Genomic DNA, 70796 nt, shown 5'->3' with positions numbered 1-70796 from the left:
GCGGGGTAAAGGCTCTGCGGCGTTGGAGCTAGGAAAGGGGACGCGGGGTAAAGGCTCTGCGGCGTTGGAGCTAGGAAAGGGGACGCGGGGTAAAGGCTCTGCGGCGTTGGAGCTGGAAAGGGGAGGCGGGGTAAAGGCTCTGCGGCGTTGGAGCTGGAAAGGGGAGGCGGGGTAAAGGCTCTGCGGCGTTGGAGCTGGAAAGGGGACGCGGGGTAAAGGCTCTGCGGCGTTGGAGCTAGGAAAGGGGACGCGGGGTAAAGGCTCTGCGGCGTTGGAGCTAGGAAAGGGGACGCGGGGTAAAGGCTCTGCGGCGTTGGAGCTAGGAAAGGGGACGCGGGGTAAAGGCTCTGCGGCATCGGAGCTGGAAAGGGGACGCGGGGTAAAGGCTCTGCGGCATCGGAGCTGGAAAGGGGACACGGGGTAAAGGCTCTGCGGCATGGGAGCCGGGAAGGGGGGCGCAGGGTAAAGGCTCTGCGGCGTTGGAGCTGGAAAGGGGACGCGGGATAAAGGCTCTGAGGCATTGGAGCTGGAAAGGGGATGCGGGGTAAAGGCTCTGCGGCGTCGGAGCTAGGAAAGGGGAGGCGGGGTAAAGGCTCTGCGGCGTTGGAGCTAGGAAAGGGGACGCGGGGTAAAGGCTCTGCGGCGTTGGAGCTAGGAAAGGGGACGCGGGGTAAAGGCTCTGCGGTGTTGGAGCTAGGAAAGGGGACGCGAGGTAAAGGCTCTGCGGCGTTGGAGCTGGAAAGGGGACGCGGGGTAAAGGCTCTGCGGCGTTGGAGCTGGAAAGGGGACGCGGGGTAAAGGCTCTGCGGCGTTGGAGCTAGGAAAGGGGACGCGAGGTAAAGGCTCTGCGGCGTTGGAGCTGGAAAGGGGAGGCGGGGTAAAGGCTCCGCGGCGTTGGAGCTAGGAAAGGGGACGCGGGGTAAAGGCTCTGCGGCGTCGGAGCTAGGAAAGGGGGACGCGGGGTAAAGGCTCTGCGGCGTTGGAGCTGGAAAGGGGACGCGGGGTAAAGGCTCTGCGGCGTTGGAGCTGGAAAGGGGAGGCGGGGTAAAGGCTCTGCGGCGTTGGAGCTAGGAAAGGGGGATGCGGGGTAAAGGCTCTGCGGCATTGGAGCTAGGAAAGGGGGACGCGAGGTAAAGGCTCTGCGGCTTTGGAGCTAGGAAAGGGGGGCGCGGGGTAAAGGCTCTGCGGCGTGGGAGCCGGGAAGGGGGGTGCGAGGTAAAGGCTCTGCGGCATTGGAGCTAGGAAAGGGGACGTGGGGTAAAGGCTCTGCGGCGTGGGAGCCGGGAAGGGGGGCGTGAGGTAAAGGCTCTGCAGCGTTGGAGCTAGGAAAGGGGACGCGGGGTAAAGGCTCTGCGGCGTGGGAGCCGGGAAGGGGGGCGCGGGGTAAAGGCTCTGCGGCGTTGGAGCTGGAAAGGGGAGGCGGGGTAAAGGCTCTGCGGCGTTGGAGCTGGAAAGGGGAGGCGGGGTAAAGGCTCTGCGGCGTCGGAGCTAGGAAAGGGGGGCGCGGGGTAAACGCTCTGCGGCGTTGGAGCTGGGAAGGGGGACGTGGGGAACAGACTCTATCGGCATATAGAGATAAGCCCGACTGGTGTGAAGGGTTTCGGAATATGCTTGCTTGGAAACTAACCCCAGTAAACATCGCATTGTCTGCGCTTCGGCCCTCTGGTGTTTTGGTGCTTGCTGTCTGCGTGACAAGAACCAGGGAAGTGGGAGGCTGAGGGGAAAGCCTCTAACAGACTCTAGACCACAAGCAGCAATTGCATGGGAACCACGCTGTGAGTTCCGCATTTTCTATCCCCGGCGGTGGGGGCAGGGCTCAGCCCCACGGCACAGGCACCGACTCTGTGGGTGCTCCACGGGCTGCAGGGGTCACTCGACGGCTGCTGGGAAGCGCTCAGCTTACTGCAGGATCCAGCCCTAAGTGAGAGGACAAGGAATTTTCCTTCATTTTCACTCCCCATTATCCCCTCATTACCGTGATTTTCTCCTGGCCATCTCAGTGTAATTGGCTCTGCGGCTCAGGACGGGGAGGAGGCAGAGGCTCGGGCATTTCCCAGGATAGGCCGGACCCTGGGGGGTTTGTCTTGGAATGATGCAGCCTCTTGGGGAGCAGGGGGCAGAACGAGTTTGCTGGGTCTCATGGCCATTCCACACAGAAAGACCCACAACCACAAACAGCATGAGTGTCCCTCTCGCAGGACTGAAGGGGCCCCAGAACCTGAGCCCCCTTTCCCCCACGGCAGGGTCACTCTGAGGTCTTGGCTACACACAGAAGTTGCCCTGCTGTAGCAGTGTGAGAGTGGATTTGGTTTAGCCCCGTGTGCACACACGTCCATCTCTTTAGGCTCCACGTGGTAGGTTTCCCCTTGCTGAGTCCAGAGCTGAAATCCTCCATCTCGACTAGCTCTGCAGGGCTTGTGACACAGGGTGGACCAGTGCTGGCCCCATGCCTTGGAGGACAGTGGTGCATGAGTGCACACCCCCAACACACACACATACACACACACAGGACCACACACCCAGCCACATGCCCCCGACTCACATTTACCCTCTACCATATGCGCATCTACATACACACACCTCCTCACAGGTGCACACACACACACACGCACTAGTTTGTTTGTTCCACATTAGTCCAATGCTGCTGATCCCCCATCCCCCGCCCTGCCCCTTGCTGGCTGATGGCTCCATGCGCCGCGCCAGATGCATTTGGAAGTCCAGACGGGAGGGTCATTGGGCTCTGATGGTAACGGCGCTCCCTATTCTAACTCCTTGGATGTGGTGCTCTGGGCTTTTATCGCCTGCTCAGAAATCTCACCGTGAGTGAGCCTGTGGGCAGGGCTGCTGGGAGCTCCTTGGGGCTGTGGGCATCATTCCCAGGGTGGTGGAGGAATAAAAGCTACTCAGGCTGCAAATGTGGGGAACATGTGGGGTCAGCCCTGCTCAGTTTAGGGTGGGATGGTCCTGGCCCTTTGAACATTGGTATCTCTGTCCCGTCCCCCCCCTCCCCATGCTGGCATGTGGGGTGCTGGCACTATACTGTCCTACGACGGCTGCTTCGCATCTCCAGTCACACCCTGCGCTGGGGTTTGGGCAGGATCCACAAACCCAGCAGGGTTGGATAACCTCGGTCAGTACATGGATAACCTCGGTTCGGGGTGCTGTCTCCTGGCGATCAGTGCTGCCCCGGCTGACCCAACATAGTGCTCAGAGGTTCTGTACTGAGGGGGGCGGGCTCAACAGGGCGCTCTCCCTTGGCAGGGAGTGGTGCCCTGAATGCCCCAGTGCTAGGGGGTGCTGTGCTCCAGGGATCCGGGTTGGGGGCTCAGAAGGGGGCACTTCATGGCCCTCCCAGGCTGCCCTCCTCGGAGAGCTAAAGCTGCTGCTGCCATCCCCTGTTCTCACCCCCTGCCGGAGGACAAGGACAAGGGCTGGAGCTGAGCCTGGCTCTGACCTGCCCCCAGCTCTGCCCAGAGACCCCAGTCTCCCACCCCCTCTGATCTAGGGGTCAGTAACCCTTCTCCAGCCAGTCAGTTCAACCCAGCTACCAGATCACACGGCTGCGTGCTGGGAGAGGGGCGTGTGTGTCTCTGTGGTTTTGTGTGTGTGTGTGTGCCCTATTCTCTCCCCATACCCCTCTCCTCCTGCCCCCCCCCACACACACACACACTCCTGTTGCTCTGCAGAGGCCTAGGCAACAAAACACACTTTAATAAGAACCTTTATCTGCCAGCCCAGGGCTCTGTCCTTTGTTTTCCCAGGAGTTGCTGGCAGCCAGGATGTGATTAGCCCCTCACAGCAGGAACAAAGCCATCCCGGGGAGCGACGGGGGGCACCCATTATCTCGCCCCCTCATTCACCGGCTGATGCAGCAGGGCCCCGTCAGCCTGCTCAGCCCATAATAACCACAGTAATTGTGTCTCTGCCCAGGCTGTGTCATTGCTCTCGAAACTGCCAAAGGACAGGCTGATTGGAGCTCTCACAGGGCTGCGACACGGCTAGTTAGCGGGTGTCGCCTCTGCTGGACCGGGACACAACTGCCCAACTGTGCGTCAGAGCCCCACACTGCTGAGAGCGGAGGAAGATTCCGCTATGGTTCAAGCTGCAGGCCCTGGGCTGTGCGAGCTGGGAGAGTTCTACCTTGCCAGTGTTACTATCTATATAGCGAGAGCGCCTAGCGGCCCGGTCGTATACCATGTGTAGTAGGGGTATTACGGTAATGCCTTCGTGTCCCAGTCATGGGCCAGGACCAGGACCCCACTGTGCTCGGCTCTGTCTCTTATTTATTAGGCATATTAAGGTAGCACCCAGGAGCCCCAGCCGTGGCCAGGGCCCCGTGGTGCTGGGTGCTGCACAGACAGAACAAAATGATGTCCCAGGCAGCGCAGGTGTCGTGAAATCCCAAAGGGGGAGGGGGGAGAGCTCTGTCACATGTTTATATCCCCCACCCCGGGACCTTTTGCAACCATTTCCCTGCACTGAGCTTCAGCCCAGTGACAATAGCAGCCCACAGAGAGAACAACAGCGATGAATCCCCAGAAGCTGATGGGGCACAGGGATAACCTGCTCCCCCAGGGAGCGTATTCAGTCATTTCCCAGCAGCACTGACCAGTGACCCAGACAGCCTGGGCTAGTGGGCAGGGAACTGGGACTGACACCCAGGGTGGTTCCGGCTCTGCCACTCTCTGCTGGATGCCCTTTGGCAAGCCACGTCCCCACTTCATGCCTCAGTTTCCCCTCCCACACCTTGTCTATTCAGACAGAAATCTCCCCAGGGCAGAGGCTGGCAGTGCCCTGCAGGCGGTGATACTGGGAGGGGCAGAGCCCCATAGCTTGGGGGCACTGGCAGGGTTGGTGGTGCCCTGCAGGGGTGTGAGGGCTCTGGAGGGGCTGGCGGTGCCCTTCAGGGAGCTGTGGGGAGGGGCAGAGTCCCATGGCGCGGGGGCTCTGGAGGGGCTGGCACCAGTGGTTATAACTGCTTAGTTGTTCACACAATGGCCTGCCCCTTCTGCCTGACTCTCCAGTCTCCAGCCATGGGACAAGGCCTGGCCAGAGCTTCTGGACCCTGGGGCTCTCTGGAGTAGCCTTTGCCCCCAGCTCAGTGCTCATATCCGGGAGCAGCACAGTGCATGGCTCCAGCCAGGGGCAACCATCCAGGGCCATCCTCCATCTCTCAGCTAATCTCTGAGCTGTCCTCCCATGGGGCACCGGCCTGCAGGCGTCCCCTGCTCCACTGCCAAGCAGCAAGGTGAATGTCTGCCATGCTGAGAGCCAGGCGCTGGCACCTCAGTCCTCCCTGGATTTAACCCTTCCATTGCCACCGCCCTCCACAGAGATGGTGCCTTATCACTGCTCCACAGTGCACAACGGCCTTATCCAACACTTCCCTCTCCAGGCCTCTGTTCCCCGGCCTGCCCTTTGCCTAGTTGGACTGTGAGCTCTCCAGGGCAGGGACTGTCCTTCAGAATGTATCTGTACAGCGCCTGGCACAACGGGGCCCTGATCTCAGTTAGGGTCTGTGCAGCACCCAGCACAACGGGGCCCTAGGGTTGCCAACTTTATAATATTTTTAAAACGGACACCCCTTCCTGACCTCTTCCCCCTGAGGATCCACCCCTTCCCTCCAGGCCTCATCCCCGCCCTGCTTCTTCCCCAGAGGCCCCACTCCTGACCTGCCCCTTCCCCCGTTCGCTTCTCTTTCCCCCTCCCCTGTCGCTCACTGCTTTCCCCTCTCCCCCCGTCCCTGCGTGGGTTGGGAGAGACTCGCCTGCAGAGCTGAGGCTGGGAGCTGCAGCTGCCCAATGCAGGTAGGAGGTAGGAGGTAGCCCCAGCGCCTCCCGTCTTCCCCGCCCACAGTGACCGGACTTTGGGTGTCCGGTCAGTAGATCTGACCAGACACTGTCCGGTCCACTTTTTGACCAGACTTTCCAATTGAAAACCGGACACCTGGCCACCCTAGCCCTGATCTTGGTCAGGGTCTGTGCAGCGCCTGGCACAATGGGACCCTGATCTTGGTTGAGATAACCATAAGACAAATGATAATAACGGCGATGGGACCGGAGAGCCCCAGTTCAGCTCCTGTGCTGCAGACAGACAGCAGACTGGCATCTGGGCATCCCCCATTGGCACCAGACTCGGGGAAAGCCCGAGGTAAGAGGGAAGCCACTGCTTGGGAAGATGCAGAAGGAGCCGTGGCAAAGAGGAAGGGGGAAGCCCCCTCTCCCAAATGGAACTATCTGATGGTCTGTGAAAATGTAACTGACACGGACGGGGTGGCAGAGGAGATGCTGCTCGCCCCTTCTCAACGGGTGGGAGGGACCCTGAATCCTGACCCACTCCCTGCAGCACAGCGCCCCCGGAGCCAGGCTGGGACAATGGGGACAGCACTGACTGCAAGGGGAGAGTGCCCCCTACTGAGTCCCTGCCCTGCTTCCTGAGCACAGTGCCCCCTAGCGCCACACTGGGTCAACTTTCTCACATTCCCATGCCCTTACTAGATGCAGTGCCTAGCACAATGAGCAGTGGATCTCGGCCAGGGCCTGCAGAAGTGTTTGCCCGGCACTAACTGTATGGAGACAAGAGTGCCCCATAGTGACATGCAGCTGAATCCTGTGTTTTGTAAAGCTGAGGGATGACATCTGTTCCAATCCACAAGCTTTTAACACTTGGATTCCCCTTTATGAAGCTCCCACACTTTGGCCGCTGCCCTGTGTCAGCCAAGCTGGATGTCGCTGCATCAGCGACATGCAGCAGTGAAAGGGAAAGGACTGAATTACTGTGTGAGGAGGGTGTGATATGAAAACCCTCCTCCAAAAGGCGAAGCCCTAGCCAAGACACCAGCTAGTGTCTGAGACAAGCTGGCAGCTGTGAGTGTTATTTATTTCTTAGCTGTACTGCAGTAGGCCTACATGCTTGGAGAGCTAGGGGTGAGAAGCATTATAGAAGAGGTAGGTATTATTACTGTGCTAGGTGCTGGACAAACACCGAGCAAAAAGACAACACCCTTACAATCTTCAGACTCCTGTCTTTACAGCCAGCCTGCTCTGCAAGGGGGCATGGGTGGGGGTGAGGAGCCTTCTGTATAGACGGCAATCCCTGTCACAACCTTCATGTGACTTGGAGGGAGGAGCCCAGGGTGCAGGAGGGAAGAGTTTGGAGGAGCCACCTGAAAGTTAGTCTGTGTGTACATGGCTGGAATGTTGCTGCAAATAGATCTCTTAATCCAAAGCCAGTTTAGTTTTACAAGCTTCTTGGGAAACAATCCCCAGACTCAATGAGCCTGCTGTGCTGACTTTGATGGTGTCGCTCCGATTGCTCTCCATGTGGAAGGAAAGTCAGGTCCTGTGTCCCTCTGAAGCCCTTTGCTGGGAACCCCCTGTCCATCCAGAAGCAGGGATGTCCCTGGCACCAGCTGCAAAGGAAATCACTCCATGTGATTGCCCTTGGAGCATAGCACAGGCAGATGGGGAGGAAGGTGGGTCTAATTAGTGCAATGTTCTCTCTTTGGTGTGGTGCAACTGACAGCTGTGGCCCCGCCTGCTGCTGCTCAGGCTGCTCCAGCCAGCTATCCCCATTCCCTTGAATGCCCTTGTACCTGGCACTCTCCTGAAAAGAGGCGTCAGACAGGCTGGAAGCCAGCGACAATCTGTCTTGTGTGGGTGATGTGTTGTTTCTGCAAGGACGGACTGGGTTAGTACTTGGACTGGGAAAACCCAGGCTGCTGCAGGGACTGAGGCAGGGACTCAATAGAGGGTGGGGTGACGGAAACTTCCTAAACGTGGGGGGGCCACGATTGCTCAAACTGTGGCCCTGCCCCCCCTGTGCTGCCCCTTCCCCCCAAGGCCCCGCTCCCATGCCACCCCTTCCCCACATGGCCTCCTGCCCCCCCTCCCCCCATTCTGGTGCCCTTGGTAGAGGGCACTCGTCCCTCCGAGTCAATGCTGACCCCAATGTCCCAACATGGCTCTTGGGGGTGCTGTGCTGCAGGGAGTGGGGTGAGGAGCTCAGTAGGGGGCGCTCTCGTCTCACAGTCAGCGCAGACTGCAATGACCCTTTGTGGTGCTAGGAGGCGCTGTGTTGCAGGGGAGGGTGTTGGGGGCTCCATCGGAGACAGCACTGATTAGAAATCTTTCTCAAAGATCCACTGCGGCTCAGGCAGACTGAGAAGATACATGTAGGGATCCCGGGACAAGGAGAATTTTGCAGGTCAGACTGGCTCAACATTCTCCCTTTTGGCCTTAATATCTATGGACCCTAAATTGAAATAAGCCAGTCGTCCACCAGAACGGTGCTCACACCAGTTTGAAACCAATTTAAATCAAACCTGGGGAACTTCTGCGTGTAGCCAAGTCAAAATTGGTACCCGATTCCCATGGAAATTCCCACTCTCTGGCTGCTTTGCCAATGCCAGCACAAGGGAACAATCCCCTTTGTGTCTGAGAATGCTGAGCTGCCTACTACACCTGGCCTCTGTGGTGACTGGGACGGAGGAGGAAGACAAGCTGTTTTCTCTCCCATTTCAGCTTGTTCACTGTATGGCTCTGCTGGCATGTTGCATCTGGGACAGTTTCACTGCACAGAAGGTGTGCTGCTTTAACTACTAAAATGGTACAACACCCCCTAGTGTGGACACAGTTATATGCGTATAAATGTGCTCATAATTATGGTTTATTAGGAATATTATGGTAACACCTAGGAGCCCCAGTCATGGATCAAGATCCCATTATGCTAGGTGCTGTACATTATTAGGTGTATTACGGTAGCACCAACAATCCCAAGCATGTACCGGGACCCCATTGTGCTAGGCACTGTACATTATCTGTTAGGTGTATTACGGTAGTGCCCAGGAGCACCAGTCAGGGGACAGACCCCCATTGTGGTAGATGCTGTACGTTATCTATTAGGTATATTATGGTAGTGCCCAAGCACGCCAGTCAGGAGCCAGACCTCCATTGTGCCAGGTGCTGAACAAACAGAACCAAAAGACGGTCCTTTCCCCTAAGAGCTTCCAGTCGAAGACAAGAGACAACAGATGGAGACAGACAGACCAACGGGGGGGGGGGGGTACAAGGAAACAATGAGACACTGTTGGTCAGCAGGATGGGCCACGACCTCAGCGCACCAGCCACCTAACTGGTGTCTAGTTTTTCCTCGGCACTGTGGCAAAGGAGAGTCTGAGGGAGGGGTGGAAGGAGGCTAAGCTATGAGTTTTAGAGCTGTTTCCAGGAGCGCCTGCCAGGGGTGAGGGCAGCAGGGGAGAAAGCACAACAACCTAGCCGGCAGGTGAAGGAGGCTGAGATCATGGGATGATTGGAGGTGGGCGCTGACCCTCGACAGTGAATGAGAGATGACAGGTAGGGTGGGTCGCGGATAGCATGTGAAGGGCCTTGAAGACAAGCTTTTTAACCTCGATGGGCTAGAGAAGGGGCAGCGTGCTCAAACACAAAGGCTGGGGTTGGGGCTGGCGAGGAGACAAGATTCCTGCCCGCCCAGTGTACTGCTTCTCATAGAATCATAGAATATCAGAGTTGGAAGGGACCTCTGGAGGTCATCTAGTCCAACCCCCTGCCCGGAGCAGGACCAATCCCCAACTAAATCATCCCAGCCAGGGCTTTGTCAAGCTTGACCTTAAAAACTTCTAAGGAAGGGGATTCCACCACCTCCCTAGGTAACGCATTCCAGTGTTTCACCACCCTCCTAGTGAAACAGTTTTTCCTAATATCCAACCTAAATCTCCCCCACTGCAACTTGAGACCATTACTCCTTGTCCTGTCATCTGCTATCACTGAGAATAGTCTAGATCCATCCTCTTTGGAACCACCTTTCAGGTAGTTAAAAGCAGCTATCAAATCCCCCCTCATTCTTCTCTTCCGTAGACTAAACAATCCCAGTTCCCTCAGCCTCTCCTCATAAGTCATGTGTTCCAGACCCCTAATCATTTTTGTTGCCCTTCGCTGGACTCTCTCCAATTTCTCCACATCCTTCTTGTAGTGTGGGGCCCAAAACTGGACACAGTACTCCAGATGAGGCCTCACCAATGTCGAATAGAGGGGAACGATCACGTCCCTCGATCTGCTGGCAATGCCCCTACTTATACACCCCAAAATGCCATTGGCCTTCTTGGCAAGAAGGGCACACTGTTGACTCATATCCAGCTTCTCGTCCACTGTAACCCCTAGGTCCTTTTCCGCAGAACTGCTGGCGAGGCTTTCGGTCCCTAGTCTGTAGCGGTGCATTGGATTCTTCCGTCCTAAGTGCAGGACTCTGCACTTGTCCTTGTTGAACCTCATCAGATTTCTATTGGCCCAATCCTCCAATTTGTCTAGGGCCCTCTGTATCCTATCCCTACCCTCCAGTGTATCTACCACTCCTCCCAGTTTAGTGTCATCCACAAACTTGCTGAGGGTGCAATCCACGCCATCCTCCAGATCATTAATGAAGATATTGAACACGCCGGCCCCAGGACTGACCTTTGGGGCACTCCGCTAGATACCGGCTGCCAACTAGACATGGAGCCATTGATCACTACCCGTTGAGCCCGACAATCTCGCCAACTTTCTACCCACCTTGTAGTGCATCCATCCAGCCCATACTTCTTTAACTTGCTGACAAGAATACTGTGGGAGACCATGTTCTGATGATTTACAGTGTCTATGCATGTTCCCAACTTGGCCCAGGATGAAATACTGCTGAGCTGGAAATTAAAATTGGATTTGCTTTGGTTGTGATTTGTGTGATTAATTTTATGGGTGGAAATAAGAGGAGAGTGCTCTCTGTCTGTCACCATCCATCTGTCCATCTATCCCCATGTGCATCCATCTCTCTCTCACACACACACACCCTACGCACCCTTCTATCTAGGTGTCTCTCTGGCTCTCTTGTATTAGCACCTGTCACTGTGGTATCTGAGCTAAAATGGCTAAGAGGCATAAGAAAGGCTTTTTATAAGCAGAAGCCAGGACAAAAGCCCTACAGAGCACACAGTGCCCATTAATTAATGAGGCAGGAGACAGAATCAATAAGGGCTCTTTAAGAGTGGAGCTTCTTGACACATGCTGCAAATTGGCTACCGATAAAAGGCAGGTGAAATCTGCAGGCCCAATCCAAGCACCTCAAATCTGTGAATCTGCTAATGACTGTCACAGACTTCGCACCCTTCTTTGTGACAAAGCAATGGGGCCCGAGAGAAAAATGAAGTGCAGAAATGGAAAGCAGGGAGAACCTGCCAGTTACTGATGCGAGGGTGATTTCTGTCCCTAATAAAATAAAGGAACACGTTGTTTTCATCTAAACAAATGGCCCCATGGGTAGGACACAGCCAGTGATGCAAGTAGAAATAATTTCTTGCTGGTACTGCACTCATGGGAGGGACACAAGGGGGGGGGTGACCTCCCCAAGTGACCCTCCATGTGACTCCTCTCTGCCCCACCCCAGCCCAGGGCCCCCACGCTCTCCCCATTCCCTCCGACACCCCTTTTGTATATACAAACATCAACATGCTTAACTACTCACTTTCCCCCCACATATGTAGTATTCAGTTTGTTTATATGGAATATGGGAGTTGTGTGCAGAGCCATTTCAGCATATGTATGACTTATTAAAAGACAAATTTTAAGTAGAACTGTATCCTAAACCGCTTTATGGTATTGTACCCAAACATTGCATTTCAATGTGGGATTCAACTTCCTTTATAGGAACAGAACCGACTCCTGAAACTTTTACCACAAAAGTGGTCCATACTCATGCAAATAGTCCCATTGTCTTCAATGGGATTGATCAAATGATTAAGGGTTTACACGATTAGGTTTCAAGTTTGTAAATTGTTCTGGATGAAACTGACAATGCCTGAGCTGTCATATCAGAAGGAGCATCATTCGAATAAAGGTGGGCAGATGTGTGATGTCTTAGCTCCGTTGCTAAGATGAAGGACATATTTTCAGCAAAGTTCTTGGCAGATTCCTGAGGCAGCTGGTTTAAGGCCGTCAGTGTCTGGCATTATAATCTTCACTTGTAGTTCTCTCACCCACAAAGCTGGAAAAGGAGGCATTTGTTTTCTTTGTTTTGCTGCTCCAGCTCCAGTTAACAAAACGCATGTTAGACTAGTTTGGATGCAAAGAAGAATTCTGTGTGTACTGGGGACAACACCTGATACCTGTAAGGCTTCAGAAATGGGCTGACATCAGAATCCAAGCATCCTCTGGTCAGTGCAAACAGAGGCATTCTTCTAACGATTTGGACTTGATGTGATGCAGTATGAATGTCATCGATAATTCAGACCAAGGGGGAGAAACAGAATCAAAAACACTGTTTAAACACCTTCCATCCTCTCCCCCTCCCCCACACCCCCCTGAGGACTCATGACCAATATAACAGCACAATACATATGCTAACAAACTTAAACAAAGTATTGTGCCGTTAAAACCATATAAAGAAGGAATGCCGTCCCTAGCCATGTTCTGCTCCTTTAAGGGGGGTGGGGATGGGGCAGCTCCAAATCTTTCCAGTACCCCATGCCTGCTCAAAAATTTCTTGCCAGTATTGTATACTGGAGGGTATCACAGTACTGGCACTCCTGGACACAGCGAAGGTGGATAAAGGACTAATGATGCCAGGCCAAGCAGAGCCCATTTTGGGATGAGGTTATAAAGTGGCTGGTGATGGGAACACAACCGGAGTGAGCTGTTTTGGTTTCAGCAGAGCAGCTGATTAGGTACTGCTCTCAAGGCACTAGGGGGTGCTGAATTGCAGGGAGCAGGGTAGGCGACTCCCCAGGGGGTGCTTTTCCCTAGGAGCCAGTGTTGACCCCCATGTCCTAGGGGGCACTGTGCTGCAGGGAGAGGCGCTCGGTAGGAGGCGCTGACCCCAATACCCCAGTGTTGTGCTAGGGGGCACTGTGCTGCAGGGAGCAGGGTGGGGGCTCAGCAGGGGGCCCCTTTACTACATTTAAATGTACTGAGTTACTGATATCTGATGGTGTCAGTGAAGGCCCAGCTGGTTATTACAGCTCAGGGAGCCCCCGAACTGGGGAGAATTTATGAGCCATTTTCCTGGAAATGTCACCCCCACATTTCTGCTGTTTGCTTCCCTCTAAATGGGACTTTTGGGTGAAATCCGACAAAGTGGCCGTTTGTCCCTCAGACCCGCAGATATCTGCCCTCTGCAGTGCCAAGGCACTGGGGGGGGGGGTGTCAGAACCTCCCCGATGCCCAGCAACACACATGGCAAGGGGGGGAAGGGGGCATGTTTTCTGCCAAATGAGTCCACGTGCCCAGACAAAGGGGGCAGCTTTGCCTTTGGTTACAAATATTTTCACTCCCAGCCCCCAGCAAGCAGGCAAGGAGCATGGTCCCAGGGGACCAACTAAGACAGGACTTACCCAAGGTCGCTCACAACACAGGCAGCAGCGGAACTGGGACTAGAACCAAGGAGTCCTGACTCCCAGCCCCCCTCCCCCGCTCTAATCACTAGTCCCGGCTCCACTCCGTCGCCTACTTTCCCCCTAAGCTCCTACTTCTCCGGTCAGTCCGTGAAGGGAGCCGCTGGCAAACCGCTCCATGGAGACTGGGCAGGGGGTGCGAGCCCGTCCCCGTGGATTCCAGGCGAGGGGTCTGGTCCGTCCCCCCCCAGGGGTCCCTCTGGAGCCCCCTGCCGGGACGAGCCCCCCCAGCGCTGGCTCCCACTACCCCGCAGCCAATCAGAGCTTGGCGCTGCCCCCCCCCCCCACTCTCCCCATTAAGTGGCGCGGGGCTCAGGGAGCCGCTCTCAGCCTGGCTGCAGACCCGCGCTCGCAGCGTCCGGGGTGGGAGAGCGCAGCCCGGCGCGGAGCCCGCCCGCCCGCTCGGCGCTAGCCGCCCCCGTCCCGGGCAGCGCAGGTGAGAGCTGGGGGTGACGGGGAACAGGGCACTGGGAGCAGCTTGTGGGGCGGCTAGAGCCCGCTTCCTTCCCAGAGCCAGGGATCGAACCAGAGTCCTGGCTCCCAGCCCCCTCCCGCGCCGATACTGCTTCCCCCTAGAGTTGGGAACCCGGGAGTCCAGGTTCCCAGCCCCCGCACTTCCATAGGGGACCCACCAGTAGCTGGGGCTAACTCAGGCCCAGCGCACGGCCCAAGGATGCCCGGCTGGACTAGGAGTGGGTGCTCAGGAGCTGAGCGCAGCTCAGTGTGTGGACAGAAGCAGGGCGGGGAGCCCAACTCAGCAGGGGGGTGTCTCGGGGTGATGGTTGCAGGACAAAGCCAAGGCACTGGGAGCAGCTGGCCTGTTTCTGGGGGTGTGTGTGGGGAGGTGAAGTTGCTGGCTCTGGCTTCTGTGCCCCATCTCTGCTGGATCAACCCCCACCCCTTGCCTCAGTTTCCCTTCTGTTTACATGTTTTCCCCCACAGGGAAGAAGCTGGCCAGGACTGGCACGTTGGAAACAGGGACCAGTCCTGGTTCCAGTGCTCACCTGCCCTGGGCTTGGAGTCATGGCAGGGTCGCCGAGGATGCATGCAGAGCCCTCCCCGTTGGGCGGCTGGCTGGACAATGGCTCTTGGACACCAGTGCCCACTGCTGCCCCCCACCCAGACATGAGCGCACTGGGGGGCCAGGGCAGGAGGGGGCTGTGGATCTTTAACAGCAGTGGGGAGGACACATCACCGCCGTTCCTGACGGATGCTTGGCTGGTGCCGCTCTTCTATGCCCTCATCATGCTGCTGGGGCTGGTGGGCAACTCACTTGTCATCTACGTGGTGTCCAAGCACCGGCAGATGCGCACAGCCACCAACTTCTACATCGGTGAGCGTCCCCCCACCATCCCTCCCCTGGCTGGGTGCCCCAGAAACTGCCCTCCCCCCGGGCACCGTCCCTTCCTGGTTGGATGTGCCAGCCCTCCCTAGCCCCTGGGCACCATCCCTCCCCCGGCTGGGTGCCCCAGCATCTGTTCCCCTGCCTCCGGGCACCATTCCTCCCCCAGCTGGGTGCCCCAGCACCTGCCCCCCCCTCAGGCACCGTCCCTCCCTGGTTGGATGTGCCAGCCCTCCCTAGCCCCTGGGCACTATCCCTCCCCTGGCTGGGTGCCCCAGCACCTGCCCCCCCATCCCGGACACCAGGCACCATTCCTCCCCTGGCTGGCTCCTCCAACACCATCCCCCCCCATCCTGGACCTCAGGCACCATTCCTCCCCCGATTGGGTGCGCCAGCCCTCCCTGGCCCCTGGGCACCTTCTCTCCCTTGGGTGGGTGCCCCAGCACTTGCCCCCCTCGCTTCTGGGCACCATCCCTCCCCCAGATGGGTGCCCCAGCACCTGCTCCCCCCCTCTCTTCCAGACACTATCCCTCCCCTCCCCTGGCTGGGTGCCCCAATGGCAGCCCCCCCATCCTCTGGCACCTTCCCTCCCCTAGCTGCATGCCCCAGCTCCAGCCCACCCTCACCTCCGGACACCATCTCTTCCTCAGCTGAGTGCCCCAGTGCCAGCCCTCTCTTGTCCCCAGGCACCTTCCCTACCCCTGATGGGTGCTCCAGCATCAGCGCCCCCCTCCATTCCCGAGCACCTCCACCCCAGTGGGTTCCCCTGCCTCAGCTCCAGCCCCACACCAGCCCCCCTGCTCCTGGGTGTCTCGCCACACTCCTGGTGGGTGCCCCAGCACCACCCCCACCAACCCCAGTGCCTGGGTGCCTTCCCCCCTGCTCCTCCCCCCAGTGCCAGCCCCTGCACACCACTCCTGGCCTGAAACACCCCTCTCCACCAATGATCATCATCACGGCTCAACAACCTGCACTGCCCATTAGCGAGAGGGTGGCACTTGGCTCCTCCAGCCAATGCCCCTCAATCCTGAGACACAGCCCGCTGCTACCCCAGCCCAGGGCTCCCTCAGCACCCCTGACTCTGTAAATTCCCTGTAGCACTGCGTTCCCCCCATTATAACAGAGCGCCCACTCTGCTGTGGTTGGGGTCAAGCCTTGCTTTCTGTTTAAAGAGGGACTATTCTAAGTCCTCTGAAATCCACACGCTGACTCCGATTGTCTTGAAAATTGCTATGCCTCATGGGGGCTTGGGGTAGAGTTAGTGACCCAAATTTGGGATTATGTGAGCAAGGGGTTCCCGAGACACAGCTCCCCTAAAAACCCAGCTCTTTACAACACCAAACTGGATGGACAAGGAAACCAGCCGTGATTAAACAGAGCAAAGGTGACAGACAATTAAGATAACGTAGGCAGGTTTCCTGAGCAAGAGCACTGAGTGTGATCAGAGGAAAGCAAGTCATTGGGTCATCTGTTCCAGGGGTTCCAGATGCACAGTCCCCCAATGTGAGTGGCTCAGATTCTTATAGCATATCTGGGGCAGAGTGTGGGAATATGGGGGTTTGGAGGAATGGGGGGAGCCATGCTGGGGATTGGGAGGGTGCAGGTAGGGAAGTTGGGGGAATAGAGAGAGAGGTGTTTGCAGCTAGGGGATAAATGGTGGGGTAGAGGCTCTGGCCAGCGGAAGACAGTGGGGATAAAGGGGAGTAGGCGGGAGGCTGGCATCTTCAAATGGGAGTAGAGAATGTGGGGCTGACAGGCGCCCTGCCCATAATTCCCAATCACTGCCCACTCCCACCCAACCCTTCATTGCCAGGGGCTGCTCTGAGTGCATCAGGGATGGGGGACTCAGCCCAGGCTCGGGGTTCATACAGCCCCCATCACCCAGTGCCCATCAATTACTGGTGGTTTATCTCTGTGTGGACAGGCAGGTCTGTTATCTCCATAGCAGAGGGAGGAAACTGTGGCACAGCGAGGCCAAGCGATTTGCCCATGTCTGTGGCTGAGCCAGACATTGAACCTTGGACTCCTGGATCCCAGGCTGGCACCTGAGCCACGGAGCCGCCCCCCGCTTGTCTGGCCAGTCCCCGCAATGGCCCCGCCCCCTGATCCCAGTTCCACATCTGTTCCAGCAAACCTGGCGACCACAGACATCATCTTCCTGGTGTGCTGTGTCCCCTTCACTGCCACGCTCTACCCCCTGCCCAGCTGGATCTTCGGCGACTTCATGTGCAAACTCGTCAACTACTTGCAACAGGTGGGGCTGGCTGTGGGTGGGGGAGGGGCTGGTTATGCTGGGGGTGCAAACATGCGTGGGTGAGTGTGTGCATGGGTGTGCTGGGGAGGGACGTGCAACAGCTGCTGATACCTGGGATGCTGTACAGTCTCAGGGCCCTGCCCTGCAGGAAGGGCGGTGACTGGCAAAGGGCTCAGGGCCCCCCAGTTGCCTTTGCCTTGGATCACCAGGCCGCCCTTGCTCTCTGCAGGTGACAGCGCAGGCCACCTGCATCACCCTGACAGCGATGAGCATGGACCGCTGCTATGCCACCCTCTACCCGCTGCAGTCGCTGCGCTACCGCACCCCACGCGTGGCCATGGGCGTCAGCGTGGCCATCTGGATCAGTGAGTGGGATGTGTCAGGGCCAGGGGAGAGCAAAGAGCTGGGGAAAGGGCCTCCCAGGGGTGGTGGAAAGAAGGGAAGGAAGGAGGAGAGCTGTGTGCCTGAACATGCATCCAGGACACCAACCCTGCAAAGATCTTGTAAAAGGTTTCCCCAGTGATTCCTGGCCTGACCCTGGCCAGTCCTGAGCCCAGCAGCACAGCCCCAGACCCAGCACAAGGTCTCCTCTGGTATTAGGGTGACCAGATGGTAAATACAAAATATCGGGACCGCCGCAGGGTGAGCGCCTTTTCAATTGTTACACTCACCCGGCACGTTCGGCGGCAGGAAATAAATCCTGCCGACGAAGAAAGAAGTACCAGCCGCCGAAATGCCGCCGAAGCCCCGGACATGTCAGCGACTGAAGTATTCGCTGCCGAAGTGCTACCAAAGACCCAGACGTGCCGGGTGAGTGTAACAATTGAAAAGGCGTTCCCCCTGCCTGTCACCACCTCCTCAGGGGAAAAAAACAAAAAGACGCGCCCGAAACAAAATATCGGGACAAATGGCATCAATATCGGGACAAACTGCTCAATATCGGGACAGTCCCGATTTTATCGGGACGTCTGGTCACCCTATCTGGGATCTCTGAACACAGGCAGAGGGAATTAATATTTGTGCCTTGGCATCTGATGGTCAATAGAAACTTCCACCTTCTGTTCTGGTTCTAACCCACCAGCACCCACAAATCTGCTAATTCACCTCAATCCAAACCACAGCCCCCTGCTATCTCAGCCCAGGCTCCCTACACACACAGCTCTGCTGGCACCTCTCAATCCCACCCTGTATCGTCTGCTATTCCAGGCCTTGCCTCCCCAGCTCAGCTCTGCTTTTCCCCCTCAGTCCCGACCCACAGCCCCCTGCTATTCTACGCTCCTGGGTCTTTGCTGAACAGAGACGGATGCTAACCCTCTACGCTGATCAGCCTCAGCCATTCACGAATGTGCCAAATCAGTTCTCCTTATGCTCAGAGCCATGGCTGGACCCCAGGCCGCCTCAGAGCACTGGCCCTGTCATACCTTTCACCCTGTTGCCTTCCTGTCCCCAGGTTCCTTCCTTCTCTCGCTGCCCATAGCCATGTACCACCGCACTGAGGTGGGCTACTGGTATGGGCTACGCACCTACTGTATCGAGGCCTTCGCCAGCAAAAGCCAGGAGCGCAGCATCATCCTCTACACCTTCCTGGCCATCTACCTGCTGCCCCTGCTCACCATCTGCCTCTGCTACTCCGTCATGCTCAAGCGTGTGGGGCGCCCCATTGTGGAGCCCATCGACCACAACTACCAGGTGAGCCAGGGGCAGTAAACTGGGGTGTCTCTGTACTGGGGACCCCCTATGCCCAATATATCTGGAAGCCCCATCACCCAGCCCCAGGACTTTTCTCAATAGGACACGGAGTCCTCACCCCCAACTCTCCTGCTCTAACCACTAGACCCCACTCCCCTCTCAGAGCCAGGGATCGAACCAGGGAGTCCTGGCTCCTAGCCCCCCTGCTCTAAACCAGGCCTCTATGTTCCTGCTCCCCTTTCTCAGCAGGTACAGCACCTGTCCGAGCGCTCTGTCGCCACAAAGGCCAAGGTGTCCAAGATGGTGGTGGTGATCGTGGTACTCTTCACTGTGTGCTGGGGCCCCATCCAGCTCTACCTCCTCTTCCAGGGCTTCTATGACAGGTTCCAGGCCAACTACGAGACCTACAAGATCAAGACATGGGCCAACTGTATGTCCTACGCCAACTCTTCCATCAACCCCATCGTCTACGCCTTCATGGGCGACAGCTTTAGGAAGTCCTTCAAGAAGGCTTTCCCCTTCCTCTTCCGGCGCCGGGTCGGCACCATTCTCTCTGGCTCCCACAATGCCGAGATGAAGTTCATCACTGAGGAGACCTAGTCCCAGCCCTTCCGGGGGTCCCTGAGGCCTCCCAGTCGTGCCAGCCTGTGCGGCCTGCTCCTCCTGACTGGACGCTGAGGTGGTAAATCCAATATGGTTGCCGGGCCACATTGACATTGCTTAGGACAAGAAGCACCATTCAATGGAAGCTGTGGTGACTGGTTCTTCAGAATCCCTGGCTTGGAAGGGTTTCTTCCTAAAGTGCCTTCTTATTTGGGGTTCCTCTGTCCTCAGGCTGAGGCATCCTCACAGTCCAAATACTGAGGCAACCAGAAACGAGTGGACACTTTGGGAAGTCTGGGTCCTAAGCCAGACGCCTCCCTTCCCTCCCTCCTCCCACCATATCATTGTCCTTAGCACATCATTGTAGCCATGAGCATCTCCTGCTGGCGCCTCAGGGACCTGCCCAGAGCATCTGGAAATAAAGCTCTTTGGCTTTGTAAGGAGACATTGGCCTGATGTTTGGGGTGGGGGGCATCTGTCAAGGTGTCTCCTATGCCAGACTGGAGGATTGAGAGTGAAGCCTTGCCTCTGAATAAGGGGGACAACAGCTTAATAACTCATCCATATGGACCTGGGCTGAGACAAGCCCCCGCAGGCCCCTCTGCCCCAGCCACTGCACGGCCCTTGGCGAGCAGCACCCTGTAGTCCCTCGAGCGCAGGGCTTGGCTGGATCTGGCCAGCTCTATGCTGCTCCCATCAGTCCCCCTGTTACGCCTTCCCCCCAGCTCCATGCAGCCAATGAGGTTTAAAAACAAAGCAACTAGCCAATGACAAGAATCCTTCAGTGTAGGCTTGTTGGCCAATCCAAAGCAGCTCAGCCTGCCAGGTGGGGGTTCTGTGTGGGGAGGGTTGGGACTGAAACAGACAATATCCACCCCCTCCCCAGTGGCCATCAGGGAGCCCTGGGGGCTGTGGGGTGGGGGTGGGACAGATTTAGGGCACCTAAGTAGTGTGTTCTTGAGCCTGCTGCAGAACCTATTCATGTGGGAGCTCCCTGTGCAGCAGGTGCGATGGCCACCATCTTGGCAACATCCCAACTAAAAGCAAGAGCTGCTGTAGATAGCTTGAGCTACAAAACCAGGGCTAGGGCTGGCACAGCCACATGTCCTGTGCAGATCAGGCACGGAGCTAGCAGTCATCTTGTTGCCAGAGTCACTGCAGACTGCTCCAGACTACGCTTTCCCATCTGTATTCCACATCCTCCAGCATGCAAGCCGTGGCATGTGGAAAAACCACAACAGCTCCCCAAATAACCCCCTTCGGCTAACAATTTCAGTGTCTGAGAAAATCTGCTGGGGTTGTGATGGGTTCATGGGCAGAATGGGTTGAGTAACCTGTTTGCAGTGAATAGCTGGGCCAGTTCTGTCTGCAGCCCCCCAGCAGTCAGAGGATGCCTGCAGCCAGCAGAAAAACACCTGGAGTGTCATCATTTGCGTTTGAACAGCGCCTTGCGTCCCAAAGTGCTAGAGCCCCAGGAATGCACCTGGGAGTGGGGAGGGGGCAGCGGAGTCACAAAGAGGAGTCAGAAGGGGGAACAAAGCTCCTCAGAGCTGGCTGGAAAATTTTAGCTGAAACCATTTCTATCAGAAAATGCCATTTTGGTTAAACCGAAAATTTTGGCAAAATCGTGTGGACTTTGATGAAATTTTCCTTAGAGAATTGGGAGGGGGGATTTGAAAATGTCAAAACACAGTCAAAAGTTTCGAAAATGTCTCTTGACCAGGGCAGGCCCCCCTGACCACGATGCACTGGGTAGTCACCCACAGTGGCCTGCTCCCCACCTCACCCTGCACACAGACACGCTCCTGAGAAACGCAGCAATGCAGTCCACTGAAACCCCCCCAGCGTCCATACCACGCACCCTGTGGGAACAAATGTTTGGTCAATCATTTGATCCCTTGTATTTATTAGCCACATATGTCATGTGCTGCTGGATTTCTTCCCCAGTTGGCTGAGCAAAGCTGTTTAAATGATTCCCGCTGTTGCCCTAAAGTTTGTGACTAATAAGTATCAGTGAAACTCTCCAAATCCTCTCCTGCTCCTGACCAAATTCTAGGGCCTCCCAGGCAGTGTACTCTGATGTGACGGGAGGCGAAGGACAGCGACAGCTCGGATGAGGCAGTGCTGACACCCACTGGAGTGGAATCACTGCAGTGGGTAGCAAGTTGCCAAATTTTGATTTTTCATGCACATTTTTGTCCCCAAATTGATTTTTTGCTAACACCCTCCCCCCCCCACTCCAAAAAAATGTGTTAATGAGAAATTGTGTCCAAACTGTTTGGGTTTTTCGATGATCTGTATTTTAAAATATAAACATTTGGAAACATACATAATTTTTTAAAAATCGAGGCAACATTTTGTGCTGTTTTTCCAGTCAGCTGTGGTAACAGTGCTATATATTGGTATCATTGCTCTCACATCCCACCCCCGCCCCCCGTCCCCAGTGCTTTTCAGTGCTAATGAATTAACCCTTGCACTCCCTGCGTGGAGGTGAGGAAATTGTGTTTTTTCTTTCCATTAGTTTAGGCACTGGACTGGAACGCAGCAGATGTGGGTTCAATCCCCAGCTTTGCCACAGACTCCCTGTGTGACCTTGGGCAAGTCCTGTCATTGCACCCATTCCTCAGTTTCCCATCTGTAAAATGTGGATGTTAACCCTTCCTTTGTCAGACTGTGAGCTCTTTGGGGCAGTGATTGTCTCTCACTTTGTGCAGAAATTGGCACAACAGGGTTCTGATCTCAGCTGGGGTCTCAGTGTCGCCATTTTACTGATGGGAAAACTGAGGCATAGAGAATGGAACCAATTTCCTTGTCACAATACAAGCCCACTGCAAAGCCAGAGATGGAATCCAGGAGTCCTGACTCCCAGAACCATTCCCCCGTGGTCTAACCACTAGACACCACTTCCCTCCCAGAGCTGGGAATAGAACCCAGGAGTCCTGACTGCTAGGCTGCTGCTCTAACCACTAGACCCCACTCCCCTCCCAGAGCTGAGGATAGAACCCAGGAGTCCTTTCTCCCAGCCCGCCCCCCAACTTTAAGCACTAGATCCCCCTCACCTCCCAGATCCAGGAATGAAACACAGATCATTTGACAGCTGGGTTCTAGCCGCTGGATTCTACCGCTCTTTCTTATTGCTGTTAGGTCCACGTCCACTCCACACTGCTAGCATGTAAAACCCAGGGATTATGTGACAAGACCATCTCCAGAGAGTTTTATTTTCTCCTGTAAGAAGTAATCTCTATCAGGCTCTGCAGAGGAGAAGGATCTGAGTGGGATTTAAATACCCACTAAAACTGCACACTGGCCTTCGTCCATGACACAGGAACACAGCGGATTAGGCTGCATACACGCACCACCCTGTACCCTGGTGATTTATCACTATCTGCAGAAGGGAGCTCTTACTTTCCAGGGCTTCACAACTAGTGTAGTGCTGTACACCAGGGACATGTTGAACAGCATGACAAGGGCAGAGAGAGAATCCAGCAATTGCTTCGGAGCCCCAGCCGCCTGCCACTTGAGCTAAAGGAGAATCTCTGGATACAGCCTATGACACAAAGCTGATCACACATAGACTCTGGGCTCTAGTTCTGGTCTTGAGCAGCTACATCACCTTAGGCAGGTCCCATGCCATCTGTGTGCCTCAGTTTCCCCTCCCATCCTTTGCCTCATTAACACTACATGCTCATTGGGGCTGGGATTGTCTCTTACTACAGACAGCACCTAGCACAATGGGGCCCTGATCTCAGCTGGGTTTATGATGCACATGAATGATGATGATAATATTGAATAGTTCAAGTACGAGCAGAAGCAGAGGCTGCACTGGGGCAAGGGGGCAAAATGGAGCGCAGCCAGGGACACTTCCTCCCCCGGCACCCCAGAACTGTGCAGGGAAACACCCCCGCACAGACGGCAGTAGGACCCAGGTGGTGTCTGCCCGCCGCACGGCCTAGCCAACCCTCCCCCACAATCATGGCACTGTGCTCCCATTGGTCACTCTGCGGGGGCATTCTGCCCTTCACCCTGCCTCTGGCCGCTCTAGTTACATTGCCAGCTCCTCAAGGCAGGGGCAAACTGCTACTCTCTGTTGGTGCAGCACCTAGCACAAGGGGGCCCCAGCCTGGGCTGGCCCGCGGTTAGTAACAGTACTTTGGTTTTCAATAGAAGACTAAATAGCCGTGCCCTTGGGTGCTTCCATTGTAAGAACTGAGGAAGGAAACCAAGCCAGAGGGTTTTTCGGCATTAGAGTTGCCTCACCCAAGCAAGCTGAAAAGCCGATGGGCATTTGAAAAGCTTTGCTCTAGCAGACTTCATCGATCTCTCTCTCTCTCCCCGACCCTTTCCCTTGCCTTTCTCTTTCAACTTCCTTGGCAAATGCTAAGAAGATTCAGCTTCTTGCCTGTGTTACGTGGAAACTCTTCAGGAAACGTGGAAATGACGAACCTCAGAATGAAGTGGCATCTAACTGAGCCCTGCCTACAACAACCCGAATACAGAAGCCGCAGCCTGTGGTGCTGTAGCTGGGGAGGTCCCGGGATATTAGACGAGGAGGGTGAAGGAATAGGTTTTATTGGACCAACTGCTGTGGGTGACAGAGACACGGATTCGAGCTACGCAGAGTTCTTCTTCGGGTCTGGGGAACTTAGGCCATGTCTACACTACCACGTCTGTCGGTAAAACGTATGTCCCTCAGAGGTGTGAAACCCCCCCCCCAGCAAAGCTTCTCCTGCCGACATAGCTACTGCCACTCGTTGGAGGTGGTTTAATTATGTCGATGGGAGAGGTCTCTCCTGTTGGTATAGAGCGGCTACACGAGAGATCTTACAGTGGCACAGCCCCATCGGTACAGCTGTGCCCACAGGCAGTGCGTGAGTCTTCCATTTGGGGAGGCTTACACGCGACTGCCAGAAGTTCCCTAGAAGTGGGGGGGGGCACTGGCACCTGGACTTTGCCTCCCCCAAGGCCCGCCCAAGCTCCACCTCTTCCCCCAACGACCCACCCTTGCTCCACCTCTTCCGGCCTCCGCTCTGTCCTTGAGCCCCTCCCGTCTGCCCTTCTCCACCCCCTCCCCTGAGCCTACCCACCGGCCCCTCTCTGTGTCTCCCCCCGAGGCTCGCCCACTGGCCAGCTGGCCTCTTGCTCACTCGCTCACTCCCCTTCGCTGCGGAGATGAGCGAGTGGCAGGTGGGGGGCACCCAGGGAGAAGAGATGGAGTGAGGACAGAGCCTCGGGGGAAGAGGCTGAGTTCGAGCAGGGACTCGGGGCAAAGTATGGGTGGGGCCATGGTCCAGGCACCAGTGTCCCCCCGCCACAACTTCTAAGGAGCTTTGCTTCTGGTGCTTCAAAGGCAGCGGGCCGATGCGCTTCCAAAGGGAGGAGACCCACGCGACATCTGTAGCATTTAGCCTCTTTCATGGACAACCTTTTCTGGGGAGGCTTAGCCTCCCCAAGCCTCTTATATGTGCCATCTACGGCTGTACCACTGTAAGGTCTGTAGTGGGTTATAAATTATTGTAATAAGCTATAAATCCGGTATCTCTGTTCAGTCCATGGTTTTTAGATAAGATCTGGCCTGTGCAGACAAGATCATGAGCTAATTCAGTTCAAACTGAACGGAAGGATAAACAAAAATAAATCTGCGACTGGGGTTTTTGATTTCAAAAGGGCTGACTTTCCAAAATTAAGGAAATTAGTTAGGGAAGTGGATTGGACTGAAGAATTTATGGATCTAAAGGCCGAGGAGGCCTGGAATTACTTCAAGTCAAAGCTGCGGAAGCTATCGGAAGCCTGCATCCCAAGAAAGGGGAAAAGAGTCATAAGCAGGAGTTGTAGACCAAGCTGGATGAGCAAGCATCTCAGAGAGGTGATTAAGAAAAAGCAGAAAGCCTACAGGGAGTGGAAGATGGGAGGGATCAGCAAGGAAAGCTACCTTACTGAGGTCAGAACATGTAGGGATAAAGTGAGACAGGCTAAAAGCCATGTAGCCATGTAGAGTTGGACCTTGCAAAGGGAATTAAAACCAATAGTAAAAGGTTCTATAGTCGTATAAATAAGAAGAAAACAAAGAAAGAAGAAGTGGGACCACTAAATACTGAGGATGGAGTGGAGTTCAAGGATAATCTAGGCATGGCCCAATATCTAAACAAATACTTTGCCTCAGTCTTTAATAAGGCTAATGAGGATCTTAGGGATAATGGTAACCTGACAAATGGAAATGAGGATGTGGAGGTAGATATTACCATATCTGAGGTAGAAGCAAAACTCAAACAGCTTAATGGGACTAAATCAGGGAGCCCAGATAATCTTCATCCAAGAATATTAAAGGAATTGGTACATGAAATTGCAAGCCCATTAGCAAGAATTTTTATTGAATCTGTAAACTCAGGGGTTGTACCGTATAGCTGGAGAATTGCTAACATAGTTCCTATTTTTAAAAAAGGGAAAAAAGGTGATCCGGTTAATTATAGGCCTGTTAGTTTGACATCTGTAGTATACAAGGTCTTGGAAAAATTTTTGAAGGAGAAAGTAGTTAAGGACATTGAGGTCAATGGTAAATAATACAACATGGTTTTACAAAAGCTAGATCATGCCAAACCAACCTGATCTCCTTCTTTGAGAAAGCAACAGATTTTTTAGACAAAGGAAACGCCGTGGATCTAATTTACCTAGATTTCAGTAAGGTGTTTGATACGGTGCCACATGGGGAATTATTAGTTAAATTGGAAAAGATGGGCATCAATATGAAAATTGAAAGGTGGATAAGGAATTGGTTAAAAGGGAGACTACAGTGGGTCATACTGAAAGGTGAACTGTCAGACTGGAGGGAGGTTATCAGTGGAGTTCCTCAGGGATCGGTTTTGGGGCCAATCTTATTTAATCTTTTTATTACTGACCTCGGTACAAAAAGTGGGAGTATGCTAATAAAGTTTGCGGATGATACAAAGCTGGGAGGTATTGCCAATTTGGAGAAGGACCGGGATATCAAAGAGGAGGATCTGGATGACCTTAATAGTAATAGGATGAAATTTAATAGTGAAAAGTGTAAGGTCATGCATTTAGGGATTAATAACAAGAATTTTAGTTATAAACTAGGGACACATCAATTAGAAGTAACGGAGGAGGAGAAGGACCTTGGAGTATTGATTGACCACAGGATGACTATGAGCCGCCAATGTGATATGGCCGTGAAAAAAGCTAATGTGGTCTTGGGATGCATCAGGGGAGGTATTTCCAGTAGAGATAAGGAGGTGTTAGTACCGTTATACAAGGCACTGGTGAGACCTCACCTGGAATGCTGTGTGCAATTCTGGTCTCCCATGTTTAAGAGGGATGAATTCAAACTGGAACAGGTATAGAGAAGGGCTACTAGGATGATCCGAGGAATGGAAAACTTGTCTTATGAAAGGAGACTCAAGGAGCTTGGCTTGTTTAACCAGCCAAAAGAAGGTTGAGGGGAGATATGATTGCTCTCTATAAATATATCAGAGGGATATATACCGGAGAAGGAGAGGAATTATTTAAGCTCAGTACCAATGTGGACACAAGAACAAATGGATATAAACTGGCCATCGGGAAGTTTAGACTTGAAATTAGACAAAGGTTTCTAACCATCAGAGGAGCGAAGTTTTGGAATAGCCTTCCAAGGGAAGCAGTGGGGGCAAAAGATCTATCTGGCTTCAAGATTAAACTCGATAAATTTATGGAGGAGATGGTATGATGGGATACCATGATTTTGGCAATTAATTGATCTTTAACTATTCATGGTAAATAGGCCCAGTGGCCTGTGATGGGATGTTAGATGGGGTGGGATCTGAGTTACTACAGAGAATTCTTTCCTGAGTATCTGGCTGGTGAATCTTGCCCACACGCTCAGGGTTCAGCTGATGGCCATATTTGGGGTCGGGAAGGAATTTTCCTCCAGGGCAGATTGGAAGAGGCCCTGGGGTTTTTTCGCCTTCCTCTGTAGCATGGGGCACGGGTCACTTGCTGGTGGACTCTCTGCACTTGAAGTCTTTAAACCATGATTTGAGGACTTCAATAGCTCAGACATAGGTGAGAGGTTTATTGCGGGAGTGGGGGCGGGCGGGTGAGATTCTGTGGCCTGCATTATGCAGGAGGTCAAGACTAGATGATCATAATGGTCCCTTCTGACCTTACTATCTGTGAGTCTATGAGACCCCGCAGACACAGCATTCTCCATCTGGCATCTTTAGATCCAGATTGGATGTCTCTTTCTAAAAGAACTTAAGCTCCAGTTCAACCACAAGGTGAATTGTGGGTGAAATTCTCTGGCCTGTGCTGTGACGGAGGTCAGTCTAGGTGCCCAAAATGGTCTTGTCTAGCTTTTACACCTAAGCCTTTAGTGTATGTCTACACGGGCATACAAACCCTGCGGCATCGCTGTGGTTGGCCCGGTAAACTGACTCGGGCTTGTGGGGCTCTGGCTGCGTGGCTCAAAATAGCAGTGTAGACGTCTGGGCTTGGGCTGGAGCCTGGGCTCGGAAACCCAGGAAGGGGGGAGGGTCTCAGAGCCTGGGCGCCAACCCGAGCCTGAACGTCTACACTGCAATTTTTAGCCCTGCAGCACGAGCTGAAGTCCATTGACCCCGGCACTGAGCCTCGTCTCCATGGGTTTCATTTGCAGTGTAGACATGCTCCTCGCCTAGAGATAAACAGAGCGTTATTATTATCAGATGGATGCAACCGATCTAGAAGAAGCGGCTGATCCATTGTCAGTTAATTAGGAAGAGGTCTCAAAAGGAATGCGTGCTGCATGCTAAACCATGGCATCATGGGCCTGGCTTACATCAGACAGGAAAAGCGGGGGGGCGGTAATGTCTCAGAATGAGCTGAGCCTGCCTGACAGTTAGAGTCGCGTCATTCTTCAGTCGGGGGAGGCTGATTTCATAATTGAACTAGGCCAGGAGGAGCATCCAGTTCAAAGCAAATTAGCTCTTCAGAAGAGCAACAAAAGAGTTCTTGATTTTCTCCTCATCAGAGGATATGGCTGCTTCTGCCACTCATTCATTGGTTAATAGCTGTGCAATTTATCATCATCCCGAGATAATGGTGCCTCTTAGCACAACGTGGCATATTCTGTAGCAAGCTTCCCTTAAATCTCAATGTTGCAAGGTTGCCTTATTTCTGCAGTAGAGGCCTAACTCTCGGCGGGATGCGATTTTTCAGTTTGTCTGTAATCTGATAACTTTTGCTGGCAGTGTCCAAACAGCTCCAACATTTCGGGGAATGTTCTAGGCATTCATGAGAAGAACCCTCTGGATTTTGGTGACAACTGGGAACCAGAAAGGTCTGATTTCTACTAAAACAGCTGATTGGCTGATTTGCCTTTGATGTCACAATCCCACTGGGGAGCTTCTCTGGTGCTGAGACGGGGGAAATGGAGGAAACAGAGAGCCCCTGGCATGGGGGGCAGAATGGGGGGCCTTGGTATGAGGGAATGGGGCAATGGAGGGTCACATGGGGGAAAAATGGGGGACTTTGTCATGGGTGGGCATGTGGGGCAGGGCTATTGTGAATCAGGACCCTGTCCATCAAACTATTAATTCTATGACAGGTTTCAGAGTAGCAGCCGTGTTAGTCTGTATTTGCAAAAAGAAAAGGAGGACTTGTGGCACCTTAGAGACTAACCAATTTATTTATTTGTTAGTCTCTAAGGTGCCACAAGTACTCCTTTTCTTTTTATTAATTCTATGGCATCTTCTATTAACCCTCTGCCACATTAAGGGAGAATGACTTTGCAGGTGCATGGCTGGCATGGCTGGTATGCTGAGGAGGCCACCATCGGAGGCTGCAGAAGTTTGCTTTGAATAGAGGGGTGGTGGTAGGGTTGCCAATTTGGTAATATTTAAAAAACGGACACTCCAGCAGGAGTTCTGGAACCTCCCCTGCCCCTCCTCTTCCCCCCAAGGCCCCCGCCTCCCGTCCACTCCTCTTCCCCCCGCCCCCCTGTCACTCGCTGCTTTTCCGCTCCCACCCACCCCCGCCCCTGCCCAGGCTGGGAGGGACTTGCCTGTAGGAGGTGGCTCAGAGCCTTCCTGCCTCCCCTGCCTGCAGTAATCAGACATTGGGTGTCCAGTCAATAGATCCGACTGGACACTGTCAGGTCCCCTTTTCGACCAGAAAGTCCAGTTGAAAACCAGGCACCTGGCCACCCTAGATGGCAGGAGAGGAGGAGGAGCAGGGCAGGCACTCTGCGTGAGAGCCGCTGAGACTCAGCAGGCAGGGCAGGAGCTAGCTCCAGGCTGGGAAGTCTGTCTCAGCCATTCTCTGTCTTGCCAACCACCGGGTAGCTGCTCCCAGCCCCAGCCTGATCACTCCGGTTCCTACCTGGGTCCTTGTCACTGCAGCAGCCACTCCAGCCTCCAGATCCTGCTGTCTCCTCCGCCCCCGCCCTCGGAGGCATGTGTGCAGTTTACAGGGCATATTGGGTCCCAGGATGTGCAGTGGGACAGTGTGCATGGACAGGAGGACAGATCAGCCCCCCCCAATATTTCCATTGCAGAGGCGCTAGCCCTCCCCCTGGTTCTGCGTGCGGGGGCGAGTCTGACAATGCACAGGGTGTATTGCTTGGAAGGGCAAGCTGCATAGAGCACTAGCATGTGTTAAGGACAGTGCTGTGAGCAGTATGAAAGACGCGAGTGTCAGGACAGAGCCCAGGACCTGTAGATTTAGAACCACGCACACCTACGGCCTGAGCTGCAACAGCTGCGGCTAGGTCAGTGGCTGCAGCAGCCTCACAGCTGTCTCTCTGCCACGGCGCAGCGTCTCAGGGCGGCAGGGGCAGGTGGCACAAGCAATGCAGGGGACTTAGGGCCATATTTACAAAGGTATTTAGGTGCCTAAAGATGCAGATAGGTGCCTAATAGGTTTTACGCAAGCCCCTACGTGAATTAGTCGCTTACCCTATGTGGCCTCGTGGAGTACATGCTGGACTGGGGGTGTGGAAATGTGGGGTCTAGTCCCACCTCTGTAACTGGGTGACCGAGGGCAGGTCTGCTTCCTGCTCTGAGCCTGTTTCACCATCTACAAGACAGGGATAATAATTCTTGCCTCCTTTGGAAAGCACTTTGAAACTGACTAATGGCGAGGGGTATATAAGAGCTAGGAATTATTATTAATAATTAGAGGTTTCAGAGTAGCAGCCGTGTTAGTCTGTATTCGCAAAAAGAAAAGGAGGACTTGTGGCACCTTAGAGACTAACCAATTTATTTGGGCATAAGCGTTCAGTGCATCCGATGAAGTGAACTCACGAAAGCTCATGCTCAAATAAATTTGTTAGTCTCTAAGGTGCCACAAGTCCTCCTTTTCTTTTTATTAATAATTAATTATTATAACTATTATTAATTAGTATTATGTACCTTTTTAAACCTGTCCCTTTTCCCTTTGCTTGTTGTTTGCTTTTAAGGTTTTGGATGGGTGGGGTGGGGGTTTCTGACATCACTTTAAACTGTCACTAAACCACAGGTTTGTTGGTGTTCGTTCTGATATTAAACCCAATGCATTGTCATACATTTTCCATCTGCTGCAGGTTTTTCATATTAACACATCAGTGAGTCGTAACTGTCAAGGGGGAAGCTGGATGTTCCCAGCATCTGCCTGGGGCTTTTGAGATTCAGTGGGAAGCAGTTGGCAGTTGTGACTGGCATGAATATATTTGCTTCAGCTAAGAAGATCATCGCGGAAATTGCAATCCTTATGGAATTTTCTTCCCCCTAGCAGACAAAGGCAGGATGAGATCTGACAGCTGGGATGTGAAGGGAGACAGGCTGGAAATAAGATGCATGTTTCTAACATGGGAGGTAAGCATGGGAACAGATTCCTTTGGGATGTGCTGCATTCTCCAGGATCAGCCCAGGGTAATGAACAAACTTTTGTAGCCTGTTGGGTTTGTCTGAACTGGAAGGTTTTACTCTCAAAAGTTCTGCCGGCCGCTCTGCTGAAAATGAGAATGCGTCACAGAATAGCTTGGCTTTCTTGTCCATTTAAGGACAGTGCAAACCATTTATTTATTTATTTATGGTACGTTCAAGGCCACAATCTTCAGGCACAGGCTACTGAGGATGGGCAAAAAGTAGAGCCGAGCAAATAATCGATTTTAAAAAAATCCAGTTCCATTTGAACTGAAGACAATGTTTTCTAATATTGCATCAAATCTAAACTGGAACACTTTTTGTTTCAAATCGACTAAAACGTTTTGAATGGACTCAACACAATTATGTTTTGATTTTTATTTATTTCAAGTTGAACGAAACGTTTTGGTCAACTGGAAATGAATTCTTTCCCCCAAGTTTTTCATTTTGATTACGCTGTTTTGGGTGTTTTTCACTCTCTTGTTGGTTTTTTTTTTAATTGGCCAAATCTGAAATGGAAACCCTGTTTGGAATTGAAAAGTCAAAGTGAAATGTTTTTGACTTTTTCAAGATTTCTTTTCCGCAGCGGAAACCGTTCTTCGAATTCAACCCAGATTCAGTGAACAGTTTCTAAACCCCCAAAATGGATTTTTCACTCAAAAACCCCCAAAGAATTTGTGGAAAAAATGTGGTGATTGAATGCAGTGGATGCATCTGTAGAGCTATTCATGGGACAGCTGCATATGATGGGGTGGGGTTTGCTGTCCATCCAACAAGCACTGAGTGGGTGAGTCCACAGATCATGATGAGCACCTAGGATGGCCAGCAGCAGCTCCAGAACTTTTGGATGCAAAAGGCCACACTCCTGGAGGTATGTGCTGAGCTCACCCAGCCCCCACCCCCAGTGCCCAGATGCCAGGATACAGGGTGCCCTGGCTATAGAGAACCGGGTCGTGATTGCCATCTGGAAGCTTGTAAACCTGGATCACTATCAGTCAGCGGGGAATCAATTTCACCTTGATCACCGTGATTGATCAGTCCTTCAGCCTCTATATAAATTGTGCCGATCACGACACGTCTTCCACTCTTCTCTTATCCTGGCCTTCCTTCTCCATGTGCCTTTTCACTATAAAATCTTCCCATCTCTTTGGAGATCGGCCGAGTGGTCGTTTCACTTCCCGTGGGTACCACTCGGTGACAGCTGCAATCCATCAGTGGTCAGTGAGCCTCGCTATATGCCCGGCCCATCGCATTTTATTGTACCTACCTGCTTTCAACAACAACGTCCTGCACTCCACTCTGCTGTCTGATCACTTCACTGGGGAGTCGGTCACGGATTGAAATCCCCCAAATTCTTCTTTCCATCACCCTCTCCGTGACAGACAGCTGTTGCTCTTCTATCTTCGTCAGTGCCCATGTTTCACTGTGGCACCACATTGCTGGCGGTACTGTTGAGTTGAAGAGGTTGGCGTTTTTGATTGATTTTTCCTTCGAGAACATCCTTGATAGAACTCAATGCGTTCCAACCACCTTTCTTTCTTCGCGAGAGTTTGCCTTCCTGATGGTGGCACACGTTAATTTCTTGGTCCAAATAAACGTATAGCTCAACTTCTTCTATGTGTTCTCCCTTGACTATTATGTGGGCTTTTGGCAAGACAACAGCCCGCATACGCTTCCTTGTAGAGCGGCTCCTTTTCAGTCCGACGTGGCTGCTTTTTTGTGTCAAGCCCTCGCAGCATTTGCTGTAGTTTGAGAGTGTTTTCGGCAATCAGCACGCTGTCATCCACCAATCGGAGGTGGTTTAACTGCTCTCCATCGAGGCGGATCAATTTGGCACTGAAAGATCAACAGGTTGTCAGTGAAGTCTCTTTCTCAAAGACCTGCTCTAGCTCGGCCGGAAGCTATTGGGCTGGACGCTGGCGTGAGAAGGCCTGCGTGATGCTGTGCAGGTGGTCGACCAAGATGATCATGGAACCTTTTAGCCTTCAAATCAACAAGTTGCCCGTATTATAGGGGCCGTGTACGTCATGCCTGCAGCGCAGCACAATCACTGAGTCAACCCATTGTCCTCCCAGCCACAGAGCTGCCCGGCCTGTTAGCTGAGCCCAGCTGGCATCTCCCTACAGTCATCAAAGGAAAAACGTGAAACACATCACCGATGAGTGTCCTGGATGAAAAGCAGCTGCAGGGAGGGATGGGGATAGCAGCCCAGAGCTCATTGCCATGGCAATGGGCTCAGTTGGGACTCTGCTATTGAGAGGGGATGGCTGTAATTATATTAATGGGACTCAGAGACTGACTCGGGCATAGCTGGCAGCGGACATAGTGATGGGCACTCAGAGCCAGCAGGGGTTGCAGCGGGCTCTGGGGAGCAGCCGCTAGCCCCGCTCTCAGCCTTCGGGGTACACAGAGAGGGGGAGGGAGAGCAGGCAGCTGTGGGTGTGGGGGGCAGCCACAGCCAGCAGCTCCTAGCAAGGGGGCGGGAGGAGGGGACAACGTGGTTCCAAGTGCTGATAGGTCATAAACCAAATCCTGAGTGCCCCCGTTCTCTGTCTCCCTTTCCCCACCCCCAACAGCCCCAACCAGTAGCTCCAGGGCAGGGAAGAAGACTGCAGTGTGTCCCCTCCCCCGCCACCCCCATATAGGGGGCACTGAGGCCAGACAGCGAGGGTGGGAGAGAGCTGCCCTGTCACCAACGGGCTCCTGTACCCAGCACTGAAGAGGCACAAGAGGGGCAAGAGCAAGACCAAGGGGCGGGTTGGGAAAAGAGGGGGGACCTTGATGCTGCCCAGGCTGGAGCTGTTCTGGGGACAGAAGCCGTCAGTCTCCGGGACCGTCAATCCAGCCTCCCCGGCCGTCACTTAAATGCTGTGTGAGAAGCAAGCTAGGGCAGAATGGAAATGCTGAGCGGGCAGGTCACTGCAGACCCAGCTCACCCCCGTGCGGGCGGGGGCTCGTTAGCTGTAGGGGGTGGGGCTAGGGTTGCCAACTTTCTAGTCGCACAAAACCGAACACCTTTGCCCTGCCCCTTGCCCTGCCGCTTCCCTGAGGCCGCACCCCTGCCCGCTCCTTCTCTGAGGCCCCATCTCCCGCTCACTTCATCCCCCCTCCCTCCGTTGCTCACTCTCCCCCACCCTCACTCACTTTCACCGGGCTGGGGCAGGGGGTTGGGGTGCGGGAGGGGGTGAGGGCTCCGGCTGGGGGTGCAGGAGGTGGTGTGGGGCTGGAGATGAGGCGTTTGGGGTGCAGGAGGGGGCTCAGGGCTGGCAGAGGGAGTTAGGATGTGGGAGGGGGTTCTGACCTGGGGCAGGGGGTTGAAGTGCATGCTCTGGGAGCAGGCTGAGGGCTGGGGCAAGAGGTTGGGGTGAGGGGTGCAGACTCTGGGAGGTGTTTACCTCAGGTGGCACAGCTGTACACAACCCCCTCCCCCTGCGGGGTAGGGATGTTTTACAGATGGGGAAACTGAGGCACAGAGAAAGTGACTTGCCCACAGCAAGTCTGTGGCAGAGCTGGGAGGTGAACCCAGCCCTTTTGAGGCCCAGCCCAGTGGCTCTCAATCTGATCCAAGCCAGGAGTCCCGAGCCCCCTCACCCGCATCTGGCCAGGCCCCCTCCCAGTGAGCAGTACCAGAAAGGCAGGGTGGTCCTGTCCCCACCCTCAACACCCGTCGAGAATTCCTGTCTTGCCCAGTAAGGATTTTGCTTGAGTGAGGATGGAAGAATAGAGTTCAGGGAGGGCACACCAGGACCCCCTGATATGAAAGGTCTGAGGGGAGATATTCTGCCATCTGATTCCATTGTCCCGTCAAAGGTGCCCAGAGAAACCACGCTGCCAGCTTTTCCGTGCCCAGATCCCAAGCTAAGTCACCCCTTATGGGAAAATAGGAAATCCTGTAGCAATTCAGCTACTATGGCACTACAGAAATTTCCTAGGGACCTATAGAAACCATGCTAACTCTAATCTGTAGATTTGAATAGATTGAAATGCCTTCTATAGGGGGTTTTTAGACGCACACTGCAGAAGTCTACAGCAGGCATCTGTTTAAATTCTACAGGATGGTGCAAAAAGAAAAAAAAGGTGACTGAAAAATGCTGATGTGCGGCTCAGTTCTAACACCATTTTAGGAGCCAGAGCCATGAGGAAAGGGATAGATAATAGGGCAGAAAATACCATAACGCCTCTGTATAATTCCATGGCACGCCCATATCTTGAATCCTGTGTGCAGATCCGCTCGCCCCATCTTAAAAAAGATATATTAGAATGGGGAAAGGTGCAGAGAAGGGCAACAAAAATGATGAGGGGGATGGAACAGCTTCCGTATGAGGGGAGATTAAAAAGACTTGGACTTTTCAGCTTGGAAAAGAGATGATTAAGGGCGATGTGACAGAGGTCTACAAAGTCATGACTGGGGTGGAGACAGTGACTAAGGAAGTGTTATTTACTCCTTCTCATAACACAAGACCCAGGAGCCATCCTGATGAAATTAACAGGCAGCAGATTTAAAACAAACCTAAGGAAGTACTTCTTCAGACAACGTACAGTCAGCTTGTGGAACTCGTTGCCAGGGCACATTGCAAAGGCCAAAAGTATAACTGGGTTCAAAAAAGAATGAGATGAGTTCATGGAAGACAGGGACATCAATGGCTATGAGCCAAGATAGTCAGGGACCAGCCCCATGCTCTGGTTGTCCCTAAACCTGCAACTGCCAGAAGCTGGGACTGGATGACAGGGGGTGGATCACCCTATAATTACCCTGTTCTGTTCCTTCCGTCTGAAACCTCTGGCACTGGCCACTGTCGGGAGACGGGATACTGGGCTGGATGGACCATTGGGCTGACCCAGCCTGGCTGTAATGTTCTTATCTTAACTGAGGGCAGCCGTGGTGAGCAGAAGTCCATGGAGCCGGATGCGCTGCATCTGAGGGTGCGAAAGGAGTTGGCGGATGTGATTGCAGAGACATTGGCCATTATCTTTGAAAACTCATGGTAATTGGGGGAGGTCCCGGATGACTGGAAAAAGGCTAATGTAGTGCCCATCTTTAAAAAAGGAAACAAGGAGGATCCGGGGAACTACAGGACAGTCAGCCTCACCTCAGTCCCTGGAAAAATCATGGAGCAGGTCCTCAAGGAATCAATTCTGAAGCACTTAGAGGAGAGGACAGTGATCAGGAACAGTCAGCATGGATTCACCAAGGGCAAGTCATGCCTGACTAATCTAATTGCCTTCTATGACGAGATAACTGGCTCTGTGGATGAGGGGAAAGCAGTGGACGTGTTGTTCCTTGACTTTAGCAAAGCTTTTGACACGGTCTCCCACAGTATTCTTGCCAGCAAGTTAAAGAAGTATGGGCTGGATGAATGGACTATAAGGTGGATAGAAAGCTGGCTAGATTGTCAGGCTCAATGGGTAGTGATCAATGGCTCCATGTCTAGTTGGCAGCCGGTATCAAGTGGAGTGCCCCAAGGGTCGGTCCTGGGACTGGTTTTGTTCAATATCTTCATTAATGATCTGGAGGATGGCGTGGATTGCACCCTCAGCAAGTTTGCAGATGACACTAAACTGGGAGGAGAGGTAGATACACTGGAGGGTAGGGATAGGATACAGAGGGACCTAGACAAATTGGAGGATTGGGCCAAAAGAAATCTGATGAGGTTCAACAAGGACAAGTGCAGAGTCCTGCACTTAGGATGGAAGAATCCCATGCACCGCTACAGACTAGGGACCGAATGGCTCGCCAGCAGTTCTGCAGAAAAGGACCTGGGGTGACAGTGGACGAGAAGCTGGATATGAGTCAACAGTGTGCCCTTGTTGCCAAGAAGGCTAATGGCATTTTAGGCTGTATAAGTAGGGGCATTGCCAGCAGATCGAGGGACGTGATTGTTCACCTCTATTTGGCATTGGTGAGGCCTCATCTGGAGTACTGTGTCCAGTTTTAGGCCCCACACTACAAGAAGGATGTGGAAAAATTGGAAAGAGTCCAGTGGAGGGCAACAAAAATGATTAAGGTGCTGGAACACATGACTTATGAGAAGAGGCTGAGAGAACTGGGATTGTTTAGTCTGCAGAAGAGAAGAAGGAGGGGGGGATTTGATAGCTGCTTTCAACTACCTGATAGGGGGTTCCAAAGAGGATGGCTCTAGACTGTTCTCAGTGGTAGCAGATGATAGAACAAGGAGTAATGGTCTCAAGTTGCAGTGGGGGAGGTTTAGGTTGGATATTAGGAAAAACTTTTTCACTAGGAGGGTGGTGAAGCACTGGAATGTGTTACCTAGGGAGGTGGTGGAATCTCCTTCCTTAGAGGTTTTTAAGGTCAAGCTTGACAAAGCCCTGGCTGGTATGATTTAGTTGGGGATTGGTTCTGCTTTGCTCAGGGGGTTGGACTAGATGACCTCCTGAGGTCCCTTCCAACCCTAATATTCTATGATTCTGTGAAGCGGGGGCCATTTCGAAAGGGGGCAAAAGTTACGCGCCTTTGTGCTTGTTCTTCACTCACTCACTGGTCTGGTGAGAATAGCACAATATGATGATAATATTGTGAGACTGGTTACTCTTGGGATGGCAGGCTGCATGGGAACTGCACATCCAGGGGGCAGGCAGGGGAGTGCAGGCCAGGGGGATTGTGGGAGACAAGAGATGGGTCAGGTGGGTGCTGGGGAGCAAGGGGGGCTCGTCGGGTGAGGGGTGGCCCCCAGAAACACAAACACAACTATGCTGCTGGTTCCCCCCACCCCCATGTCACTTCATAGAATCATAGAATATCAGGGTTGGAATAGAGGGGAACGATCATGTCCCACTTCCCTTGCTCAGAGCACAGTTCATTGTGTAACTCTATGCCATGCAATTTCCTGGGGCCCTTGCAACACACTCAGCCTATGGGGCAATTGGCCCTGGCTCTTTCAAGCTGCTCCCAGACAGAAACAGGGCTTGGGTGAACCGCTAACCTGCATGGGGAGCTGGAATCCTCACCCAGGGGAAGTCAGGGCCTCATTTGGCACCAAAACCAGGACATGAAGCTCTGCCTTGGGGCTAGGCACAAGGGGATGGACACTAAACTTGGAATCCCCACTCCCTACCAGGAATTTTTCAGGAAGTGATGTCACTGCTCCAGCCACTCAGGGATGGGATTTCCCAGGGCCAGGTAGCACCATGCTGCTATTCAGCATGTGCACACCTGGGCTGGAACTTGCTGGAGGCAGTGAGGATAGAGCTGATAAGCCCAGGCTCCTACCACCAGAGCTAAAGGAGAATCCTTGTTAACAGTATGGAGCCTATGACCCATGGTCACTAGGTCTGCTTCCCTCCAGCAGAGGGAAGTGGTGATATAAACCTGGCAGCTCATTCCAATGCACTACTGATGGATGAACCTGCTTCCCAAGTCATGAATCAGGAATAGATCCCAGGAGTCCTATGTCCTACCCACCAGCCCCTGCCACAATGTGGCCTGCTTCTCCCAGAGGCAGGACTGTCCTGACACGAGGACTAGCAGACACACTGAGACCATGGAGAGCAATTTATGGGGTGGGTGTGTGTTTGTGGGGGGAGACACAAGGCTGGAACTGCAGGACCCCATCTGGATCAGGACTGCCCCCGAAGCGGAGTCATGTCTGGGCTTGCTGTTCTGCTGTGTCACAGTCATAAGGCTGTCACCCTATGGGGAGGCAGTGTGGCCTAGAGCTTAGAACACTGGATTAGACTCGGAGAACTGGGTTCCAGTTCTGGCGCTGCCAACGAGCAAGTCACGACTCCTTCTATGCCTCAGTTTCCCCATCTGTAAAACGGGGACAGTGATACCAACCTCCTTTGTGAAGTGCTTTGAGATCCAATGATAGAAAGTGCTGTATGGGTGCTAGGGACTAGCATTGCTTGCACCCAGGATTCATTTGTTGACTGTAGTGGAGTCACTCCTTTTTGACACCGGTGTGAGTGAGGAGGGAAGCAGGCCTGAGTCCTTGCCCCAGGGTGCTCACGATCCAAAGAGGTGCTCAGAGGAGAGGACAGGACCTGGGGATGGGGTTCTGGGGATAAGGCAGGAGCTGCCTTCTTGGTCTGCATTCGTGCAGCACCCAGCACAATGGGGTCCTGATCCATTGGTACCTAGGCACTAAAATAGTACACCTAATAAAAAATGTACAGCGCCTAGCACAGTGGGGTCCTAGTCCATGACCTGGCCTCCAGCACTACCGTGATACACCTAATAAACGATCGAGACCACATTGGGCCAGTTTGCCATGGAGATACAGATTCTGATCCGAAGAGCCCCAGAGGATCTGATTTCGTCATCTGACCCCAACTTTGGCCCCAGCTGGTGTCTTGAAATTCCCACCCTTTGCTTGGGTCATTTCTCTGCCTGGGTCGGAGAGAACCTCCCTTCCCACACCCACGCATCTGCCCTGTTGCTCCACACCTGGAGGCGGTGCTGGTTTGAACAGCAGCCACCAGGCACCTGCTCTCCCAGGGCCAGCATAGTCAGGAGACGCTGCTGTAGTCCTTTGCTCTTGGACCCAGCAGCAGCGTCTCGGAAGTGCAGCCCCTTTGGCTCCCCCCTGGCTCTGACGCCGTCTGGGATTATGCAACAGGGCCCGTTGTTGAAATAAGATGCTCTGTTGCGTCATCGGGATCAGTGTTGGAGAGACAGCTCACGGAATGGTTGAAGCCAGTTGCCGGACGGGGCCATGGACATGAATGACATATATGTGAACCACGAGGTTATGGTGAGCTCGCCAGGCAGGAGGATGAAAAGAACCAGTCCCAAGCCAGCAGGGCATGGAGGTAAAAGCCAACACCAGTCGCCAACTCAGATCCAAGCAGCGGGTTCCAATAGCGCGGAGCCTGTCCAGACAGCACCCCATCCGGAATAACAGCCCTGTGGCCACTACAGCTCATGTGGAAGAGGAGCCAGCTGCCCACAGACCACCAGCAAGCTGTCCATGGGCCACAGCATGGGAACCTCTGGCTTAGGCAGCTCGGTAGAGCAGAACTGCAGCCAAATTTGGATCACTAGAAGGATTTTGGGGGGCTGATTTGAGCCAGGATTTAATTTCCACCCCAGCTTGCCTGACCCAGAGGTGGCTGATCATAGCGCAGTCAGGAAAGGCTCTAGTTGTTATCTGTAATAGTACCCAGACCCACAGCTGAGCAGATTTGAACCAGTGTTAGCAGGGAAGTACAGAGACCACAGAGGGCAGAGGTTTATGCCAGTGGAGGGCAGCCGTGGCACAGAGACACCAGTCAGCTAGTGACTAGATCAAATCAGGACATTTTTTTTCACCCTGGAGAAAAATGTCAGCAAAAATATTGATTTCTTTCATCACAGTTTTTTCTAATATTTTTGGGGTTCTTCAGAAAATAAATATTTCCAATGAACCAAAAGCCCCAATGCATTTTTGGGCTTTTCCACAAGGTTTTGGATGAAAATTGAAAAAAAAAATTGTTTTTGAAAAAAAGAGTCTGGTTTGTAACAAAACAAATAAAATTACACACACACACACACACACACACGTTTATATGGGAAAATTTTTCAATTTTCAACTCTGCTAATGACAAGGCTTAGTTTGTTCCAGTTTGAAATCATCCTTTTTTAAAAAAAACCCTGCCTGTTTTGCAGCAGTGGAGTGGTCTGATGATGAAATGCCTGTTTACGAAAATATATCGGTGATGACTGACAAGAAGAATCACCAGCCTCCAGCAGAAATGCCTCCCTCAGACCCAGGTAAGTCAGAACAGCATGGCACGAGCACCCCCAGCCCCAGAAGTGGCTGCATTCTAGTGCCAGATGAAGGGTCTCAAAAATGCTTTATACTGCTTATGTGGAAAGGGATCAGCTGTCCCACGCTGAAATGCAGCCACGGCTGGGGTGGGATGTAGCAACTGTTTAACAGCTGCACTGTGGTGCGTCACAGAGATCACTCTCTCACACAGCGCTGAAATGCAGCCACTTCTGAGGAGGGGGCGAGGCAGCTGTCTAACAACAGTTTAGGACAGGAAGGGAAGAGGAATCCTGTATCCAGCTGGAAGGGTAACAGGATGGAATTACTCCAGTGGAAATATGGCCTGGAGGCGGAGGGAAGGGGAGTAAGCAGTAAAATGGGATGCCTGTCCACGGGGGGGTGGGAGGAGGGAAAGACACCTTAGCCAAGCAACAACCTCCCTGCCTTCTCCGTCCCACAGGGCGGCTGTACTGGTGGGAGAGGCTGTGCAAGGGTCTTGCTGGGGAGACATCTACCTGGAAAGTTGTGAGAGGCTGGTCCCTGGGCTCAGAGACAGCGGCTTCCGTTACTCCAGCCCAGCTAGCTGCAGGCATGGCCAACACTGGGGCAAACACAGCGTTCTTCCCAAACTGTCTAGGAGTGATGCTGGAATAAAGACCTTTCCCAGCTCTCGGGGATTAAGAAGCGGCAGCCTCTTTGTGGTGGTGGGGGCTGAGGTGGGCCTTAGCTCCTCCTCGCCACAGGGCCCCACACCCTGCAGGCCCTGCCCCCTGGCCAGGCCAGAAGCCAGCACTGGGCCATGGTCCTGCGCCACTGTGGGGAGCCCTGGACCCTCCACCTGCCCTGGGCGATGCACCCCAGGGGGCAGGGACATGGGCTGGGGGCTGCTCTCAGGCACCCTGCCCCCCCAAGGGCAGGTGGAGGGTACGGGGTTCCCCCTAGCAGCCCAGACTCCCTAGGCGGCTCTTACCATGGCCCGGCTCTGGCTTCCAGCCTGGCCAGGGGGCAGGACCTAGGGGGGAAGAGGAGGAGCAGGGGGCAGGGGGCAGGGCCACAGTTCTGGCACCGGTAGCCTCCCCAGACTTCTACACATGTTCCAGTGCTCCTGTGGGGGCCCCCAAATTGTCCGGGCCCTTGGGCACAGGCCCCGTGGGCCCATGCGTTAATTTCCCACTGTGTACAGCACATATCTTAGCACATACGGAACATACCCAGAACCTGCTCAATTGTAACAACAGCTGTTTTCCAGCCCCTATAGCTCCATCCACCCCACAGCCTGCCAAAGGGAGAACCCGGGAGCAGAAACACATGCTGATGCTGTACCTCCTGATGGCCGTTTGCTTTCTCATGTGGATCTCTCTCCTCTCGCTCACAGTCGTGAACGGTGAGTCTGCCCCCATCCAGCCCTGGCCGCCAAGCGGATGGGTGATCACCTGTGAAAGGTTCAGAGAAGACCCCAGGTCCTATGACCATTCGAGGTGTGGAACACCTGCCTGAGAAGGAGACACTAAAGGAGCACCATCTGTTCAGCTTATCAGAGAGAAAGTTAAGAGGTCACTAGGGATCTATGGGGAGGAACTTCCGCAGCACGGCCGGCCCTAAAAGATCTACCACAAATACAATATGAGTCAACAATGTGATGCTGTTGTGAAAAAGGCAAATGTCATTCTGGAGTGCTGCATGTAAGACACACAGGAGCTAATTGTTCTGGTCCCCCGGCACTGGGGAAACCTCAGCTGGAGTCCTGTGTCCAATTGTCCGTGCCACACTTTAAGAAAGACGTGAACTAATTGGAGAGTCCAGAAGAAGCAACATAATTGATCAGGGGGTTAAAAAACCTGCCCTCTGAGGAGCGATTGGAAGAACTGGGCATGTTTAACCTAGAGAAGAGAAGGCTGGCAGGGGACACACCTGATGACAGTTTACAGATCTGTAGCAGGTTGTTATAATGAGGACAGTGATCAGTTGTTCTCCATGTCCCAGCTTTGAAGAAACTGGTGCAGTTTGCAGCAAGGGAGATTTAGGCTGGATATTAGTTAAGCTCTGGAACAGGTGACCTCGGGAGTTGTTGAATCCCTATCACTGGAGGTTTCTAAGAACAGGTTGGACAAACATCTATAGGGATACTTGGTTTACGCGGTCCTACCTCAGTGCTGGACTAGATGACCTCTTGAGATTCCTTCAGCCCTGAATTTCTATGTTTCGATGACTTTTCTGACAGCCAGGGCTCTTTAATCTAACAGATCCAAGGGCTGGGAGCAAGTTCAGACTGTGCTATATAAGGTACATAGTTTGAACAGGGCAGGGAATTAACCATTGGGACAGCTGATCCAGGGGTGTGGTGGATTGTCCTGGACTTTAGCTGCCTCAAAACCAGACCGAGTGGTTCCTGCTATCCATGGGAGTCTGTCCATTGATATCGTTGGGCTCTGGATTAGGCTCCAAGTCTGCCTGCATGTGATCCCAGCAGTTCAACACAAAGTGAGATCCTTATGAGATAGAAACATACAGGCTACGGGGTTCCTAGAGACTCCAAGTGAGGTCAGGGCCCTCTTGTGCCAGGCTCTGCCCCAAAGAGCTTATGATCTAAGTAGGCAAAGGATGGGAAATTGAGGCACAGAAAGGGGAAGTGACTTGCCCAAGGTCACCCAGCAGGTCAGTGGCAAAGCCAGGAATAGAACCCATGTCTCCCAAAGCCAGTGCCCTATCCACTCAATGGTGCTGCTTACCTGGTTTTGTTGGGGTATAGCCTGTTAAACTATCTATTCTCCATCTTTCTCAAGACATCACAAGTCAAAGTACTTTCCAAAATAATGGCTAAAGATATTAACTGATAATACCAGAATCAGACATTCAAACAAATAAACAATCCACGGATCAGCGTCAAAGCTCTTGTGTTAAGATGAAATACGTGTTTTTCTGCACTGGATATGACTGTTGTGTTTGTGTTTCTTATGTGGGCTGTGCTAGATAGATTGTATCCACAGCTAGTCTGTCCCTTGCTTGTGGGTGCCTGGGTTTTGCGAACGTAATGATAGGTCAATACATTAATGTCACGTAGTGACCCTTACTCGGTATTTTACAGAATTGTTTTTTGTTTTGGAATCGATGAGAACATGCAGTGTGATGGCTAAATATACGTGCTAATACCGATGGATGGAGGGGTGTGTGTATGTATGTCAATGGATGGATAGACAGAAGGATGAGTATTTATGCTGATGAGTGAATGGATAGAGGAGTATGTATGCCAGTGGAAGGAGGATGGATGGATGGATGGATGGATGGATGGATATGAACGCCAATGGATGGATGAATGTGTATGGATGCTGAAGTGAATGTATGTTGATGTGATGGATGGAAGTGAATGTATGTTGATGGATGGATGGCTGAGTATGTATGCTGATGGGTGAATGGATTGAAAAGCATATATGCTGATGGATGGAAAGATCATAGAATCATAAAAGATATAATTGGAAGAGACCTCAGGAAGTCATCTAGTCCAATCCCCTGCTCAAAGCAGGACCAACCCCAACTAAATCATCCCAGCCAGAGATGTGTATGCATACTGAAGGATGGAGGTTGGTTGGATGAGTATGGATGCTGCAGGATGGAGGATGTGTCCATGGATGTGTCTATATGTCGATGGATGGAAGTGTATGTATTCCAATGGATGGATGGATGAATACATGTGTATGGATGCCGATGCGTATGTGCGTAGAGAGATCCTTCCTACCAGACAGTCATCAACTCTCCCCACCCCTCTGTGGGAAATGTCCAGACTGATAAAGTTAAGGAAATTGTAAAGCTGCAATGAAAATGATGCCTGTTTAACATTTTGTTGTTGCTTTAAGACCAGAAGATGACTGGGGAACTTGAGACCATTGCTTCTTGTTCTGCCACCCCTGAGAACAGACCAGCTCCATCCTCTTTGGAACCCGCCTTCCAAGGCTGCTATCAAATCCCCCCTCGCTCTTCTCTTCTGCAGACTAAATAACCCCAGTTCCCTCAGCGTCTCCTCGTAAGTCATGTGCTACAGTCCCCTAATCATTTTCGTTGCCCTCCGCTGGACTCTTTCCAATTTGTCCACATCCCTTTGTAGTGGGGGGACCAAAACAGAACGCAATACTCCAGAACGCCTCACCAGTGCCAAATAGAGGGGAATAATCACTTCCCTTGATCTGCTGGCAGTGCTCCTACTCATATAGCCCAATATGCCGTTGGCCTTCTGGACAGCAAGCGCACACTGGTGACTCATATCCAGCTTCTCGTCCACTGTAAACCCCAGGTCCTTTTCTGCAGAACTGCTGCCTAGCCATTCAGTCCCTAGTCTGTAGCGGTGCGTGGCATTCTTTCTTCCTAAATTCTAGACTCTGCACTTGTCCTTGTTGAACCTCATCAGATTTCTTTTGGCCAAATCCTCTAATTTGTCCACCGTATCTACCTCTCCTCCCAGTTTAGTGTCATCTGCAAACTTGCTGAGGGTGCAATCCACGCCATCCTCCAGATCATTAATGAAGATATTGAACAAAACCAGTCCCAGGACCGACCCTTGGGGCACTCCACTTGATACCGGCTGCCAAATAGACATGGAGCCATTGATCACTACGCATTGAGCCTGACAATCTAGCCAGTTTTCTGTCCACCTTATAGTCCATTCATCCAGCCCATACTTCTTTAACTTGCTGGCAAGAATACTGTGGGACACCGTGTCAAAAGCTTTGCTAAAGTCAAGGAACAACACGTCCACTGCTTTCCCCTCATCCACAGAGCCAGTTATCTCGTCATAGAAGGCAATCAGGTTAGTCAGGCATGACTTGTTCTTGGTGAATCCATGTTGACTGTTCCTGATCACCTTCCTCTCCTCCAAGTGCTTCAAAATGGATTCCTTGAGGACCTGCTCCATGATTTTGCCAGGCTCTGAAGTGAGCTGACCAGTTTGTAGTTCCCCGGGTTCTCTTTCTTCCCTTTTTAAAATATGGGCACTATATTTGCCTTTTTCCAATCATCCGGGACCTCCCACAATCACCACGAATTTTCAAAGATAATGGCCAATGGCTCTGCAATAACATCAGCCAAATCCCTCAGCACCCTCGGAAGCCTAAGATCTGGACCCACGGACTTGTGCATGTCCAGCTTTTCCAAATAGTCCTTAACCTGTTCTTTCACCACTGAGGGCTGCTCATCTCCTCCCCATGCTGTGCTGCCCAGTGCAACAGTCTGGGAGATGACCTTGTCTGTGAAGACCAAGGCAAAAAACGCATTGAGTACTTCAGCTTTTTCTACATCATCTGTCACTATGTTGCCTCCCCCATTCAGTAAGGGCCCCACACTTTCCTTGACCACCTTCTTGTTGCTAACATACCTGTAGAAACCCTTCTTCTTACCCTTCATATCCCTTGTTAGCTGCAACTGCAATTGTGCCTTGTCTTTCCTGATTATACCCCTGCATGCTTGAGCAATATTTTTATACTCCTCCCTAATCATCTGTCCAAATTTCCACTTCTTCTAAGCTTCCTTTTTGAGTTTAAGCTCACCAAAGATTTCACTGTTAAGCCAAGCTGGTCGCCTGCCATATTTACTATTCCTTCTGCACATCGGGATGGTTTGTTCCTGCACCCTCAATAAGGTTCTTTGAAATACAGCCATCTCTCATGGACTCCTTTCCCTCTCATATTAGCCTCCCAGGGGAAGGATGCTGAAGGATGGAGGATGTGTAGATGGATGTGTCTATATGCCAATGGATGGAAGTGTATGTATGCCAATGGATGGATGGATGAATACATGTATATGGATGCCGATGTGTATGTATGTGTAGAGAGATCCTTCCTACCAGACAATCATCAACTCTCCCCACTCCTCTGTGGGAAATGTCCAGACTGATTGAGTTAAGGGAATTGTAAAGCTGCAATGAAAACTACACCTGTTTAACATTTTGTTGTTGTTGCTTTAAGACCAGAAGATGACTGGGGAATTAAAGAGGATAAATGCTGCCCTTTCCCAGAGGATAAACCAAGGTACGTTTGGTTCCTGTCTAGATTGCAGAACCATATTTCTAGGTCAACAGACAACACAAGAGGCTGGAGCATCATCAATCACACACGGCCCAAAAGGAGCAGTCATGGAGTCCAGAGGCATGGGCATTGCCAATAGAGCATCTGAACCATTGATGGCGTGGGCCCGGGGCACAGCTAATGGGCATGCTCCATAACCTCCTGTGGGGAGAGGCTGGGTTCTGTGAGCACAAAGGCCAGGAGAGTTAGGCCCAGTCTAGCCCCAGCATGTGGTGCAGTGGGTAGGGCTGGGGGGGAAATTTCCATCAAAACTTTTTTCTGACAGAAAATTGGGCTTTTGACTAAACTCATTTTGCAGAATGTATCTGTCTCTGGCAAAGATTTTTGATTTTTCATCAAAAAAACAAAACAAAAAAAAAACCAAATTTTTTTTTGGCCAAAACTGAAATTGTTGTACATTTTTGGGCCATTCTCAGCTGCAGCAGCTGTTGAACACCAAAAAGTTGTGGATTTTCTGAAAAAAATGTGAAAATTTTGGCAGATATGATTTTCCCCTCTCATCATTTTCGTTGAAATTTTCCATGGAATGCCCTCCCCCCATTCGGTGGCCAGCTTTCATAGCTGAGGACCTGGGGGGCTAGGAATCCTTGTGATCTGAATTCCAGTAGAGCCTAGAAGCCCCAGCCATGGACCATGACCTCGTTGTGCTGGGCGCTGTACATTATAAGATATATTACGGTAGTGCCTCAGAGCCCCAGTCTTGGCCCAGGACCCCATTACTCTGGGTGCTGTACACTATGTATTAGGTGTATTTGAGCAGCGCCTGGGAGTCCCACTCATGACCCAGGACCCTGCTGTGCTAGGCACTGTACAAACTGGATACCAAGAGAGTCCCTGACCGAAAGAGCTGACACTCTAAGTAGATGGAATTGATTGGGGGAGGGGCCCTCATACTGAAATCTCCTTGTTGTGCTGAGATCAGATGCCTCTTGCTTGTGTCTTCAGTGTCTAAGGAGTTGAAAGAAGCCCAGGTTCAGCTAGGAAAGGCATTGGCAAAACAGAAGGCAGAGGAGGCAGGTAAGAACAGCTACAGTGGTGTTTCCTGGTTCTTGCCCCTCCCGGCCATTGGGCTGCACCTTGGTAGGGGGATCTAGTGAGGGTCAGGTGGGTGCCGCTAGGATTGGGGTCAAGGAGGGTCTCTAGGACCAGGAGTCTGACCCCTATCCCCTCACCCTACAGCTGCAGAGCCCGCCCCATCTTAGCGCATCCTCCCCGTGCAAACTGCCTCTCAGGTGCCATTTCCCAGCCACCTGGACTGGGCGAGAGTCCGCTCCCTGGCTGGAGATGGAGGGTGGGAGCAGAGCACACACAGGGATAGCAGAAGGGTGGTGTAGTCCGGGCACCCAGCAGGGGATAGAGCGGGAGGATGTTTCCATGGGCTCCTAAAGGCTCCACAAACTTGATGCTGGGCTTGCTCAGATGACAACAATACCAGAGTTTATTTCAGCCCCAAAAGACTAATCCTTAGCAAGCAGGGAAACTGAGGCGCAGGGCAATTGAAGTGACCCACCTAGGATCAATGGCAGAGGTGGGAATAGGCCCTGGGCATCCTAGCCCCACAGCTCCTTCTCCAGTCACTGCCTGGCTGTGCAAGAACATAGCACAATAGTCCTCTGTGAGGAATGGGCGAGATTCTCCGTGTTTAGCACACTGGGGGCAGAGCCCCCTTGAGAAATTGACCGTAACCCTCCCAACGGGGACTGCTGAGGAGTCTAGGAAATGAAGCCCTGATGGTGGCTGGAAATCCAAGCCTTGAGCTTCTTTGGGAAATCAGGCTCCATGAGACAAGAGTGACCCAGGGACCCCATTCACTACCCCACACGCATGGCTGGATCAGCCCTTCCCACCGAGCAGCAGGAAGAGAGCCTGTGGCATAGAGCCCTTGGGCTGTGTTCTCTGCGGGGCTCCTTTAGGCCCAGCGATGCTGCTCCATGCATCCCCTGTGGGCGTGAAGCAGTAGTTGGGGCACAGACGGGTGCAGATCATGGGGCGCTGCTGGCCAAGGTAACTCCACTTCTCACAGATCCGAAGCACCCACCTCTGTACGTGGGTGAGTCCCTTCATCTGCCCCCGTCCCCGCTCACCAGCTGCTCAGAGTCCCCGTCATGGGCCAGGCCCCTCTTGTGGATGGGTTCACTGTGGTGGTCCCTTCCCAATCCCCCACACGGAGGGATCTGGGCCGGTCCAAAGGATGGAAGCACTAGGTGGCAAGAGGAGGGGCTATCAGAGGGCTCAGGTGGAGGTGAGCTTGGCTGCCATGGGAGGGGATGGGGAACTGGCTCCCACCCACTGGGCCTGGCTGACCAGGGATGTTTTTGTCTCATTTCCAGCCTCGATGACCAAACCTCCAAGCTCCTGAGGAGCTGAAAGGGGGCAGCAGCCTGCCTGAGCCCTGGACTGGGGACAGTGCGCTGTGGGTCCCCCTTCTCCACAGCCCACTCAGCCCTTGGCCTCTGCGCCAGATGGCATTTGTGTGGCTTGTGGGGAGCTAAGCCAAGACCCTCCCGTGCATTCCCACTGAGCAGCCACTGGGTGGGTAACAACCCTTTGCCACAACAAACCAGCAGCAGCTTTGAAGTGCTCACCTGCTGTAAAAACGAAAGACTCCGAGTCCTCTCTCTTGGCATCAGTGTCTGATAGAGACACAAAGGGCCACCCATGCCCCGATCTGAGGTGTGACTCTAGCGTGGCTTCACTCTGGATCTACCCTGGGCTGGCTGAGAACTGGCGTGCAGCTATCACCAGTGTGTGCGTGGAACAAACTGACGCTCTCAGACAGGCTGGACAGATGGAGCGAGTAGAATTGGCCCACTGTATTTTTTTCTAACACCTGGGGGTGGAATTTTGAAGTGAATAACGGCTTTCTCAGTTCTTTGGCAATCCCAAAGAAACAGGGCGAAATAGTTTCAGGTTGAACCCGAAATGAAATTTTCCAAATTCGTAGGTAAAGCAAAAAGTTTTTATAAAATCGTGTTGGGCTAAATTGAAAACTACGAAATTTTGAGTGACTTGAAAAGTAAAAAGCACCCCTTATTTCATTCGATTAGTTTTTATTTGAAGCATTTTTGAATGTTTTTGATTTTTTTCAAATTAAATTAAAGAGACTTTCAAAACAAAAACTAGTTTGGAACCAGAAAATCAAATTCTTTCAATTTTTTTTGGAGGTTTTTTTCCCAACTGAAACAATTCAGAGACATTGGCATGAATTTGAGGAGTGTTTCTGTGGTGCCAAATCCACATTTTTCTCTGAAAAATGATTTTGGGTGAAAAATGTCCTCCAGCTCTTCTTAAGAGCCCAAGTCTCTGAAAATCAGCAGTTCCCCCGACTTTCAAAGAAGCTTGGACTCCTAAGGGCCAGATTCTCAGAGGCTTCTAACTCCCAGTGATTCCAATGGGGAGGATGTTTCCATGGGCTCCTAAAGGCTCCACAAACTTGATGCCGGGCTTGCTCAGACAGCAACAATACTAGAGTTTATTTCAGCCCCAAAAAAGTTTTGGAGGCTCATGCTCCCACTTCCAGCATTCAGTCAACAAGAGCTCCCTGCTATGCCAGGTGCTTCCAGGCCTCACTGTGCATTTCACCCCGCATCCGGGACTCTCATCTATTGCACGTCTGCTTTGCTGCATCTCCGAGGAGGTAACGGGAATCCTCAGCAGTGTGGATGATGACATCTGCTCCCTCCCTTGCCTTTATGCCCCCTCTTCACCCCACCCCTCATTTAAATGATGGCCAACCAGCCACTGGGAAAAAATCCTCATTAAAGAGAAAAGATTTTCCTTGGGAAATGTGGCTCATTTCATTCTTGATGGCTCATACATTTACTAGAATGCTGTCTGGGGAGGGGCCCCTGGGGAAGAGTGAAGGCATGGCATACCTGAACTACAAGTCCCAAGAGACATCGTGGTACCTAGAGCAGAGTCTACTCCTGTCAAGGTTCCTTCCCCACTCTGAACTCTAGGATACAGATGTGGGGACCTGCATGAAAAACCCCCTAAGCTTATTTTTCTAGGCAAAACCTGAAGTTACAAAAAAACACAAAACAGGAATATCCATACCATTCAGCACAACTTATTTTATCAGCCATTTAAACAAAACAGAATCTAACGCATATCTAACTAGATTGCTTACTGACTCTTTACAGGAGTTCTGACCTGCATTCCTGCTCTGGTCCCGGCAAAGGCAACATACAGACAGAGAGAACCTTTGTTTCTCCCCCCTCCAGCTTTGAAAGTATCTTGTCTCCTCACTGGTCATTTTGGTCAGGTGCCAGGGAGGTTATCCTAGCTTCTTAACCCTTAAAGGGTTTTTTCCTCTGGCCAGGAGGGATTTAAAGGTGTTTAGCCTTCCCTTTATATTTATGACAACTCCCCAAATTCCCAGTCTGTGTCTCCACTCCATTCCTGATATCCTGTCCTGGACTGGGCAGTAGTGGAAGGCCGAACTACTCCCCTAGCTCTGTGCAGTTTGTCTCTTGGATCTGGGCTTCATTAGCTGGGCCCATCTCTGGTGGGAATTTTATCAACATTTCCTGGAGTCTCCCTGTTCCTGGTAGTGCCTCCAGATCCCCAGCACAACGCCACCTTCCTAACAACCCATTTGAATCAGTTATCAATGGCCCATGACTTCAGCCAGGCTAGATGCAATGGCAATAAAAAAGCCATGTTTCCTAGCAAAAATCTTTCCTCTTTAAGAGCATCACCAGCCCCAAACCTTCAAAAATGACGAGTCGAGCAAAATCAGGGGGTTGGCTGAAAAGTCATAATTAAAAAATAAAATCATATGCATTGGATTCTGTTTCTTTACCTGCTGGATTCTGAGCCTTGCTGGGTCACATTTTCCAGCTTTCCTGTGCGCGGGCAGAAAACCTGCTTTAAAAAAAAAGAAGAAAGCAAGAGTCTCCTGTAATCCCATGACTCCCAGAGCTGGGGCTTTAATGTCAAACAGCATGAGACTCGTGACAAAATCGTAGCACTGGGAGTGCTTTGGATCTGGTATTGTAGCTTGGGCCAAACTCCAGCGGAAACAAGTCCTGAGGGCGTTCCCTGGCTATTTTCTAAAGACTTCTCTGCTGCTGGAAACCCTCCTGGATCCCCAACCTAATGCCACCTCCCTGACTCTACGCACCATACCCTTCCAAACAGTCAGCCCCAGGACCTGGGTCAATCCAGTCCCATTGGCATTAGTATTATTTCTTAGGTGTATTACGGACTTGGGAGGGTCATCCATCAGTAGTGCATTGGAATGAGCGTCCAGTGCGGTCCTAACCCTAACCAGTGGGGTCCTACCATGATACACCTAATAAACGATCGAGACCACACTGGGCCAGTTTGCCATGGAGATACAGATTCTGATCCGAAGAGCCCCGGAGGATCTGATTTCATCATCTCACCCCAGCTTTGGCCCCAGCTGATGTCTTGAAATTCCCACCCTTTGCTTGGGTCATTTCTCTGCCTGGGCTGGAGAGAACCTCCCTTCCCACACCCACGCATCTGCAGTGGTTTTCTCCTACCCTGTTGCTCCACACCTGGAGGCGGTGCTGGTTTGAACAGCAGCCCCAAGGCACCTGCTCTCCCAGGGCCAGCATAGTCAGGAGACGCTGCTGTAGTCCTTTGCTCTTGGACCCAGCAGCAGCGTCTCGGAAATGCAGCCCCATTGGCTCCCCCCTGGCTCTGATGCTGTCTGGGATTACACAACAGGGCCTGTTGCTGAAATAAGATGCTTTGTTGCGTCATCGGGATCAGAGTTGGAGAGACAGATCACAGAATGGTCAAACTGAGTCGCGGGACGGGGCCATGGACATGAATGACATATATGTGAACCGCAAGGTTGTGGTGAGTTCACCAGGCAGGAGGATGAAAAGAACCAGTCCCAAGCCAGCAGGGCATGGAGTGCCTTCTAGTGCCACACTGGGGCAGTGGGGCCAGCGCTGACTGCCAGGGGAGAGCGCCCCCTTCTGAGCCCCCCACCCTGCTCCCTTCAGCACAGCACCTCCTAGTGCCACACTGGGGCATTGCGGTCAGCACTGACTGCATGGGGAGAGCGCCCCCTACTGAGCCCCCCACCTTGATCCCTACCGCACAGTGCCCCGTCCTCACCACCTTCCCTGCAGCACAGCACTGAGTTCACACCACCCTCTACAGCATCCAGGGACCTGTGGTTTGTTTGGGGAGGTCAAACTACTGCCCGGGCCCAGCTCTAGGCAGATGGGGCTGAGTCATCCATCACTCCCTCCCCCTACCTTCCCCTCCCGCTCCACCCATAGGCAGCATGGCAGCTGGCCATGGAATCACCAAGCCAGCCAGGTTCTGGTATCTAGGGGTGGAAACCCCTGTGTAAATGCCAGGTATTACTGTGATGTACGGCCCCAGAGACGGATTATGATTTATTGGGACCCTGGGCAAAAAGAACATTTGGGCCCTCCACACCCCGGGGACCCAAGAACACCGGAACCGGGGTGGAGGGGCGGGGGAGCAGAGGGGCCATAGCCCCCGACTTTTAAAAGAGGGAGGCCCATGCCTGCACATCTTTTAAAATGGGCAGGCGCAGAGCAGCGGCCAGGGCTGAACTTTGCTGCAGGGCGCTGAGAAGGTGATCAGCTCCCCCGCTATGCAGCACAGTCCCTGTTAGAAGCGCCAGCCTCTTCGTGGTGGTGGGGGCGGAGGTGGGCCTTAGCTGCTTCTCACCACAGGGCTTCACACCCTGCAGGCCGTGCCCCCTGGCCAGGCCGGAAGCCAGAGCTGGGCCATGGTAAGAGCTGGCTCCGGGCCACTTTGGGGAGCCCCGGACCCTCCACCTGCCCTGGGCAATGCACCCAGGGGGCAGGGACTTGGGCTGGGGGCTGCTTTCGGGCACCCTGTGCCCCCCACCCTCCCGCTCCTCAGGCAGGAGGAGGGTCCAGGGTTCCCCCCAGCATCCCAGGCTCCTTGGGTGGCTCTTGCCATGGCCCGGCTCTGACTTCTGGCCTGGCCAGGGAGCAGGGCCTTGGGGGGAGAGAAGGAACAGGGGCAGGGCCACAGTTCCAGCGCTGGTGGCCTCCCCAGATTTCTACACAGATTCCAGGGCTCCTGTGGGGGCACCAAAATTGGCCAGGCCCTTGGTACAGGCCCCGTGGGCCCATGTGTTAATCCCCTACTGTGTACGGCACATGTTAGCACATACAGAACATACCCAGAACCTGCTCAAATGTAACATCAGCTGTTTTCCAGCCCCTACAGCTCCATCCACCCCACAGCCTGCCAAAGTCCTGCTTTGAGCAGGGGATTGGACTAGATAACCTCCTGAGGTCTCTTCCAACCCTAATCTTCTATGATTCTAAAGGGAGAACCCGGGAGCAGAAACACATGCTGATGCTGTACCTCCTGATGGCCATGTGCTTTCTCATGTGGATCGCTCTGCTCTCGCTCACAGTCGTGAACGGTGAGTCTGCCCCCATCCAGCCCTGGCCACCAAGCGGATGGGTGATCACCTGTGAAAGGTTCAGAGAAGACCCCAGGTCCTATGACCATTCGAGGTGTGGAACACCTGCCTGAGAAGGAGACACTAAAGGAGCACCATCTGTTCAGCTTATCAGAGAGAAAGTTAAGAGGTCACTAGGGATCTATGGGGAGGAACTTCTGCAGCACGGCCGGCCCTAAAAGATCTACCACAAATACAATATGAGTCAACAATGTGATGCTGTTGTGAAAAAGGCAAATGTCATTCTGGAATGCTGCATGTAAGACACACAGGAGCTAATTGTTCTGGTCCCCCGGCACTGGGGAAACCTCAGCTGGAGTCCTGTGTCCAATTGTCCGTGCCACACTTTAAGAAAGACGTGAACGAACTGGAGAGTCCAGAAGAAAGCAACATAATTGATCAAGGGGTTAGAAAACCTGTCCTCTGAGGAGCGATTGGAAGAATTGGGCATGTTTAACCTAGAGAAGAGAAGGCTGGCAGGGGCGGGTGGGGGACACACACCTGATGACAGTTTACAGATCTGTAGCAGGTTGTTATAATGAGGACAGTGATCAGTTGTTCTTCTTGTCCCAGCTTTGAAGGAACTGGTGCAGTTTGCAGCAAGGGAGACTTAGGCTGGATATTAGTTAAGCTCTGGAACAGGTGACCTCGGGAGTTGTTGAATCCCTATCATTGGAGGTTTCTAAGAACAGGTTGGACAAACATCTATAGGGATACTTGGTTTATGTGGTCCTACCTCAGTGCTGGACTAGATGACCTCTTGAGATTCCTTCAGCCCTGAATTTCTGTTTCGATGACTTTTCTGACAGCCAGGGGGCTCTTTAATCTAACAGATCCAAGGGCTGGGAGCAAGTTCAGACTGTGCTATATAAGGTACATAGTTTGAACAGGGCAGAGAATTAATCATTGGGACAGTTGACCCAGGGGTGTGGTGGATTGTCCTGGACTTTAGCTGCTTTAAAACCAGACCGAGTGGTTCCTGCTATCCATGGGAGTCTGTCCATTGATATCGTTGGGCTCTGGATTAGACCCCAAGTCTGCCTGCATGTGATCCCAGCAGTTCAACACAACGTGAGATCCTTATGAGATAGAAACATACAGACTACGGGGTTCCTAGAGACCCCAAGCGAGATCAGGGTCTTCTTGTGCCAGGCTCTGCCCCAAAGAGCTTATGATCTAAGTAGGCAAAGGATGGGAAATTGAGGCACAGAAAGGGGAAGTGACTTGCCCAAGGTCACCCAGCAGGTCAGTGGCAGAGCCAGGAATAGAACCCAGGTCTCCCAAAGCCAGTGCCCTATTCACTCAATGGTGCTGCTTACCTGGTTTTGTTGGGGTATAGCCTGTTAAACTATCTATTCTCCATCTTTCTCAAGACATCACAAGTCAAAGTACTTTCCAAAAAAATGGCTAAAGATATTAACTGATAATACCAGAATCAGACATTCAAACAAATAAACAATCCACGGATCAGAGTCAAGGCTCTTGTGTTAAGATGAAATATGTATTTCTCTGCACTGGATATGACTGTTGTGTTTGTGTTTTTTATGTGGGCTGTGCTAGATAGATTGTATTCTCAGCTAGTCAGTCCCTTGCTTGTGGGTGCTTGGGTTTTGTGAATGTAATGATAGGTCAATACATTAATGTCACTGTCATAACCATACAGCTAAGGGTAGCCTAGAATTCCTCCTTACCTGTAAGGGGTTAAGAAGCTCAGATAACCTGGTTGGCACGTGACCAAAAGGACCAATGGGGAAAGAAGATCCTTTGAAATCTTGGGGGAGGGGAGGCTTTGTTTTTGTGTGTGTTCTTTTGGAAAGCAGAGAAGCATCAGGTCAGAAAACTCCTTCTCCTATAAACCATCCTAAAAGTCTCTCATATTACAGAAATTGTAAGTAAAAGCCAGGCAAGGAGTGTTAGATTATCTTTTGTTCAGCTTGTGAATTTTTCCTTTGCTGGAGGGAGGTTTATTCCTGGTTTTTGTAACTTTGAAACTTAGCCTAGAGAAAGTTCTGCTGTGTTTTTGAATCTTTTGTTATCCTGTAAAGTTATTTTCCATCCTGATTTTACAGAGGTGATTTTTACCTTTTTTTTTAAATAAAATCCTTCTTTTAAGAACCTGACTGATTTCTCTATTGTCCTAAGATCCAGGGGTTTGGGTCTGTGGTCACTTTGTAACCAATTGGTTAGGATATTATTCTCAAGCCTCCCCAGGAAAGGGGGTGTAAGAGCTTGGGGGGATATTTTGGGGAATAGGAACTCCAAGTGGTCTTTTCCCTGATTCTTTGTTAAATCACTTGGTGGTTGCAGTGTACCCTCCAAGAGCAAAGAATTTGTGCCTTGGGGAAGTTTTAACCTAAGCTGGCAGAAATAAGCTTAGGGGGTCTTTCATGCAGGTCCCCACATCTGTACCCTAGAGTTCAGAGAGTAGAGGGAACCCTGACAGTCACTTAGTGACCCTTACATGGTATTTTACAGAATTATTTTTTGTTTTGGAATAGATGAATACATACAGTGTGATGGCTAAATACATGTGCTAATACCAATGGATGGAGGGGGGTATGTATGTCAATGGATGGATAGACAGAAGGATAGGTATTTATGCTGATGAATGAATGGACAGAGGAGTATGTATGACAATGGATGGATAGGTGAGTATTTATGCCAATGGTTGGAGGATGGATGCATATGAACACTGATGGATGGATGGATGGATGTGTGTGTGTGGATGCTGATGGATGGGAGTGTATATATGTTGATGGATGGATAGATGGAAGGCTGAGTATGTATGCTGATGTGTGAATGGATAGGGAAGCATATATGCTGATGGATGGAAAGATCATAGAATCATAAAAGATTAGGGTTGGAAGAGACCTCAGGAAGTCATCTAGTCCAACCCTCTGCTCAAAGCAGGACCAACCCCAACTAAATCATCCCAGCCAGGGATGTGTATGCATACTGAAGGATGGAGGTTGGTTGGATGTGTATGTATACTGAAGGATGGAGGATGTGTCGATGGATGTGTCTATATGCTCGGATGGATGGAACTGTATGTATGCCAATGGATGAATAGATGAATATGGATGCCGATGCATATGTATGCGTAGTGAGATCCTTCCTACCAGACAATCGTCAACTCTCCCCACCCCTCTGTGGGAAATGTCCAGACTGATCGAGTTAAGGGAATTGTAAAGCTGCAATGAAAACTACGCCTGTTTAACATTTTGTTGTTGTTGCTTTAAGACCAGAAGATGACTGGGGAATTAAAGAGGATAAACGCTGCCCTTTCCCAGAGGATAAACCAAGGTACGTTTGTTTCCTGTCTTGACTGCAGAACCAGTATTTCTAGGTCAACAGAAAACATTGACGAAGCTGGAGCATCATCCATCACACGCAACCCATAAGGAGCAGTCATGGAGTCCAGGGGCATGGGCATTCCCAACAGAGCATCTGAGCCATTGATGGAGTGGGCACAGCTAATGGGCATTCTCCATAACCTCCTGTGGGGAGAGGCTGGGTTCTGTGAGCACGAGGTGTCACGGAGTCCCCGGGCGATGCTCTGGAACTGCTCCCTACGAAGCCAGGCAGGACTCTGGGGAACTTCCTCTCTGTGAACAGACTGTGTCCAGGACAAGAAGCTTCCACAGCTTCGACTTTCCTGGGGCTGACCTTGGAGCATTCAGCATCCCCTTCCACACCATGTGCTTCCCCCAGCGAGTCCGCACAGACGGGGCTCCTGGGGAAGCCAGAGGGTCCTGCACCCCAACTCCACAGTCAGACGTGACTCTCAGCCAGCCAGTAAAACAGAAGGTTTATTAGATGACAGGAACACAGTCAAAACAGAGCTTGTAGGTACAGAGAACAGGACCCCTCAGTCTGGTCCATCCTGGGGGCAGAGAGGCCAGAGCCACATCTGGGCCTCCCTCCATTTCCCCAGCCAGCTCCAAACTGAAACTCTCCAGCACCTCCTCTGTCCTTTGTCTCTTTCCCAGGCCAGGAGTCACCTGATCTCTTTGTTCTCCAACACCTTCAGTTGGCACCTTTGCAGGGGAGGGGTCCAGGCCATCAGTTGCTAGGAGACAGGGTGTCAGCCATTCTCTGTGTAGACAGCATCAAACTGGCCCTCTAAGGCTCTGCAACAATCACACCCCCTAATCCTCCCACCTAGACACCCAAGAAATGCACAGGGGAAACTGAGGCACCCACACCACATTCAGAGAAAACATCAAGAACATTCCCACTTCGTCATACGAGGCCAGGAGAGTTAGGCCCAGTCTAGCCCCAGCATGTGGTGCAGTGGGTAGGGCTGGGGGGGAAATTTTCCATCAAAACTTTTTTCTGACAGAATATTGGGCTTTTGACTAAACTCATTTTGCAGAATGTATCTGCCTCCGGCAAAGATTTTTGATTTTTCATCAAAAAAGCAGGGGGAAAAATAAAAACAATTTTTTTTTAGCCAAAACTGAATTTGTTGTACATTTTTGGGTAGTTTTCAGCTGCAGCATTTCAGCTGCTGAACACCAAAAAGTTGTAGATTTTCTGAAAAATTGTGAAAATTTTGGCAGATATGATTTTCCCCCTCATCATTTTCATTGAAATTTTCCATGGAATGCCCTCCCCCATTCTGTGGCCACCTTTCATAGCTGGGGACCTGGGGGGCTAGGAATCCTTGCGATCTGAATTTCAGTAGTGCTCAGATCCCCAGTCTTGGACCATGACCTTGTTGTGCTGGGCGCTGTACATTATTAGATGTATTACTCTAGTACCTCAGAGCCCCAGTCTTGGCCCAGGACCTCATTTTAATGGGTGCTGTATATTATGTATTAGAGTAGCTCCTGGGAGTCCCACTCATGACCCAGGACCCTGCTGTGCTAGGTGCTGTACAAACCGAATACCAAGAGGGTCCCAGACCCAAAGAGCTGACGCTCTAGGTAGATGGAAGCGATTGGTGTCTTCGGTGTTTAAGGAGGTGAAAGAAGCCCAGGTACAGCGAGGAAAGGCATTGGCAAAACAGAAGGCAGAGGAGGCAGGTAAGAACAGCTACAGAGGTGTTTCCCGGCTCTTGCCCCTCCCGGCCATTGGGCTGCACCTTGGTAGAGGGATCTAGTGAGGGTCAGGTGGGTGCCACTAGGATTGGGGTCAAGGAGGGTCTCTAGGACCAGGAATCGGACCCCTATCCCCTCACCCTACAGCTGCAGAGCCCACCCCATCTTAGCGCATCCTCCCCGTGCAAACTGCCTCTCAGGTGCCATTTCCCAGCCACCTGGACTGGGCAAGAGTCCGCTCCCTGGCTGGAGATGGAGGGTGGGAGCAGAGCACACACAGGGATAGCAGAAGGGTGGTGTAGTCCGGGCACCCAGCAGGGGATAGAGCGGGAGGATGTTTCCATGGGCTCCTAAAGGCTCCACAAACTTGATGCTGGGCTTGCTCAGATGGCAACAATACCAGAGTTTATTTCAGCCCCAAAAGACTAATCCTTAGCAAGCAGGGAAACTGAGGCGCAGGGCAATTGAAGTGACCCACCCAGAATCAATGGCAGAGGTGGGAATAGGCCCTGGGCATCCTAGCCCCACAGCTCCTTCTCCAGTCACTGCCTGGCTATACAAGAACATAGTACAATAGTCCTCTGTGAGGAATGGGCGAGATTCTCACTGACCTCCCTTGTTTGGGCAGTGTCCTGGCTGCAAGGGAGCCTCAGGTCCATACACTGGGGGCTGGGGAGGAGGAGACAGCAGGGCACCTCGGTGCCCCCATGACTCCCGTCCTGCCACCAGCTGCTCCCCTAACTCACCTCCCACCACCCCCCCACAGGGTACAAGCCCACGGGCTGCGCCTGCGGAATGGGCTGCAGCTCCTGGGACTTTCGCACCGACTCCACCTGCCACTGCCAGTGCGCCGGCATCGACTGGACGGCCGCACGCTGCTGCAAGATAGGGCTGGAGTGATGCCCAGCCCCAGCCTGGGGCACCAGAGAGCCCCACCCGGCCTGCTGCCCCTGCCGTGGGCCCTGGCACAGAACCATGCTGGGCCTCTCATGCAATGAATAAACTTGGATCTGGGTCTGTTGAGGCTTCTCTGGGTCTGTCCTTCCCCTGACTCCAGGTCTCTGGTACTCAGGGCCAGAGCATGGGCAGGGGGCTCAACTCTGCCTCCCTCTCCTATTTCCCCCAGAGAGGCCTCTCTTCCAGATCCGGTTGGGCTGCCCGTGCTGGCGGCTCACCAGATCGCTACCAGAGTCAAGACACTGAATCACCCTGGACAGTGTTTTCCCCAGGAATTGAAATTAGGGGAAGCGTTCGAATTTACGGTGGGAGGGGGGGCATAAGGGCAGATGAGGGGTCAGACCGTGAGGGTGAAGGTGGGCTGTGTGGCACCATAGTAAAAACTGAAAAATGTTTCTATTCTGTCATGATCACATAGCAGTCGCATTGCTGGAAGTGCCTCACTCCACTAGGACAGGGATCTGTAAAAGCTACGCAGAGGCTGAGTAGAATCTAGAAGTCGCTGTTGCAGATTTTTTAGAATCAAGTCTGTGTACTTTTTCAGTTGTCTTAACACACACTTCTTGTCCTCTTCACTTAAGGATTCAATATAAATGGCTCCATTAGTCAACTTCTGGACTGAAGTCTTTGCTTCTTCCAGTACTTTTTCAATGGATAGCTCTCTGATTGGTCCAGATGTAGCTTCTGTTGCTGGACAAAGATCTACTACTGTTGTAGCAGACGCCTGGATGGCATTGTTCAATGACCCAAGTGGTTTAAACAGTAGACTTACAAGAGAGAGAATGGCAATAGTCTTCTCTGAACATAGTAGCAAAAGTAATCCACCAGCCTCACTACTTAGATCCATCCCATCTTGTAGATACTTTCCAAAGTCAGTAATAATGGTTGCAGTAATTTTAAGACAACAGCCAAGGATCGCTCATGAGAAAGCCAGAGGGTTTTCCCAGGTTGGACTAATTTCAACTTCTGTCCCAGTGTATCTTCTATATTTTCCAAGATATTCAGTCTTTTTGGTCTCTTGCTGAAAAAAGAATATAATGAAAACATTACATTTATAGCTTTTTTAATGTCTTTTGAAGAGTCTGCAGCTCGTACTAGAGCTAGCTGGAGTAGATGGCCTCTGCAGTGTGTATAGGAGAGATTAGGGTTACACTTTTTTCTGAGCAAAGCTTGTACTCCACCATGTCTTCCAGAGAAGTTTGCAGCTCCATCAAATGCACAAGCAGCCATCTGTTTGTTTGGGGTCCAACTGACAAGCATTTAACTCTTATAAGATGTGGGTTTTCACAGGTGCAGCCGATGTGTCTTCTGTAACTTGAACATCTAGAAATGCATCTACTGGCCTACCACTGACATCAAGATAACGTACACAATGACTTAATACTTGAGGCCCATTTGCATCGGTGCATCCATCAGCCAGGTATGCAAATTTTTTGAATGTGGTGAGAGAGTTCTTCCCTTTTTCAGCTGTTGAGTCTTTCACACTTGCACCACATGCTTCTAGCCAGTCAGTCGAGTTTCTTGCAGAAAATTAGTGAGCATTTACCCGTCTTGTTCGGCACCAGCGTTCAACTTCAGGATGAACAAGTGACAATGCACTTAACTTTGGCCTCCAGTTTGTAGTGTGTGGTATCTCTTGCTTAAATAGAAAGTATGATGTCACAGCCATGTTTGTTCACATGAACTGTGTTATGTCTCCAGCATTCTTAAGAGCCTCATTAAGTACTTCTAAAATTGGCTTTGAAAAGGGGCTTATAAGGCTTTCTGCATGTTGATGCAGTCCAGAGGCATGGTGTTTTGCAGCCTTTTCACGTAGTTTGTCAGCATTGGCTTTGCTGATCGATCTGACAAACAAACCTCCTCCACTTTTACCAGTTATAGCACTGGGAAGCTTTCCTTCTTCATAAGCTTTTTTGCAAGAGGTGCACCAGTAGCCATCTTTTGTAACTTCAATAAATGGGCACACTTTGACCGACAAACCTCGGGAAAGGCCCTTAGGTTTTGGAGACACGGTTTCTTCAGTAGGTAGCTGTATTTGTGCTTCGGGCTGGTCGGATGTAGACACACCACTTGGCCCTTCAGATGACATGTTGATATAGTCTTAGTTCTTGATGTGTTCTTCAGCTTGGTTAGTTTTTGAGGCCTTTGAGTGGAAAAATTGTTGTATTGTTTTTGTCTTCTCATTTTCACTTTGACCTGCAACATATAAAAGAGATATGAATAAATTAAATGTTTTGTTAGGATAATGCAAATTTAACATAAGGATAATGCAAATTACACCAGAACACATAACAGTTCTAGATTTCTAAAACAAATATAATTTAAAGAAAAATAATAATTTAAATTGACTTTTGAAAAGTAAGCCATCATGGAATAAGAGGGAAGTCCTCTCATCGATCAGTAACTCATTAAAAGATGGGAAACAAAGGGTAGGAATAAATGATCAGTTTTCAGACTGGAGAGAGAAAAATAGTGGTATCCCTGAGGGGTCTTTACGAGACCAGTCCTATTCAACATATTCATAAATGATCTGGAAAAATGGGTAAACAGTGAGCTGGCAAAATTGCAGATGGTACAGAAAGAGATCTTGGAGTCATTGTCGATAGTTCTCTGAAAACATCCACTCAATGTGCAGCGGCAGTTAAAGAAGCAAACAGAATATTGGGAATCATTAAGAAGCGACAGCTAATAAGACAGAAAATACCATGGTTGCCTCTATATAAATCCATGGTACGCGCACACCTTGAATACTGTGTGCAGATCTGGTCACCCCATCCCAAAAAAGATATATTGGAATTGGAAAAGGTGCAGAGTTGGGCAACAAAAATGATTAGGGGTATGAAACAGGAGGACAGATTAAAATGACTGGGACTTTTCAGTTTAGAAAAGAGACCACAAAGGGGGGGATATGCTAGAGGCCTATGAAATGATGATTGGTGTGAAGAAAGTGAATAAGGAAATGTTATTTAATCCTTCACATGACACAAGAACTAGCAGTCACCCAATGAAATGACTAGGCAGCAGGTTTAAAAAAAACAAAGGGACGTATTTCTTCACACAACATAAAGTAAACCTGTGGAACTCTTTGCCAGGGGATGCTGTGAAGACCAAAACTATAACAGGATTTAAAAAAGAACTAGATAAATTCCTGGAGAATAGGTCCATCAGTGGCTCTGAGCTTCCCTGGGTCTCAGCAGGCTGTAGCGCTGGTTTCTCACGTGGCCTCTGGGGCACATTTCCTGGGCACTTGACTCTGTTATCCCTTCAGAGAAATGGAGCCCCATGGCCCACCTGCCTTAGGCCCCCAGGCCCAGCACTGACCCCCAAATAGCTCAGTAACTGAACCCCTAACCCCTTCTCCCAGAATTCCCTCTGAAGACGTGGGCTAGGTGGGTTCCCTCTTCCAGGGGCCATGTGGTCAGTGTAGCCTGGCGCGCACAGACACTGCGCACAGGGTTCGAGCCCCATTGCTCTTCACTTAACAGAGCCCAGAGAGCCCAGATCACAAGCAAACAACCATCTCCCTCCACAGTGCTGCTTGCAAGCTCGCCTTTCCCTTGGGAGTCCTTCGGGGTCTGTCTGGGTTCAGGTCACAGGGTCCCCTTTACCTCGTCAGGATCCTGCAGCAGCCGGGGGGGGGGGGTCGCTCTGGGGTCGCTCCTCTTTAGCTGGTGAAACATACAAAGACCCAGAATAGATCAGCCTCTGCCCTTTATAACCTTCCAGCCCTGCTGTCACCTGCCTCAGCCTCCCTCAGTGATCCCAGACCTCGACCAGGTGCCTTCGTGGCCAGGCCACCCCCGCCCACACAAACCCCTGGGAGCCAGTCTATTGCCTAGGGTGTCTGTAGTAGAACAAAAAGAACAGGAGGACTTGTGGCACCTTAGAGACTAACCCATTTATTTGAGCATAAGCTTTCGTGAGCTACAGCTCACTTCATCGGATGCATTCAGATGAAGTGAGCTGTAGCTCACGAAAGCTCATGCTCAAATAAATTGGTTAGTCTCTAAGGTGCCACAAGTCCTCCTTTTCTTTTTGCGAATACAGACTCACACGGCTGCTACTCTGAAACCTGTAGTAGAACAGAGGATCATCCCGAGTTAACAACCCTCAGCTGTCAGCCCTTGGCCCCGGAGCGTCAGTCCAGCATGGAGGTAAAAGCACAGCAGAGGCGGCAGCTGGCCCCACGTTTCCAAAGGGGTTTGCAGCTTGGGAAAGGTACAGAAAGTTCATCACCTCGCCCTGAATTCACAGCATGCCGCCCACTGCAGCTCTCCCCACTGGCTGCTCCCCTTATCCCCCGTGCTCACACCGCTGGGTGGTGCCCGCTAGTCCCAGCCCCGCAGGTCTCCAGGGCCAAACGCTCGGCCAGAAGCTGCCCCCAGTTGTCTGCCTTTTGAATGATTTTTCTGAGGTGTCCATCACAGGCCAGTGGTGGTGCACTGCCAACACGGAGGGCAGGCTTTGGCTCATTACACATGCAGATATCTGAGTTAGGGCAGAGGCTAGTTAGGAGGGGGCTAGGATCTGGGCCTTTGGAAAGACGCTGCGTCTGGGTGTGGAGACATCGGCTGAGGTCTTTCAATCGAAAGGGGACGTTGCTATGAATGGTATTATGGTAGCACCCAAGAGGGGATGTTGCTATGAATGGTATTACGGTAGCATCCAGGAGCCCCCGTCATGGGCCTGGACCCCATTATGCCAGGTGCTGTACAGACCCCAGAGAAGCACATACCCAAAAGGAGTCCTGCCCCAGAGAGCCCACATAGGCCAGCAGCATTCATGTCTTAGAATCATAGAATATCAGAGTTGGAAGGGGCCTCAGGAGATCATCTAATCCAACCACCTGCTCAAAGCAGGACCAATCCCCAATTTTTGCCCCAGATCCGTAAATGGCCCCCTCAAGGTTTGAACTCACAATCCTGGGTTTAACAGGCCAATGCTCAAACCACTGAGCTATCCCTCTTGCTAGCACAGTCACTGCCCCGACACAGCTCAGTCCCACCCCTTCCCTGAGGCCCCACCCGTAGCTCACGCCATCCCCCCTTCCTCCATCACTCACTCTCCCCCACCTTCACTCACTTTAAACACTGGGGAGGCTGTGTGCCAGGAATCCTGGGTTCTATCCCCAGTGCCGGGAGGAGAGTGGGGTCTAGTATCTGTCCCCCTCTGTTAAGCAGAGGTTATGATGCTGATCTAGCTCACGGGGATGGGGGTCAGCCTTTCAAAGCTTAATTAATTAACCAATCAAATCACCTGGGCATGGAATGGGGGGGCACGGTACCAACAGGGGGTGTCACCCAGAGCAGGTGCAAGAGCTGCCGAGGGAGCACTGGCAAGTGGAGCGGCCGTGGTTGAAAGCTCCAAACTGGCAGAGGGGCTTTGAGATCTCTGGAGGAAGAGGCTGCCGTGTAACTGAATCTCCCCACTGAGACAGGAGGTTTGTGCGTGTTCCACCTGCTGCCAGGTGCTGGCTGCACTGAGCCTGGGCGCTGGCCCATCAGCACCAGGCAGGGGGGTGATCGTTGCTGGGAGACAAAGGAATGAAAAGCAACAAGTGGGTTTCAATTAAACAGCACCCAGGCAGGTTTCAGAGTAGCAGCCGTGTTAGTCTGTTTCCGCACAAAGAAAAGGAGGACTCGTGGCACCTTAGAGACTAACAAATTTATTTGAGCATAAGCTTTCGTGAGCTACAGCTCACTTCATCGGATGCACCCCGGCAGCGGCACAGAGCTAGGGCACCTGAGAGCCCCTGGCACAGATGACTAGAGGGAAATAAATGAGAGATGGGAGAGGTTTGATGTAGCTGATCCCGAGGATCAATCCATCAACCCTGCCAGCTGGCTGGCTGCAGCAGTCGAGTGGCCAGTGCCCTGAGCTGGGAGATCAGAGACCTGGGGTCCAGTCCCAGTTCTGCTGCCGGGGGAAAATCCCGTTGCCTCTCTCTGCTGAGGCTGAGCTCACAGGATCCATGACTCCGTAACGAAACCGTATCCTCAGTTAACAATGTCAAGGGCTCTTGAGGGACAAGGTTGACTTGGTCACAATCTCTAACCAGCCCCCACAGAAGTACCTGCTGGAGGAGCTGCCCTTTGGTAACAGAGCCGCTCTTCAATGCCGCAGACAAAGGTTTAACATGATTCAATGGCTGGAAGCTGAAGCTTGACAAATTCAGCCCGGAAATAAGGTGCAGTTTTGTCTCAGGGACAGTAATTAACCAATGGAGCGACTCCCCAAGGGCTGGGGGGAAGGTTTGGACTCCAGATCAGCTGTTTTTCTCACAAATCTGCTCTGGTTCAGACAGGAGGGAATTCAGGGCAGTCACCTGGGCTGCCTTAGGCAGGAGGTCAGCCTAGATCACAGTGGCCCCTTCCTCCTTGGACTCTGGGAAATCACAAGCAGCAATTGCATGGGAACGACCCTGTGAGTTCTGCATTTTCCATTCCTGGAGAGGGGGATGGGGGACTCAGCCCCACGGCATAGGCACCAACTCTGTCGGTGCTCCAAGGGCTGCAGGGGTCGCTCAACAGTTGCTGGGAAGCGCTCAGCTTGCTGCAGGATCTGGCCCTAAGTGAGAAGATGATGAATTTTCCTTCATTTTCGCTCCCTGTTATCCCCTCATTACTGTGATTTTCTCCTGGCCATCTCAGTGTAATTGGCTCTGCAGCTCAGGATGGGGAGGAGGCAGAGTCTCAGGCATTTCCCAGTATAGGCCAGACCCTGGGGGGCTTGTCTTAGCTGGAATGATGCAGCCTCTTGGGGAGCAGGGGATGGTTGGTGTAGAATGAGTTTGCTGGGTCTCATGGCCATTTCACACAGAAAGACCCACAACCACAAACAGCATGAGTGTCCCTCTCGCAGGACTGAATGGGCCCCAGAACCTGAGCCCCCTTTCCCCCACGGCAGGGTCACTCTGAGGTCTTGGCTACACACGGAAGTTGTCCTGCTGTAGCCGACATGAGAATGGATTTGGTTTAGCCCCGTGTGCACACACGTGTCCATCGCTGTACACTTCACGTGGTAATTTACCCGTCACTGAGTCCAGAGCTCCAGCTCAACCATGAGTACAGTTGTAGCACCTACCTTTTGAACTGAGGATCCGTATCACCCTCACCTGCGAAAAGGGGGACCCATGTTATTCGTAGGGACAGGATGCAGAAAGTCCTGGGTAACCCACTACAGCATAAAACAGGTAGAAATGTCTGTACTGGGAGTCTCAGTTGCTAGTGTCAGTGGTAACTGCAGTCAGTGTATGGTGGCACTCCTCACTGGGTGGGACAATTGGTGGAGGTCACGAACTACCTGAGGCAGTTCAGAGCTAGAAGGAGCACTGCAGGGGAGGTACTGGGAATCGTGGGCATAGGAGCTCTCAAACCAATTGATCTGCAGGTGCTGCAGAATAAAGTGGGTGTAATAGGAGGGGCACTGGAATATTTGCATATCCTGTTAAACTTTTCACTGCAAGCATTAGGCTTATTGGGGTGCTTGGAGGCTAATCTGACTGAAGCCGTGTTTAATATCTCCTTGCAGGATCATCAAGTGCTTGTGCAAGCTCTAGAGGAACAGGAGCAAGCCACCTGCTTGGCTATTACTGGTGCGCAAGCCCAGGCCTGGATACAGACAACAGTAGAAGGAATCATTTGAGAGGAATATGCTGGAAATTTGGAAAATCACCAGCTGAGATTTGGAAAGTAGTATGGGATAACACTTCCCAAGAGGAAAGAGATTGACAAGCTTTTTTTAAAAAAAAAAATATGGAGATATACCTATCTCATAGAGCTGGAAGGGACCTTGAAAGGTCATTGAGTTCAGTCCCCTGTCTTCACAGCAGGACCAAGTACCATCCCTGACAGATTTCTTTGCCCCAGATCCCTAAATGGCCTCCTCAAGGATTGAATTCATAACTCTGGGTTTAGTAGGCCAGTGCTCAAACACCTGAGCTATCTCTCCCCCCAAAGGGCTTGGTGGACTCTTCATGACTTTGTATATTTCCATCAGAACAAAACTATTGTCCTGTACATGGTTAAGTCAGCAAGGGTGAAATATACAAAATCGCCCATTGTATCTCTGGGACTATGGAAAAATAATGTGTAAATGATGCCCGAAGACCACTATGGTTGAGTCTAGTGAAAAGGACCTCGGACATCTACACTTTAAAGCTTGAAGCATGTGAAGAAGAGAGAGAACTGGGATATATTTCTGACAAGCGAGATGAACGCATCAACACATCCTCCAGAGGTCACTTTGAGCTGAGACAGAATTCCTCTAACACGTCTATTGCTGTATATACTGGACATGGTAGTTTTTGTTTTAGGACAAAATGTGGTTTGGTGGTAAATGGACATAATCTGACTGTTAATGACAGTAACTATTGTAACATAATGTAAATAATTTAGCTTGATGTGTTAATGTTAGCACTCCCATACAGACACAACAAGATTTAAAAGTGTCAAGGTCCCTTCCCCACTCTGAACTCTAGGGTACAGATGTGGGGACCTGCATGAAAACCTCCTAAGCTTACTTTTACCAGCTTAGGTTAAAACTTCCCCAAGGTACAAACTATTTTACCCTTTGCCCTTGGACTTTCGCTGCCACCACCAAACATTTAATGGGTTACTGGGAAAGAGTTGTTTGGAAACGTCTTTCCCCCCAGAATCCTCACCAAAACCTTGGACCCCCCTTCCTGGGGAAGGTTTGATAAAAATCCTCACCAATTTGCATAGGTGACCACAGACCCAAACCCTTGGATCTTAAGAACAATGAAAAAGCATTCAGTTTCTTAAAAGAAGAATTTTAATAGAAGAAAAAGTAAAAAGAATCACTTCTGCAAAATACCTTACAGGGTAATTAGATTCAAAACATAGAGAATCCCTCTAGGCAAAACCTTAAGTTACAAAAAGACACAAAAACAGGAATATCCATTCCATTCAGCACAGCTTATTTTCTCAGCCATTTAAAGAAATCATAATCTAACACATATCTAGCTAAATTACTTACTAAGTTCTAAGACTCCATTCCTGTTCTGTCCCCGGCAAAAGCATCACACAGACAGACCCAGACCCTTTGTTTCTCCCCCCTCCAGCTTTGAAAGTATCTTGTCTCCTCATTAGTCATTTTGGTCAGGTGCCAGCAAAGTTATCCTAGCTTCTTAACCCTTTACAGGTGAAAGGGCTTTTCCTCTGGCCAGGAGGGATTTTAAAGGTGTTTACCCTTCCCTTTATATTTATGACAAAAGGTTAATCATCAGATTTATAACAGTACATGTGGGACCTAATATGAAGTGAATCCGGTAACTGTTGTCTCACCCTGACCCAGGGAATATGATTAAGCATTTGTAACTCTTCTGCTGGGTGGAGTTGTGTAGACATTGAGTAGACCCCACTCCTCTCCCAAAGCTGGAGATAGAACCCAGGAGTCCTGGGCAGATGCGCTTCCTCTGCACACAGCAAGTGCAGAGCTCCGAGCTGGACCCACAACTGGCAGGCGTCTCCACTAGCCATTGGGTTTTGCTCAGCTGGGAGGGAGGTTGACAGTTTAAAGTCTCTACATCTCAGTGGATTCAGTAGCTCAGGGCTTGTCTACTCTTACGGCGCAGCTGACCCACTGTAATGCTTAGTGGAGAGTTTCTCCACTGGCTTTTCCACACCTCTGAGCGACGTAGTTATACTGACATAGCATAAACCAGGGCTTAGAGTCAACCCCCTCGTGTCCAATAAGGAGGGTTCGCCCTGGAAGGCTGCCTGGTTTCTATTACCTTTCATTGGATGCCTGAAGAAAAAAAATCTCGGAAAGACCCAATGTTTTCAAGTGTGTCAAAGACATGCAAGAGGCCCAGCTCTTTCACAAATGAAGTTCTAGTGAGTCTCACACTGTGTGTCATTCCACTCGCCTCTGGCACACCCTGTGAGATGGATACAGTGTTTCAGTGTTATTAACACTGGGGAAACCTGCGGACCAAGATCTGAAAGAGAAGAAGGAAACATTTCCAGTGGATACCTCAGTACCAATGTGGACACAAGAACAAATGGATATAAACTGCTCATTAAGAAGTTTAGACTTGAAATTAGACAAAGGTTTCTAACCATCAGTGGAGTGAAGTTCTGGAATAGCCTTCCAAGGGAAGCAGTGGGGGCAAAAGACCTATCTGGCTTCAAGATTAAATTTGATAAGTTTATGAAGGAGATGGTATGATGAGATAACATGATTTTGGTAATTAATTGATCTTTAAATATTCATGGTAAATAGGCCAAATGGCCTGTAATGGGATGTTAGATGGCGTGGGATCTGAGTTATCCAGGAAAGAATTTTCTGTAGTATCTGGCTGGTGAATCTTGCCCATATGCTCAGGGTTTAGCTGATCACCATATTTG

General features: G+C 51.7%; 1 protein-coding gene and 1 long non-coding RNA gene across 2 annotated transcripts; both read left to right on the top strand.

Moving 5' to 3' along the window:
* The first annotated feature begins 13786 nt into the window (after positions 1 to 13786).
* Positions 13787 to 19722, top strand: LOC141975014 (G-protein coupled receptor 54-like). The gene is made up of 6 exons (XM_074935141.1): positions 13787 to 13871; positions 14378 to 14768; positions 16907 to 17031; positions 17261 to 17396; positions 18482 to 18720; positions 18970 to 19722. The coding sequence occupies exons 2-6, from the start codon at positions 14459 to 14461 to the stop codon at positions 19318 to 19320; spliced, it is 1161 nt and encodes a 386-aa protein (XP_074791242.1). The 5' UTR covers positions 13787 to 13871; positions 14378 to 14458; the 3' UTR covers positions 19321 to 19722.
* Positions 19723 to 56196: 36474 nt separating this feature from the next.
* On the top strand, positions 56197 to 69468 carry LOC141975075 (uncharacterized). Its single transcript, XR_012635843.1, has 4 exons — positions 56197 to 56315; positions 57668 to 57730; positions 61717 to 61846; positions 67957 to 69468. It is a non-coding gene; the product is annotated as an uncharacterized LOC141975075 (long non-coding RNA).
* Positions 69469 to 70796: the final 1328 nt, after the last annotated feature.

This window comes from Natator depressus, chromosome 20 (genome assembly GCF_965152275.1).
Source record: "Natator depressus isolate rNatDep1 chromosome 20, rNatDep2.hap1, whole genome shotgun sequence".
Lineage (NCBI taxonomy): Eukaryota > Metazoa > Chordata > Testudines > Cheloniidae > Natator > Natator depressus.
Note: the sequence above shows the minus strand (reverse complement) of the source record. Positions and strands in the feature narration are given on the sequence as shown.

Excerpts from the sequence above, each read along its gene's own strand:
- LOC141975014 (XM_074935141.1), top strand. The coding sequence starts at position 14,459 with ATGGCAGGGTCGCCGAGGATGCATGCAGAGCCCTCCCCGTTGGGCGGC. Across the intron at positions 17,397-18,481 it reads CAGCGTGGCCATCTGGATCA|GTTCCTTCCTTCTCTCGCTG; the intron begins GTGAGTGGGATG and ends TCCTGTCCCCAG. Across the intron at positions 18,721-18,969 it reads CCATCGACCACAACTACCAG|GTACAGCACCTGTCCGAGCG; the intron begins GTGAGCCAGGGG and ends CTTTCTCAGCAG.